The sequence below is a fragment of the Panthera uncia genome, chromosome B1 (genome assembly GCF_023721935.1).
Source record: "Panthera uncia isolate 11264 chromosome B1, Puncia_PCG_1.0, whole genome shotgun sequence".
Taxonomy (NCBI): Eukaryota; Metazoa; Chordata; class Mammalia; order Carnivora; family Felidae; genus Panthera; species Panthera uncia.
Window position 1 is genome coordinate 163,682,880 of NC_064811.1, and position 72,089 is coordinate 163,754,968.

A 72,089-nucleotide genomic window follows, 5' to 3' on the forward strand; every position below is an offset into this window, starting at 1 on the left:
GCAACTGCTTAAGCCAATCAAATAATTTTCTTGTTTTGCTTTCACAACTTCTTTTTTTTTTTTTAATTTTTTTTTTAACGTTTATTTATTTTTGAGACAGAGAGAGACAAAGCATGAACGGGGGAGGGCCAGAGAGAGGGAGACACAGAATCCAAAACAGGCTCCAGGCTCTGAGCTGTCAGCACAGAGCCTGATGCGGGGCTCAAACTCACGGACCGCGAGATCATGACCTGAGCCGAAGTCGGCTGCCCAACCGACTGAGCCACCCAGGTGCCCCTCACAACTTCTTTATAAAAGTCTTTCCTCTAGCTTCCGGGAGTGGAATGCTTCAACCATTTGTGGTTTGTTGCTGCTTGATTTGAGTTGATTTTTGCTTAAATACAGCCTTAAAATTTTTAATATGTCTCAGTTTATCTTTTAATACTGGTAAAATATATTTAAAAATAGAAACAAAAAGACATAGCTGAGCTTAAAAATCAGACAAACATTTCTATGAGTTGGAAGTGGAGCAGTTAACAGGCTAAAGAGACAGACTCTGGACCTGGAAACAGGTACTGTGTCCAGAATTGAGATTTTGCCAGGAAAAGATAATTGGAAATAAGCCCTATTTGACCAGAAAGTGTTGAGGTGAGAGGGGAAAGGTCACTACCCTGAGCCAACCTTGCAGCTAGAAGCCAAAGATTGGGGTAAGGATTTTCTCTGCCATAGAAAGGAACTTAGAAAGAAAACAGAACTTTGAATTGGGCAGTTAGACAAGTGTAGGAATGGGAAGAAGGATAATCATGAACACACACTGTTCTAGGTACTTTACACATCTCATAACCCTGTGAGGGAAAACTACAGAGGTACAGAGAGCTTAATTAGTTTGACCAAGGTGATATTTCTAAGAAGTGGTAGATATTTGTCTTGTTTTGTTTTGTTTTGCTTTGCTTTGTTTTGCTTGCTGGCTCTTAAGCATTACAGATTCTCCTTTAAGAAGAGTGGTGGAAATTCTAGCATGCCTCCCTTTTCATTCTTAATTAAAATATCTCAGATCCTATTAAATATATTATTATGGATATAAATACAAATTGATAATTGCCACTTTAAAAAACAATTTTATGATATGCATTTTTCACACTGCAATATCTCTAAAATCTGAAAGCATCCCAGAACTTCTCTTAGCAGGCATTTGTGAGGCAAGATGTCCCTGACAGATCATAAGTAGCAGAATTATAGAGTAATTATATAGAGTAATATATTATTTATTTATTTATCTATTTATTTATTTATTTATTTTTGAGATAGAGACCAAGTGGGGAAGGAGCAGAGGGGAAGGGAGACAGAAACCCAAGCAGGCTCTGAGTTGTCAGTGCATAGCCTGATGTGGGGCTTGAACTCACGAACTGTGAGATCATGACCTGAGCCAAAGTCAAGGGTTAGACACTCAATCGACTGGGCCACCCAGGCACCCCTAAAGTAATTATAATAAAAATTGACACCTAAGTCAAAAGAAAAAAATTTAAATTTGTTTAATGATTATTTGTTTTTGAGAGAGAGAGACAAAGTGTGAGTGGGGGTGGGGGTGAGATGCAGAGGAGAGGGAGACACAGAATCCAAAGCAGGCTCCAGGCTCTTGAACTGTCAACACAGAACCTGATGTGCGGCTCAAACTCAGCAACCATGAGATCATGACCTGAGCCAAAGTCGGACACCTAACCGAATGAGACAACCAGGTACCCCAGAAATATTTTCTGATAAGTGTAAAATAAAAATTATATGTGATAACAAAGCATTGTAGCAAGACTTAATTGGCAGTTTTCTTTTCTTTGAGTGTTACGTAAAATGCCATAAGATAGTATTCTCCAGTTAGTCACATCCTGAATTTCACAGAACATAATACATTGCTTTTATTTAATTCATAGTTCCCAACTAGGAATTGTCTCTGTGACACTATCTTTGATGTCCCCAACATCAATCCAGGATAGGAATGAGCTCCAAATTATTACAAAAAGATCTTCTTCATGGGGCACCTGAGTGGCTCAGTCAGTTGAGCATCTGGCTCTTGGTTTTAGTTCAGGTCATGATCTCACAGTTTGTGGATAGATTCCCACGTGGAGCTCTATCCTGACAACACAGAGACTGCTTGGGATGCTCTCTCTTCTCTCTCCCCACTCCCTCAAAATAAGTAAATATTTTTAAAAAACTTTTTTTTTTAAAGATCTTCCTACTTGGGAGTCTGGAAGGCCAGATGGAAGCAACCACAAACCTGTTAGACAGAAAGAGGTGATACCAAGTTTACCTGGAGCAATAGAGAGAAGAAAAAAAATCTACTCACAATGAACCTGTTACTCAACATCCCCAAACCCATGACATTTAATAAAATAGCCAACTGACTAAAAAATCAGAAAAAGAATTCTCTTCAGATGAAATTCTGCTTGTAGAGCAATATGAAAAATACTTAAAGATGTTATGATGTTCAAAGAGATAAATGAAGATGCAATTTGCATTAAAAATAAACAATTATATTTAAAGGCAGAAACTCAAGAAAGAATGATATGAAAACTGATGTGGAATTTAAGAAACAAAACAACCAAAGGGAAAAAAGAGAGAGAGAGAGAAGGAAACCGTGAAACAGACTCTTAACTCTTGAGAATAAATTGATAGCACAGGGGAGGTGGGAGAGGGAATTGGTAAACTAGGAAGTAGGGATTAGAGAGTGCACTTGTGATGAGCATTAGGTGTTGTATGGAAGTGCTGAATCACTAAACTGTACACCTGAAACTAATATTACACTGTGTGTTAACTATATGGAATTTAAATAAAAACTCTAAAATTTTTTTAAATACTTTTAAAATACATTTTCCCATTACCTTATTTTATCTTTTTAAAGGTTTGATTTTAATTCAAGTTAGTTAACACGCAGTATTAGTTTCAGGTATTCAACAGTTCCCTACATCACCCACTGCTCATCACCATAAGTATACTCCTTAGTCACCATCACCTATTTGACCCATCCTCCAACCCCTCCCCTCTAGTAATCATGTTTTTTTTCCTCTATAATTAAGAGTCCGTTTCTTGATTTGTCTCTTCCTCCCTCTCTTTTTTCCCCTTTGCTCATTTATTTTATTTCTTAAATTACACACACGAGTGAAATGATCTAGTATTTGGCTTTCTCTGATTGACTTATTTCACTTAGCATAAAATTCTCTAGATCCATCCATGTCATTGCTAATGACAAGATTTCATTTTTCTATGGCTGAATAATATTCCATTTCATGTGTATGCCACATCTTCTTTATCCATTCATCAATTGATGGACACTTGGGCTGCTGCCATATGTTGGCTATTGTGAGTAATGCTGCTATAAACATAAAGGTGAATATATCCCTTTGAATTAGTGTTTTTGTATTCTTTGAGCTATTACCCAGTAGACCAATTCCTGGATTGTAAGGTAGTTCTATTTTTAACATTTTAAGAAAGCTCCATATTGTTTTCCAGAATGGCTGCATCAATTTGCATTCCCACTAACAGCATAAGAGGGTTTCCTTTCTCCATATCTTTGCCAATGACTGCTGTTTCTTGTTGTTGATTTTAGCCATTCTGACAGTGTAAGGTGATATTTCATTGCAGTTTTGATTTGTATTTCCATGATGGTAAGTGATTATGAAAATCTTTTCATGTGTCTGTTGGCTGTCTAGATGTCTTCTTTGGAGAAATATCTGTTCATGTCTTCTGTTCATTTTTTAATTGGATTATTTGTTTTGGGGTGTTGAGTTTTATAATTTCATTATATGTTTTGAATACTAACACTTTATTGAATATATCATTTGTAAATCCCATTTGTAATCTCAGTTGTAATCCCATTATTGACTGGGATTTTCTCCCATTTGGTAGGTTGGCTTTTAGTTTGGTTTGATTGTATCCTCTCTTGCTTTTTATTTTAATGTAATCCCATTAGTTTATTTTTGCTTTTGTTTCCCTTGCCTCGGGAGACATATCTAGAAAAGTTGCTATGACTAATGTCAAAGAGGTTACTGTCCGTGTTCTCTTCTAGGATTTTAATGGTTTCCTGTCTCACATTTAGTTCATTTATTTTTGAGAGAGAGAGGGACCACAAGTGGGAGAGGTGGCAGAGAGAGAAGAGGACAGAGGATCCAGAATGGGCTTTGTGCTGACAGCAGAGAGCCTAATGTGGGGCTTGAATTCACAAACCATGAGATAATGACCTGAGCCAAGTAAGAAGCTTAGCTGACTGAGCCACCCAGGTACCCCTCTTTCATCTATTTTGAATATATTTCTGTGTATTATGTAAGAAATTGGTCCAATTTCATTTTTCTTTGCATGCTGCTGTCCAGTTTTCCCAATGCCATTTATTGAAGAGACTGTCCTGTCCCAATTTGATATTGCAAATATGAATTCATTTATTGGTTTTAGCAGTTTTTTGGTGGAGTCTTTCCAGTTTTCTAGATATAGTACCATGTCATCTGCAAATAGTGAAAGTTCTACTTCTTCCTTACCAATTTAGATGCCTTTTATCTCTTTTTGTTGTCCAATAAATGTGCTTAAAGTGATGAGAGTGGGCATCCTTGTTTTTGTTCCTAGCCTTTGGGGAAAATCTCTCAGTTTTTCCCATTAAGGACGATGTTTGCTGTGAGTTTTTCATTTATGGTCTTTATTATGTTGAGGTATGTTCCCTCTAAACCTACTTTGTTGAGGTTTTTTATCATGAATGGATGTTGTATCTTGTCAAATGTTTTCTCTTCATCTTTTGAAATGATCATATGGTTCCTATCCTTTCTTTTATTAATGTAATGTATCACAGGGGTTGCTGGGGGGTGCAAGGCTACATGCAGCAATGGCTGGGTCTGACTTTGTGAGGAGCAGTGGCTAGACAGTACACAGATGCTGGGAACAGTGTGGTAGCTGGGTGCAGCACACCATGCCAGCAATGTACTTGGTAGCTGGACGCAGCATGTGGAAGCAGCTGTGTACCTGGTGGCTGGGCACTGTTCATGCACAGCTTTAACAACATTTGCCCTGGGCTGAGACTAACAGGCTTGGAGGAGACAAGTCCTCAGGAGAACTTATGGGTGTGCCACAATGCTAGCAGGTTAGGAAGCAGGTGTCTGTGCAGCCCTGCTTCCTACAGATGGCCCCCATGCTTATGCTCAGGGGCAGAGGAGAAAAATGGCACCTCCCAGCTCCCTTGTTTTTGGAGAAGTCCTCAACATGCTCTGAAATCAGTATGAACAGATATGTTTCACATTTATCCCTGGCATTGTATAAACTGCCGTTTTTATGTTGCTTCTCTGTGTGGGCTGCTATCTCTTTAAGGATGGTAACCCAGTTACTATTCACCCATCCTTCAAGCCAGGGTTGAGTCAGCTGACTTTTAAAGCTTCAGGCTCCAAGTCTCACTGGTTATACAAACTCTTGGAAATCAGCCCCTCTTGTTTTCAGAGCCAAACACTATAGGAATTAGTTTTCCCCATGTTAGCTCCCTGGGGCAAAGGCCTGTTTGTGTACACAGTTACTTCTCTCCTGCAGGCAGCCTCCCTCCACCTTTCTTATGTCCCTAAACTTTCAGATGCAGCTTCTTCTCTTTATTTAATTGTAGAGTGTTTTCTGCCAGCCTTCTGATTCTTCTCTGATTTATTGACTGGGATATGAGTGATATCTAGTTGTAAAGGTGGGATGGGGTGAACTTAGGGTTCTTCTACTCTGCCATCTTCCCATACTCCCTCAATTTTTTGAAATAAATTTAAATATTAATAGAATAATATCAATAAAAGTTAGTATTTATTAAGCCTTACCATGTGTGTTAAGACTTAATCTTAAGTGTTTTACATATATTGGCTCTCACAATATTTATAATAACTACAAAGTAAGTACTATTATCCCCATTTTACAGACGAGGAAAATGAAGCTAGCTTCCAGAGAAGCTAGTTTGTTTAAGCCAGTTATCTAATGAATTGTAGAAGTGGAATTGAATCTAGACAGATTGGAAGCAGAGTCCTCACACTTAAACATCCCCTAATTCTGCCTATGACTAAATCTTCATTAGACTGTTGGAAAGAGAATTGGTAAATTGGAATGTTAGAGATCTGAAATAAATCTAAACAGAATTTAGCACAAAATTCTGTTCTGTACAAAATTCACAAAGACATAAACAAGCAAATAGCAGGTGTAAGACATACAGAATAAAGAGAGGGCTCAACATTTGTCTATTAAAAGTTCTGGAAGACAGAATAAAAAAATGGTTAAACTAAAAGACCATATTTGAAGAAATAATTGAGACAATTTTGACAAAATTAAATGAAGATGTAAATTTTGAATGAGCTGTCAAAGAGAGACTATGCAAATTGGAAAATTAGAGAAATGATATAAATTGAAACAAAATTTAACAATGTGCCAGAAAAAAAGGTCATGTTACCCATGAAGAATTGGACATAGAATATATTTCTCACCACCTACAATAGATGACAATGGCATAATGTTTTAAAGTGTTGAAGGAATATAACAGTCAACATGATTTTGTGCTCAGTAAGTGAATCATTAAAGAGTGAAGGCAAAATAAAGGTATTTTAAGATATTAAGATCAACAAGAGAATTAATTGCTCATAGATCTTTACTAAAAGATCTGCAAAATATCAGCAAGAAAAAAGTGAATCCAGGTCCAAGAAACAATAGTAACATAAATTTATAGCAAATGGCAATTTAATTAATTATTGAATAAAAAATGTATTATTATTTTAGGCTAAAATTGACAACACAGGAAACAACAGGTGTTGGTGAGGTTGTGGAAAAAAGGGAACACTCTTACACTGTTGGTGGGAATGAAAGCTGGTGCAGCCACCCTGGAATACAGTATGGAGTTTTCACAAAAAGTTAAAAATAGAACTACCCTACGATCCAGCAATTGCACTACTAGGTATTTACCCAAAGAATACAAAAAGACTAATTTAAAGGGATACATGCACCTTGATGTTTGTAGCAACATTACTGACAATAGCCAAATTAAGTGCCCAATGTCCAATGACTGATGCATGGATAAAGAAGAAGTTGTATATATATATACAGTGGAATATTAGTCATAAAAAAGGAGTGAAATATTGCCATTTGCAAAGATGTGGATGGAGCTAAAGGGTACTATGCTAAGTGAAATAAGTCAGAGAAAGACAAATACCATATAATTTCACTCATTTGTGGAATTTAAGAAACAAAGCAAATGACCATAGAGGGGGAAAAAAGAGAGAGGCAAACCAAGAAACAGACTCAACTCCAGAGAACAAATTTATGATTACTGGAGAGGAGGGAGGTGGATTAAATAGATGATGGGGATTAAGGAGTGCACTTGTGATGAGTACTAGGTGTGGTACATAAGTGTTGAATCGCTAAATTGTGCACATAAAGCCAATATTACACTACAGTGTTAACTGAAATTTAAAAAAAAAACTTAAAAAATGTTTTATTTTTTTAAAAATGAGTAGAAATAAAACATGTAATAAAAAATCAAATGGAAGGTGTTCTAAGGATAAAGTGCTCCTTACAGCAAGTGCTCCTTGCTGTAGTCAGCTTTATATTTTGTTAGAACAATAATAGCTGAATATTTGTATATTACAAATTTAAGCATAGCCCCTGTAGTGGGCTGAAAATGTTTTCTATGATGCCCATGTCCTAATTCTTGAAACTTATAAAAGTTGTCTTATATGACAAGGACTTTGCAAATGTGATTAAGTTAAAGAATTTGAGATGGAGAGATTATCCTGGATTATCTGGGTGGGCGAAAAAGACAATCCAAAAGTGTCTTTATAAGAGAGAGACAGAAGGAGATTCAACGACAGACTGAAGAGAAGAAGGCAATGAAGGGAATGGAGGCAGAGATTAGAGTGATATGGCCACGAATGATGGAATCCTGCAGCCACCAGAAGTTGAAAGAGGTAAGAAAGTGTTTCCCCTTAGAACCTCTGTAGAGAGCTCAGCCCTGTTTACAACTTGCTTTCAGACTTCTGGTTTCTAGAACTGTGAAAGAGTACATTTGTTGTTGTAAACCACTAAGCTTGCAGTAATTTGCCACAATGGCCACAGGAAGCTAATATAAATACTAAATTAAAAATAATAAACTTAACAGGAACCCATGAGGGAGGGGAAGGAAAAAAAAAAGAAGTTAGAGTGGGAGAGAGCCAAAGCCTAAGAGACTCTTAAAAACTGAGAACAAACTGAGGGCTGATGGGGGGTGGGAGGGAGGGGAGGGTGGGTGATGGGTATTGAGGAGGGCACCTGTTGGGATGAGCACTGGGTGTTGTATGGAAACCAATTTGACGATAAATTTCATATATTTAAAAATAAAAATAAAAATAATAAAACCCAAAATATACCTCCCTAGCTTTAAAACAAAGAGTTAAAAAGAAGTCTCTGCCCAATAGCAGCAATTACAATGTACTAATGAGTAATGCTAACAGATACACAGGTATGCAAGGCCTCAATGGAGAAAATTTCAAAATATTATTAATTACCTCTAGGATGAGAGGAAGAGGAAGAGGAGAAATGGAAAGAAATAAAATCAAGCCTTGAGAGTATCTACAAGGTTTAAAACTGAAAAAAAAAATATCTGAAGCAAATATGGCAGAATGTTAAGAGTCCTTTAAACTCAGTAGTGGGTATATTAGTGCCATATTATTGTCTGTTACTGTTTTTATATTTGATATATTTTACAATAAGAATTAAAAAAATAAAATACCATGGATCTCTTTCATATCAAAGTGGAAACAGTTCAAAAGATAAGGTTATGTCTTCCTGCTTGATTTTTGTTTTTATATGAAGTCTTGGAAGCTGTTGACAGAAAGGGCATTGGGATCTGGACAGTGACTCATGATGGAGTTTGGCAAAGATGGAACCAATAATCCCCAAGTATGAGGGAAGGTGGATATACTCAGCTGAGGTACCATGTGTTACCCTCTATTTAAAAGAGATTCCAAAACATGACTCAAACAATCTCAATAATTGTTTTGCTTATTTGTTTATTTGCTTGCTTTTTAAAAAAAAAATACACTTATTTTTTAGATAACTTAGAGGAGATAGAGATAGTACCTGGACTATGGTAACAGCCAGATATGTAGGGACAGAAAAACTATATCAATTAGAGGTTGCATGACATGGAGGAGAATATGAACCAGAGTCAGGAAATCTGGTTCCAATTTTTAATCTATAGTTAATTAACTGGGAGGATCTATAATTTATATCACCTATAAGTTGAGAAAATAATGTTAAAGCAACCTGTAAGTTCATTTTTGACATTATCATATTATAGCTGTCTTTCAATGTTTTTGTGCCTTTTATACATTAAATAAGCCAATGAAATAAATATGTTGTCTTTTCTCCTTGAGATTCACTAGTAATGAAAGAAAAGTGAAAAACATGGATACTGAGATGAAAGCAATTTTTTCTGCTTTTTAAATTAATTTTGTCATCACCATCAAAATTGTCTTTGAGAAAACAGAACTATGAAAAGGCCTTCTGAGATGACAATCCTCCATCCCTGGAAATTAGATCTGATAATTTTTTACTGAGTATTTTTGATATTTTAAAAATATATTAAGAAAATTCTGAATATCTCTACTAAAGAAGAAAACATCTGAATAAGTCTTATGAAAGAGAACCCAAGGAAATGGTCAGGTTAATGCACTGAATCCACCTGTTCATGTTTTGAGTCTTCAAGGAAATAATATAGTGGATGGTTATGACAGAGGCCACTAGTGACCCCTGAATGTATACTCTGTCCTTCTTCCTTTTATTAATATAGAGTTGACCCTTGAACAATATGAGTTTGAACTGTGTGGATCCACTTATATTCAGATTTTTTCCGATAAATATAGTGCAGTACTGTAAATGTCTGTTTTCGGTTTACTTCATTGCTACATTACTACATATATAACGCATATAAGATTTTTAAAATGTGGTAATCAACTGTTGATGTTATTAGTGAGGCTTCCAGTGAACACTAGGCTATTAGTAGTTAAGTTTGGTGGGGGAGTCAAAAGTTACATGCAGATTTTTGACTGTGTGTGTGGTGGGGAGGGTGTCAGTGCCCCTAATCACCATGTTGTTCAAGCACCAACTGTAACCATTAGAGTTTCAGCTAAGCAGTTGGAGTCCTAGCTACCAATTGCCTTTCTTAGCCTCCTTTGTGCCAGAAGTAAGATCTGGCCAATGAGTACAAGTGGAAGTTACAAGAGCAACTCCCAGGTCTGATCCTTTAAAAAGAGAAATTGCATGTACTTTACTTTCTATTTCTCCTACCTGCAGCCTGGAATTCAGATGTCATGCTAAGTGAGGCAGCTTTGACTTTGTGATGAACAAATACTTGAGGATGACAATCCTGGAACACCAGGATAAAAGGAACCTGGGTCCCTGGGTAACTTTATGGAGCAGAGTTACTCTACCAGGATGGCAGACTTTTCACCTTTGGAGTTTTATGTGAGAGAGAAGTTAAAATATATTTTGTTTCAACCCAAAGTTATGGGTTTCTTTGTTACAGTAGCTTAACCTTTGCTTAAATTAGTGCAATGATTGAACAGGATCTTCAGATTTTAATAGAAGTTCCACAGGAGATGGGAATTTTTATCAAAGGTCTGTGACCACTAGTAAGACCAGGAACAAATAATAGCTTGAATATAAACATGAGAAAATGATGAGAAAAAATCCATATAGGGAGGCCTGCAAAACAAATGGCTGGATTCTTAAAAATTTTCAGTATTATAAAAATTAAAGGATGCTATGGTACTAGATTAAAAAAGCCTAAAGGACCATGACAAGTAAACGTGATGTGTGATCTTTGATTAGACTCTATATCAAAATAGAACAAAATAAAATTAGGTATGTATGCAATTATGTATATAATGTATGTTATACATATATAAATTCTGAAGACCTCTACCTGGAGAAGAAAACATCTGAATAAGTTTTATAAAAGAGAACCCAAGGAAATGGTTAGGTTAACGAGCTGAATTCACTTGTTCATGTACTGAGTCTTCACTAAAGGAAATAACCTAGTGCATGGCTATGGTAGAAAGAGCTAATTGCCCCTAGGTGCCATATTTATATGATGTTCTTGATACAGCTGGGGAAATTAGAATATAAAATACATATTGGATAATAAAAAAGTGTTACATTTCTTGAGTATTGTAGTCTTATTGTGGTTATGCAGGAGAATGTAGGAAACATATTCTGACCTATTCAAGGGTAAAGTGTTTAATGTCTGCAACTTATTTCTAAATGTTTCAGTAAAATAATAAAAATAGCAGTAGCAATAGTAGTAATTCTTATGTATGCTAAGATATTAACAATTAATAAATCTAGCTGAATCTATGGACATTCTTTGTACTATTCTTACAATATTTCTGTAGATTTGAAGCTGTTAAAAATAAAATGTTGGGGGAAAACTGTAGTAGAAAATATACATGGGTAGCTTTTAAATTTTAAAGTAGAAAAACATTTTTAAATGATACATATAAAAATTGATCATATAATAAAATATACATTTAGCTGTATTAAAGATTTCTGTTTATTGAAATAAATCATAATTATATTTATTATATTTTTGTAATTTTTGTTAACTGCCTAACTCTCCTCATTAGATATGCAGATTTTGTGAAAGCAAAAATTTTGTGTGTTTGTTCACTGGTTTATTTCTAGTTTCTACAACAGTGTTAGCACATAGTGGAAACTCCATAAGTATATGGTGATTAATTACTGAAGGAATAAATGAATGAGTTATATAATTAAATTCTAATATTAATTAGTAATCCTTTTAACCAAATTATAAAGCACTGTGGCTCAGTGGTTATGGTAACATCTACTTTTGTTCAACAATTCTAGAACTCTTACTTATGTCATTTAATCCTATCACTTAATCCTGAAATTATTCTGATGACAGACTGCCTGGGTTCAAATTTTGATGCTCTCATTAATTAACTACAGAACAATGATCACAGGCAAGTCATATAAATTCACTAAACGCCACTTTCCTCATCTTTAAAATTGGGGGAAATAATTATAACTACTTCCTAGGGCTATTGTGAGTAGTAAATAAAATTAAACACATAAAGCAAAGTGTTCAATTCATACCAATACTTGGCTGATGTGAGCTACTAGGCTTATGTTGCTTACAGGGCTTCTCTCGCCCTTCCCTATCATCATTCATACTGATTCCACTTTATGTTTTATGTTCTAGTCACTGTGAATCTCTTTTCCCTGAATATTCTTGCTCTTATATATACCCATAGGCATTTGCATATACTACTCCCATGGCAAAGAAAAACCTTCCCCTAGGTTTTGTTTTGTTTAAAAAAAAATTTTTTTTAATGTTCATTTATTTCTGAGACAGAGAGAGACGGAGCATGAGCAGGGGAGGGGCAGAGAGGGAGGGAGACACAGAATCCGAAGCGGGCTCCAGGCTCAGAGCCATCAGCACAGAGCCCGATGTGGGGCTCCAACTCACAAACTGTGAGATCATGACCCGAGTCAAATTCGGACACCCAATCGACTGAGCCACCCAAGCACCCCTGTTTTGTTTTGTTTTTAATTACTGCCTTGTGAATATCATTATCTCAGAAATCTTTCCCTTGGGGAAAGATCTCTACACACCATCCCCATTTTAGTTTAGGCACTCTCCCATGTGATCCTAGAGGCCTGTCATGACCAAACACTATTGAATTAGGGCTCAATATCTGTTAAATGAATGAATTGAAACACCATTCCCAACATGACTAGACAGCTTTCTAAATGCACTGATCTGGCACAAAAGTGCTCAATGGAGGAGTTTTAAAACTAGCAGACACTAAGAGTTGCTAAGGAGTGCTTTCCTTCCTTCTCATCCCTATAATATTCTCTGTGCTACTATTGATCCATTTTTATCAATGCTCTATCTAACCCAAAGTGGAGGGAACCATTCAATCACTCCCTGATCAATCCCCAGGCCTTATTTCCTGGCTTGGAGAATATACAGTTGTTTTTTTCATGACTCAAGGCAGGCCTCTTTGAAAAAGTTTAGTAAAATTTTTCTGCCTACACTCAGAGCAGGAACTTGTTCCCAGCTCTGGGATTTGTACTATTGGGAAGTTAACTACCCAACATGTGCCACTGATTTGTTCTCTTGTGAATCACAGAGCCTGACACCTGGGCTGATAATATTCTAAGAATATAAGGTATGATTATACACAGCATAAAGAGGTAAGGCAGGATCTGCCTCCTATTACTGTGACCTTGATATGAAGTAGCTTTGAAGATGACTGCTTGCCTAGAGGTAGAAAAATGTTGGCAAGACAGAGTGTTTCCTTCTGGCCATTCCATTCCATCTGCTACCCTCTGACTTGATTCCTATTCCATGTATCATTAACACATTGTCCTCTTGTGTTTGAGGTTAGCTGGTGTCATCTCTGTCCAGTTTGCTTTCCAGGGCAGACACCCAAGCCTCCAGGACTCACCGTCTATACTCAGACCATCATATGAACATCTGAGGCGGGGCACACATACTCCATTGGAACTGAGCTCTGTTCAGTTAAGAGTCTGCACATTTGAGGGATATGAACTTGTCTTCTCACAGTGAGTTTGTGAGGGTAAACCATAATAATTGTTAGCCACATAAACTGAACACAGTGTCAAAGATGAATGTGTTGTAGAAGAGCAAAACTGCTCTAATGCAAACATTGACCAAAATGCCACATGGTATTATCTATTCTATTATTCTAATTATTTCATTAGGATTTGTGGAGTCAGAAATTCTTACATTTGGTTCATTTCAAGAAATAACTCATGAGCAACGACTGTATGCCAGTAATATGCAATGTGCTGTAAGAGATTAACAACAAAACAAAACCTGGTCCTGTGTTTGAGAAACACAGTGACCAGTTACTCTAGTAATAATCCTGCCTTTATTATTCCATTGGCAAAAACTCTCATATTTTTTCTCCTTTCACCAGAGGGTATCTATTTCATTAATAAATTTAGTTCCCTATGTCTGGAATCTTTCTTTTTCTTTTTTAATGTTTATTTTTGAAGGAGAGAGAGAGTGTGTGAATGGGGGAGGGACAGAGAGATAGGGAGACACAGAATCTGAAGCGGGGTCCAGTCTCTGAGCTGTCAGCACAAAGTCTGACATGGGGCTCAAACCCATGAGCCATGAAATCATGATGTGAGCTGAAGTTGGATGCTGAACTGACTTGAGTCACCAGGCACCCCTAGAATATTTCTATACAGTTATTTTAAGACTTTCTTGAGGTGTTTTCTAGAACTATATACACAGTCTTCCTGCTTTAGACAAAACATAAATTTCTATAAGATAGAGGCACATTTTCTGCTTATTTTTCACTGCTTATAGGTGTTATCTAAGGACAGGTTGATGCTTCTTGACTTTAGGCATACTTTGGAATCATTTCTTCGGGGCGCCTGGGTGGCTCAGTCAGTTAAGTGTCCTACTTCATCTCAGGTCATGATCTCGCTGACCGTGGGTTCGAGCCCCACGTCGGGCTCTGGGCTGATGGCTCAGAGCCTGGAGCCTGCTTCGGATTCTGTGTCTCCCTCTCTCTCTGCTCCTCCCCTGCTCATGCTCTGTCTCTCTCTGTCTCAAAAATAAATAAACGTTAAAAAAAATGGAATGATTTCTTCAAGGATGTGTATATCCATTTCTTGGATGATGAGCTATTGGATATAGTCTAACAGCTTCCAAATTTGGTTTGCCTTACTTATGCTTAAATATGATAGAGTATATTTACACATAACCATACTGAAGTTCCTATGCCATTTTTCTAACAGCTTAAATAACCCTTCACCTTGGTAGTTTATCAGATTGTCTACTTAAATTCTCAATAGCTCAATAATAATTCTGTTCTTTGGTGAATGCCCTTTTGAAAGATGTTTTGAAAAGAAGGTTCCATGATGAGAAACTACAATTAAGAAACATGGTACAGAGAGGAATAGGGGCTTAGGAAGCAGACCAAATTAAAATTGTGCCCTACCTCTGCCACTTTGTACATGAACTTGGTCAAATCACTGAACCCCTCTGAGATTTGGTTTCCTTAGTAGCAAAAATAAGGTAATAATATTTATAATATATATAATATTTTATATATTATTATCATATGTTATTTATTTATATGATTTATATAAATTATTTTATATATTTATTTATATATTATTTATATGTATTTTATATAATATATAATATTAATACAGATGTGTGAGGATCAGGAATAATACCCATAATGCATTTAGAGAGTGCCTGCACCATAGTCTAATAGAACTTCCTGCAATAATGGAAATTCCCTATTCTTCCCTGTCTTATATAGTTGCTACTAGTCCTATGTGGCTACTGAGTATTTGCAATATGGCTAGTGTGACTGAGGAATTGAAATTTTCATTTTTCATTTTATTTAATTTAAATTTAAATAGTCCCATACTGTTACTGTTTTAGAAATCAGAGGTCTAGACTATGATAGGTCCTCAGTAGATTATTAATGGGAAGTTTGGATTTTCCGAAAAATGGTCTAACACAGAAAAGAAGAGGAACAACAAAAATAGCTCCACCAAACCAGGAATTCTCATTAAATTTTTCTGATATTTTCTATGAGAATTTATGGCACACCAACCTAAGAACATCTAAATATGACCTTTTAGTTTCTTATTACCTCATAGCTCTATGTTCCTTCCCTAGCCCTGAGACCAGCAACTACATCAAGACTTCCTTCCCACCTCACTACTGATATGGTCACCTGAACTACCATTATGTCCAGTAAGGAAGAGTCCTCCTGAGATCCTAGATTGAGAAACCTGTACTGTTGATGCTTCAACCCTCAAGTTACCAAAGATATTATAAAATCCTCTAAGAAAGAGTGTTCACTCTTTTGGTATTTGAGATCAGCTTCATTTAGAAGCTTGTGAGAAAAAGATCTCTGAATGCATTAAATCCCATACTCTTATACACTTTGTTCACCTTGTCATCACAAGACAAAATAAGCTTCAAGATTATTCAGTTCAGCCAAGAATACTGCTGGAAGTAATTTATAACACTCACATTTCTCAATAGAAACTCTACACCAATTTCTAAAAATACCAACTATTCTGGTCCAGGTGACCTTGGAGACCTCAGGGTCTGAGTAACTTGGGCTTCAATAGTTCCAACCCCCAAATTTTAGTGAGTCCAGCCATGAAGGCACTGTACCAATTATGAAAATTCCTTTGTTTATGGTTTAGAGACTTTATCTTAAGTTTTGGATAAGTCATGTTGATTATGAAATATTGCAGTTGAAGCAGAGTAAACTAGAGATTAGTTGTATCCTTTATAAACCAGACCTAAAGAGACTGATATTGGAACTTATGAGAAATTCCAGGATTCAGAAAATAATAAGAAATTAGCTACAGCCTTGAGCAAGCCAGATGGACATAGTACTTTGAGTCAAAGATATTCTTTGATGCTTAGAAACTGATACCAAATAGGCATAAGATCACAGTAAAATCACAAATAATAGAACATTTAAATTAAACGGTTCTTAGAGATAAGCTAGATGATCTGTTTGTTCTATGGATAAAACTGAGACCCACAGGTGTGGTTCTCCCACAGTCATGCAGTTAGCTAATGGCAAAGTTCAGAACTTCTGGCACCATTGTCTTGGACTTCCAGGCTCCAGAACTGTGAGAAATAAATTTCTATTGTTGATAAGCCACCCACTTTATGGTGTCTTATTTTAGCAGCCTGAACTGACCAACATAGGCATATACAAGTACCTAAAGTTGTATATGCTTCCCTTCAGAGATTTTCAATCCTTTGTAGGGCCAAGGGAGGGGGGAATAGATAAATATAAATACAATCCAATGCTAAGTTACACTGAGAAATGAGTTACAAATAAGAAAATACAATAATCCAACCAAGTATTTGGTAATGAGAGAGAGCAGTGTAGCTGAAAAGACATCATGAGAAAGATGGGATCTTAGCTGGGCCTTGAATGATTAGTCAATGAATTGGAGAGGTGGTAAGGTGATTTAAGTGACAGGATAAAGTATGAGGGAAGGCACAGAAACAGGAATGAAGAAGAAATGAGTCTAATTAAAGTGAAGGGTAAGTGTTATGCACTGATAAAAATTTTTTAACACTTTTACTAATTTCTTAGGTGCAACAGAAGTCAGGTTGGACAAAATGATATCAGTCTTCTGAGATATGTTTAAAGTGTCTTACAGCAGACCATCAGAGCTTTCAGTCTATAGATGAACAAAAGGAAGCCAATGGACAGCTAGACCATATTCCCTGAGGACAAGAAAAGTGGCCTGATCTTCCTTCCTTTTCTCCCCCTCTCTCTCTTTCTCCTCTCTCTCTCCATCTCCCTCTCTTCCTGATATATCTTTGGAACTCCATCACAGTTATCCTGTCCAAACAGTGTCTATGGGTCTACAATGGATGTTCTCTGGACTTCAATGCGGAAAACCTGGGCTCTAGCCCATTTGGTTCACTAGTTGAGTTGGACAAATCACTTTACCTGGAAGTTTAATGGCTAAGAACATGGACTCAGAGATAGCTGTCTGGATTTGAATAGACTGCTCTACCACTTACTATCAGTTAGACTTTATATGGCTTTTTAAAACTTTCTGTGTCTCAGTTTATCCACATGTAAAAAAGGAGATGCAGAATAATATCTACTTCATTAGGTTGATATTAGAATCAAATGAGTTATTAATGTGAAGCACTTATAACAGTACCTAGTACATAGGCTTATGAAAGTTCCCTATTATAATCTGTAAAATAAAGGAATTATGCTATCTCCAAATTCCTACCAGAACAAATACATTGTGAGTCTTCTAGGATTCTTCCTGCAGTGAGTGAGTTTCCCACTGTCCTTTCTATGCCCCTTTTCTTATCTATTCCACTTCATTCATCTTTCAAATTACAACTTTCATCCTTGTCAAGAATTAGGAAGCTATCCAAATGTGCCACACCTGGCCCAATTAGTTAAGTGATATAGGTGCTCTTTGCTAGGCATATGGTTCTTTGAATCAGGTGGTTATCATGTCACATGATAATTTATGTTCTTGTGCGGTAAAGAGACTTTAGGAGCCTTGATATGGAATGAGATCAGCACAAGTATCTGTATCATCACTCCAGAGAATCAGTATGGACTTCATTCTACAGGACAATGGAAACGTGGAGTATAGCCATTAAAGCAAGAGTCAAGGCCAAGTGCCCCAAGACAGCATGACATGGTAAAATAAAGTCGACCTGAAGTGAAGAGACCCAGGTTTATGTTCCAGCTCTGTTAGTGCATGTGAGATTTGGAGATTTGTAAACCTTGTAGGTTTAATTTTCTCCACTACTACCAAATGAGGACAACAAAACCAACTTTGTAAGTTGTTTTAAGAATTAAGGAAGAAATAATACAGTCCAAGGATATCAAAGACTAGAGGATAATACTTTATAAATGTATAGATTCTACAAATGTTAGTCATGTAATTATTCTTATTAGAATTTCAGCATATGGAAGGCCTTCAATTTGTGTTTTCCTTAAAGGACAGGACCTTTATTTTTTCTTTGATGTTGTTTTAATTATTACTATTTTTGGCTAAGCAATATATTTAATTCAAAAAGCAAAAAAACACAAGACAGTATAACAGTGAAAGATCTTCCTTCCCCATCTCCAATTCCCACCTTCATCCTGCTACTATACATGTGTGTGGTGTGGTGTGTGTGTGTGTGTGTGTGCGTGTGTGTGTGTAAGCTCCCACAGCTTTTGGATGCATATGCTGACAAAAACATTTATACATTTCAAAATGTATTCTCCTCTGCCCACCTATTTTTTAACCACAAATGGTGACACACTATCCCCATTGTTCTGTACTTTGCTTTTTTTCTTATTAAATCTTAGAGAAACTTCCAGAACAGTACATAAAAAGCCTTCTCATTTCTTTTTTCTCTTTAACCACTGAATGAGTTCTATTGTATGAAGGTTGTCTATTTATGAAGGTTGTATGAAGGTTGTCAATTTAAGTTGTCTATTGATGCAAATTCAAGTTGTTTTTAATCTTTGCTATTACAAATTATTTCATATGTTTGTGAATATATTTTTAGGGCAATCTTCTAAAAGTGTAACTTCTGGGTGGAGAAGTATAACATTTATAATTTTCACATTAATTGACAACTGCCCTTTGTAAGGATTGTATTAGCTTATTCTCCCAGCAGAAATGTTTGAGGAGGACCCATTTTCCCACCACATCCCTGCCAAAAAATCTTGCAGGTTTTGTCAATTTGAGAGATGAAAATGCTATCTCAGTATAGTTTTAAGTTTTGTATATGTATTTAACAAGTTTGTTCCTGAAATGACTATATATAGGAATCATTTATTTTTTATTTTTCCTCAATTGTTTCTTATTTTTCTGTTAGCTTTCCTTTTCTTTTGTATTAATTATTTTAGGCTTTTTTTATTAGGGAGATTAGCCTTATGTCTCTGATATGATTTGAAAAGTATTCTCAATTTGACATTTGTGTTTTGGATTTGTCTATGTATTTGTCTATGAATTTGGATTTGTGTGTGTATTTTTTGTCATACACAACTCTCTAAACTTTTATGTTGTCAATTTATCAACCTTTTATCTCTACTGATTTTGAGTCATAGTTATATGGGCTTTTCCACTTGAAAGACCTGAAAATAAATCTTTTTCCTCTAGTCCTTTAATAAATTTGTTTCTTACATTTAAATATTGGATTTATATGGAATTTATGTGAGCATATGGTTGAAGCATAGCTCTCTTTAGTCCCCCACTTGTTATTTATCAAGTAGTACTTTTACTCTCTGATTTTGAGATGCCATATTTATCATTTCAAAATTCCCATTTGCATTGAGTGTATGTCAGGTCATTGAAGACTGTAACTTCTAACAAGTGAATCCACCAGAAAGTATAAAATCTTTGGAAGGGAAACACAGAGAGGATGATACCTTGATAGGATCACTGTCACCAGTATGACCCTGTTCTTGTGTTCCTGCTATTTACTTTAATATCTATTGTAATACTCTGAAGGAATTGTGCTACAGGAGGTGGGAGTTTCTGGACAGGAACTGGTCCTCCTTCTATAGAGAGTAAATTCATTATGGAATCATATGAAAATAAATATAAAATTTTCCAGTGACTGGATTGAGATTCTTTGTGTCTGTTGAGGGTCATAAAAGTTATAAAAAGAGGGCTGACTCACAGAGCCAGGTTCAGCCTCAGTTCCAAAGCTTCTAGTGACCCTAGGAGAGAAAGCAATAATCTGTTTAATACCATTCTTCTTTACTTTTCTCTCTAGTCACCCCTCCAAAGTTGAAATCACTGTAATCGTAATAACTAAGTGTATTAAGAGTTTCTTATAAGTCTAGACTCTGCTTAATGCCTCATTTATATTATCTCATTTGATCCTCACTGCAGCTCTGTGAAGGAGCTATTCATATCAGGTTTTTAAAATGTAGGCATCAGAAGCCAACTCTATCCAAATCAAGAATGAATAAGGAGAATTTATAATAAAGATATGGGGGAGTTCACAGAATCTAATGAATAGCTGAAGAAACAGGTTTAAAAAGGTCAGGAAAGAGTATGTAGGATTTGGAAGCAGAAACTAATTAACATGCTGTCTTGTTGGAATTTCCCCTATGAAATGAATTAACTCTAGCCTTTTCTCATCAGTTTTTAACAGCACTCTGCCCCATATTCCGAGTCCCAGGAGAGAGGAGATTGCTGTGGTAGATTACACATGACCACAATTCTTTGTAGCAATTCCTATCAAAAGTTGGAGTCTATTTCATCACCTTTTAAATTTGGCCTGTGACTTGCTTTAAGTGATAGGAGGTGGTGGGAGTGATATTGTGCAACTAAGTGCCAGAGCAAGGCTGCAAGTGGTCTTGCAGCTTCTGCCTTTACTCCTTTGGAACCTGATACCACCATGCCCTGAAGAGGCCCAGAAGAGCCTTGTTCAGTTTAAGAAATCCCATGACCCCCTCCTGCTGCCACAGGGCCCCTCCTGAAGTGGATCACCTAAGGAGAAGCGAGCTAAGCCTGCCCCTCCTGCCCCTGTGCACCTTGCCTACCCACCACAGCTAACACCCCAGATCCCCAGCACCACAAGCCTGGCAGTGTGCAAGTAGCCCAGATGGGCCACGCCACCCCACAGTGAATCCCGCCCCTAGGAGAGGGGAAGAGAAGGCACACACCAGTCTGACTGTGGCCCCAGTGGTGGGCTGGGGGCAGACATCAGGTCGGACTGCGGCCCCGCCCACCAACTCCAGTTATACACCACAGCACAGGGGAAGTGCCCTGCAGGTCCTCACCACTCCAGGGACTATCCAAAATGACCAAACGGAAGAATTCCCCTCAGAAGAATCTCCAGGAAATAACAACAGCTAATGAACTGATCAAAAAGGATTTAAATAATATAACAGAAAGTGAATTTAGAATAATAGTCATAAAATTAATCGCTGGGCTTGAAAACAGTATAGAGGACAGCAGAGAATCTCTTGCCACAGAGGTCAAGGGACTAAGGAACAGTCACGAGGAGCTGAAAAGCGCTTTAAACGAAATGCAAAACAAAATGGAAACGACAATGGCTCGGATTGAAGAGGCAGAGGAGAGAATAGGTGAACTAGAAGATAACATTATGGAAAAAAAGGAAGCTGAGAGAAAGAGAGATAAAAAAATCCAGGAGTATGAGGGGAATATTAGAGAACTAAGTGATACACTAAAAAGAAATATACGCATAATTCGTATCCCAGAGGAGGAAGAGAGAGGGAAAGGTGCTGAAGGGGTACTTGAAGAAATTATAGCTGAGAACTTCCCTGAACTGGGGAAGGAAAAAGGCATTGAGATTCAAGAAGAACAGAGAACTCCCTTCAGACGGAACTTGAATGGATCTTCTGCACGACATATCATAGTGAAACTGGCAAAATACAAGGATAAAGAGAAAATTCTGAAAGCAGCAAGGAATAAACGTGCCCTCACATATAAAGGGAGACCTATAAGACTCGTGACTGATCTCTCTTTTGAAACTTGGCAGGCCAGAAAGGATTGGCACAATATCTTCAGTGTGCTAAAGAGAAAAAAATATGCAGCCGAGAATCCTTTATCCAGCAAGTCTGTCATTTACAATAGAAGGAGAGATAAAAGTCTTCCCAAACAAAGAAAAACTGAAGGAATTTGTCACCACTAAACCAGCCCTACAAGAGATCCTAAGGGGGACTCTGTGAGACAAAGTACCAGAGACATTACTACAAGCATAAAACATACAGACATCACAATGACTCTAAACCCGTATCTTTCTATAATAACACTGAATGTAAATGGATTAAATGAGCCAACCAAAAGACATAGGGTATCAGAATGGATAAAAAAAACAAGACCCATCTATTTGCTGTCTACAAGAGACTCATTTTAGATCTGAGGACACCTTCAGATTGAGAGTGAGGGGATGGAGAACTATTTATCATGCTACTGGAAGCCAAAAGAAAGCTGGAGTAGCCATACTTCTATCAGACAAACTAGACTTTAAATTAAAGGCTGTAACAAGAGATGAAGAAGGGCATTATATAATAATTACAGGGTCTATCCATCAGGAAGAGCTAACAGTTATAAATGTCTATGCGCTGAATACGGGAGCCCCCAAATATATAAAACAATTATTCATAAACATAAGCAACCTTATTGACAAGAATGTGGTAATTGCAGGGGACTTTAACACCCCACTTACAGAAATGGATAGATCAGCTAGACACACAGTCAATAAAGAAACAAGGGCCCTGAATGATACATTGGATCAGATGGACTTGACAGATATATTTAGAACTCTGCATCCCAAAGCAACAGAATATACTTTCTTCTCGAGTGCACATGGAACATTCTCCAAGATAGATCATATACTGGGTCACAAAACAGCCTTTCATAAGTTTACAAGAATTGAAATTATACCATGCATACTTTCAGACCACAATGCTATGAAGCTTGAAATCAACCACAGGAAAAAGTCTGGAAAACCTCCAAAAGCATGGAGGTTAAAGAACACCCTACTAAAGAATGAGTGGGTCAACCAGGCAATTAGAGAAGAAATTAAAAAATATATGGAAACAAACGAAAATGAAAATACAAAAATCCAAACACTTTGGGACGCAGTGAAGGCAGTCCTGAGAGGAAAATACATTGCAATCCAGGCCTATCTCAAGAAACAAGAAAAATCCCAAATACAAAATCTAACAGCACACCTAAAGGAAATAGAAGCAGAACAGCAAAGGCAGCCTAAACCCAGCAGAAGAAGAGAAATAATAAAGATCAGAGCAGAAATAAACAATATAGAATCTCAAAAAACTGTAGAGCAGATCAAGGAAACCAAGAGTTGGTTTTTTGAAAAAATAAACAAAATTGACAAACCTCTAGCCAGGCTTCTCAAAAAGAAAAGGGAGATGACCCAAATAGATAAAATCATGAATGAAAATGGAATCATTACAACCAATCCCTCAGAGATACAAACAATTATCAGGGAATACTTTGAAAAATTATATGCCAACAAATTGGACAACTTGGAAGAAATGGACAAATTCCTAAACACCCATACACTTCCAAAACTCAATCAGGAGGAAATAGAAAGCTTGAACAGACCCATAACCAGCGAAGAAATTGAATCGGTTATCAAAAATCTCCCAACAAATAAGAGCCCAGGACCAGATGGCTTCCCAGGGGAGTTCTACCAGATGTTTAAAGCAGAGATAATACCTATCATTCTCAAGCTATTCCAAGAAATAGAAAGGGAAGGAAAACTTCCAGACTCATTCTATGAAGCCAGTATTACTTTGATTCCTAAACCAGACAGAGACCCAGTAAAAAAAGAGAACCACAGGCCAATATCCCTGATGAATATGGATGCAAAAATTCTCAATAAGATACTAGTAAATCGAATTCAACAGCATATAAAAAGAATTATTCACCATGATCAAGTGGGATTCATTCCTGGGATGCAGAGCTGGTTCAATATTCACAAATCAATCAACGTGATACATCACATTAACAAAAAAAAAAAGAGAAGAACCATATGATCCTGTCAATCGATGCAGAAAAGGCCTTCGACAAAATCCAGCACCCTTTCTTAATAAAAACCCTTGAGAAAGTCGGGATAGAAGGAACATACTTAAAGATCATAAAAGCCATTTATGAAAAGCCCACAGCTAACATCATCCTCAACGGGGAAAAAGTGAGAGCTTTATCCCTGAGATCAGGAACACGACAGGGATGCCCACTCTCACTGCTGTTGTTTAACATAGTGCTGGAAGTTCTAGCTTCAGCAATCAGACAACAAAAGGAAATCAAAGGCATCCAAATTGGCAAAGATGAAGTCAAGCTTTCGCTTTTTGCAGATGACATGATATTATACATGGAAAATCCGATAGACTCCACCAAAAGTCTGCTAGAACTGATACATGAATTCAGCCAAGTTGCAAGATACAAAATCAATGTACAGAAATCAGTTGCATTCTTATACACTAACAGTGAAGCAAGAGAAAGACAAATAAAGAAACTGATCCCATTCACTATTGCACCAAGAAGCATAAAATACCTAGGAATAAATCTAACCAAAGATGTAAAAGATCTATATGCTGAAAACTATAGAAAGCTTATGAAGGAAATTGAAGAAGATATAAAGAAATGGAAGGACATTCCCTGCTCATGGATTGGAAGAATAAATATTGTCAAAATGTCAATACTACCCAAAGCTATCTACACATTCAATGCAATCCCAATCAAAATTGCACCAGCATTCTTCTCGAAACTAGAACAAGCCATCCTAAAATTCATATGGAACCACAAAAGGCCCCGAATAGCCAAAGTAATTTTGAAGAAGAAGACCAAAGCAGGAGGCATCACAATCCCAGACTTTAGCCTCTACTACAAAGCTGTCATCATCAAGACAGCATGGTATTGGCACAAAAACAGACACGTAGACCAATGGAATAGAATAGAAACCCCAGAACTAGACCCACAAACGTATGGCCAACTCATCTTTGACAAAGCAGGAAAGAACATCCAATGGAAAAAAGACAGTCCCTTAACAAATGGTGCTGGGAGAACTGGACAGCAACATGCAGAAGGTTGAAACTAGACCACTTTCTCACACCATTCACAAAAATAAACTCAAAATGGATAAAGGACCTGAATGTGAGACAGGAAACCATCAAAACCTTAGAGGAGAAAGCAGGAAAAGACCTCTCTGACCTCAGCCGTAGCAATCTCTTACTCGACACATCCCCAAAGGCAAGGGAATTGAAAGCAAAAATGAATTACTGGGACCTTATGAAGATAAAAAGCTTCTGCACAGCAAAGGAAAGAACCAACAAAACTAAAAGGCAACCAACGGAATGGGAAAAGATATTTGCAAATGACATATCGGACAAAGGGCTAGTATCCAAAATCTATAAAGAGCTCACCAAACTCCACACCCGAAAAACAAATAACCCAGTGAAGAAATGGGCAGAAAACATGAATAGACACTTCTAAAGAAGACATCCGGATGGCCAACAGTCCCATGAAAAGATGTTCAACGTCGCTCCTTATCAGGGAAATACAAATCAAAACCACACTCAGATATCACCTCACGCCAGTCAGAGTGGCCAAAATGAACAAATCAGGAGACTATAGATGCTGGAGAGGATGTGGAGAAACGGGAACCCTCTTGCACTCTTGGTGGGAATGCAAACTGGTGCAGCCGCTCTGGAAAGCAGTGTGGAGCTTCCTCAGAAAATTAAAAATAGACCTACCCTATGACCCAGCAATAGCACTGCTAGGAATTTATCCAAGGGATACAGGAGTACTGATGCATAGGGGCACTTGTACCCCAATGTTTATAGCAGCACTCTCAACAATAGCCAAATTATGGAAAGAGCCTAAATGTCCATCAACTGATGAATGGATAAAGAAATTGTGGTTTATATACACAATGGAATACTACGTGGCAATGAGAAAGAATGAAATATGGCCTTTTGTAGCAACATGATGGAACTAGAGAGTGTGATGCTAAGTGAAATAAGCCATTCAGAGAAAGACAGATACCATATGGTTTCACTCTTATGTGGATCCTGAGAAACTTAACAGAAACCCATGGGGGAGGGGAAGGAAAAAAAAAAGAGGTTAGAGTGGGAGAGAGCCAAAGCATAAGAGACTGTTAAAAACAGAGAACAAACTGAGGGTTGATGGGGGGTGGGAGGGAGGGTAGGGTGGGTGATGGGTATTGAGGAGGGCACCTTTTGGGATGAGCACTTGGTGTTGTATGGAAACCAATTTGACAGTAAATTTCATATATTAAAAAATAAATAAATAAATAAATAAAAAGAAATCCCATGAAAGGAAAAGGTGCTCAGAAGAGGGAGGCTCAACCATATCAGCTGAGGCCCATACACTTCAACCAAGATGTCCAACATAAGCCCAATTCTTTTCTAACTCACTAGCTAAATTCAGCCACATGAGTAAACTCAGGTGAAACCAGCAGAAAAATTGCCCATCTAGAATTGTGAGAAATAACAAATATTGTTGTTTAATTGTTAAATTTAAGAGTGGTCTGTTCAACACCAATGGATATCTGATACTTTTAAATTGGTTTAATCTGATTAATATCTCCGTCCAAACTCATACTCTTGTCTAAGAGACACCAGAGACCATTAACTGAAAGTTCAGTCAGGACAAAATACAAATGAGTGATTTCTTTAAGATATGGGGAATGTATACTCAGCGATTTAAAAAGCAACAGATATATACTAGACTATGGTCTGGCATATATATACTACAACCATGGTATATATAGTTATGTTACTACAACTATTATGGTTTATAGTATTGTAACCACTTTATAGAAAATGAAGGAAACTAAGATTCAGTAAGCAAAGTCCTTTTAGGATCTAGAGCAGTGAAATATCAGATTGGATTCTTTTATACATATATTTTATTTTGAAATAGTTTCTCACCAAAATTTTCAAGAATAGTATATAGCATCCATGTGTATTATTCCATCAGCTTAACCCAATATAACATAATATATTCCCATAGTACATGATCAAATCAGATGGAATTGGAATCAGTTTTGTCTGGTTCCAAAGTCCTCATTAGTAATCAAATGCTAAGTCCCAGAGTTGTGCTCATTGCACACACTAGAAAGAAAAACCATCCATTTATCTCAAGCCTATTTCTTTCTTGCTCATTTATTATCTAACCATTTCTAGCAAGAAGAATGCTATCACAGTGGGGTGTGAGCTCTGAATTCATGACTAAAATCATCTTAGAGGGGCCCACATGTAACCCATGACATCATCTCTGCAACTAGAGGATACATTCTACATAGCACCTATGTGAGACCTTCTAGAGAAGAATTATCATATGATAAGTTCTTATTATTCTTGAAATAGCTTGTGCACAATTTGTGTAAAAATTATTTGAGTTTCATTAGATTATGAAGCTTTCAAGACTGGAAGACATTTTATTCATTCTTATAGATCCAGAAGTTAACAAATTCTTAATAAATATTTGCTGACTCAATAGAAAAGGAAAGGATATTTTACATGATTTACTAGGCAAAGGACTTTTTAATTTATTGAATATAGGGATAGTTGGTCATCCTGATTTTACATTTGCTTATTCCACATCAGTAGTACTCATTGAAATACAAATCCAGTCCTTTTAATTTCTCTCAATTATTGTACAGCAAATGTCACACTGGAAACTACCATTGACTTAGCTAAGTTAGAACCAACAACTCAAAGGACTAAACGTTCCATCATTTCCCCCACCCTCCCACCTCCATTCTATTTTTTCCAAAATCTGGCCAAAAAAAAAAATCCCCAAAAATGGCAAAAACTGCACAAGATGAAAATGGATTCTTTATTTTAGTTTTCTTAGAACAGTGCTTCTCAAACTAGAGATACATCTATTTTACTCTGGGATCTTATTAAAATGCAGATTCTGACTTGGTGGGTGTGGGGCTAGGCAGTCTGATATTCTGCATTTCCAACAACCTCCTGGAGGAAGTCAAGGCTACTGGCCCATAGATCACACTTTGAACAACTTGACTCTATGTAGACCAACTGGTAAGGGTGTAAGAAAACATAAAAGCAAAAAAGACCAGGAAACTTGGGATACACTTATCTCAAAGTTAATGGATTTGCTTTTGGGTGAGCTATTGCTGGTTTCTCTGCCTTTTTGCCTAACAGAGATCTTGCATCAGTTGTGAGTTGAGAAATGGGAGAAAATTGTCTCCTATGCCATCTCTCCCACAGGCCATTCAGAGCAGAGGCATTTGGAATGCAGCCCTAACATACTGATAACTTTCATAAAGCTACAAATGTATGAAGAGAATAATGGATGGCTGATTTTGTGTGTGTGTGTGTGTGTGTGTGTGTGTGTGTGTGTGTTTACATCAGTGTCATGTGCTAAAGCCCACATTTTTGGCAATAGAACTTAATTTCTTAACTAAATTAGGAATCCCTTGACTTGTTGACTTTATTCTATATGATTTTAACCCAAAGATTCATGAGATATTGTCACTGATTCTCTTTATGTGAGTTGATAAAAGACAAGACTACATACTTGTCTAAGCATTTAAAGAGCACCTAATATTTGTTCATGCTGTGAAAGAGAAATAGAAATCTCTACCAAAACCAAAATGATGAGAAGTTACCTCTACTGTAGAGGGATCCATGGTGACCAGTGTAAGGTAGAAATAATTCAGTGCTGAATTGTGTAGTACAACCCACACTAAAATTCTAATAGCCTAGCATTAATTTAGAGACTTAGAGTTTCATAATAACATAATTAAAGGCAACCTGTGGCACTTCTAAAATGATAAAAAAATAATAATAAATGAATCATTTTCAAAGAGCATAGCTCAATGTCCAGGGCAAGAATAGTCTGACCAAGGTAATAACTAGTCCTCACCTGCACTCTGCTTTTTTAGGTTCACATTCTTCATGATGTAGATAGCCTACATCATTAGCTCTTGATAGTGGTAGTGGTGGTGAACATGTCATGTCATAGTCATCCACTTTACCACTCACACTTTACTTAATTTACCTTGACCAAAACAAAAGTTTCTTATCACCCTGTAGGCAAGAGTGAGTAAATAAAATACACACATACACAATGCCACCTTCTAATAGTGATGAAGAAAATAACTTTAAGGGTCTGAGAGATGACTTCCCCATGTAAGGGTGGTCTCTTCATGTTACTATCAGCTATCTCAAGGGAATAAATGAGAACTATTAATAGTATAAGAAAAGTAAGGCTCTGCCTTTTAGAATTAAAAGAATACAATTATGCTATAGATGTTAAGCTATAGTGATGTGTGTGAATTATTTCTCAATAAAACTGGGAAAAAACCTCCATATTACATGTTACAGAAGATAGATTACAGTCAACATAATTTTTTAATCAACTTATCAAAAAATAAAAATAATAAAATTAAAAGGATGATCAGATGGTTACTGGGTCTTTTTAAATTGTCAGGAATATGACATATGGTGCAAGTGTATTTGTTTAAAGATTAAATCCTGGGGCACCTGGGTGGCTCAGTCGGTTAAGCGTCCGACTTCAACTCAGGTCACGATCTCGCGGTCCGTGAGTTCGAGCCCCGCGTCTGGCTCTGGGCTGATGGCTCGGAGCCTGGAGCCTTCTTCCTGCTTCCAATTCTGTGTCTCCCTCTCTCTCTACCCCTCCCCCATTCATGCTCTGTCTCTCTCTGTCTCAAAAATAAATAAACGTTAAAAAAAATTAAAAAAAAAAAAGATTAAATCCTAACTCTGAGAGTCTTTTTCCTCCAACTTGGTAGGTCCTTTCACAGAGAAGCTAGACACATGAGCTCTGAGTAAGCAAGAGGCAGTTAAATCCACCCTCACAACCATCCTCAGAAAAGTAGAAGGAAGAGGCTCTTCCCAGCTCAGGATATAGTATTCCAGGTAGGGTGCAGCATTGCTGGGGTAGGAGAAGAGGGCTTTGTGGGATAAGGGAAGAAGCAACAAGGCCACCAGTGGGCCCCAGTGTAGAGTGGACAGAAGGTTCATCTTACCACCTTGGAGAGATAGCCGTGGGGCTCTCCCATTGATAAACCTGAAAGGTAGGGTGACCAGGATTATGGCTTAGGTAATTTTAAACATAGGTTTTATTATTATTTAGGTACAACAAGGTCAACAGATCAGTGTCATTGAAAACATAATTTATTATTCTCACAGATCCTAAGAAAAGGGGGCCCATCATCATACTACATGATGTCACACAGGGAAGTACCAGGTTGGTCAAGAGGCACATGGAGTAGGAAAAAATGAGGTCAAGAGACTTTGCTGTGGTTTCTATGGGAAGGAACAAAGTAGTGTGAACAGGCTCTAGATTGGTGGTTTGAATAATTTAAGCAGGTGGTGGTGCATAGGGGCTGCCCCTAGTTGTCTGGTACCTGGCCTTGGGGTGATTAGGACAGGTGGATTGTGGCTCAGAGTGGGAGTGTCTGACAAAAAAAAAAGGTGGTTACAGGTGTGGGCTCTGGATTGGCTAGTTTGCTTTTGAAAAGCCCTTTCAGAGTGAATTGTTTACTATCTTTGATAGACCTTGGGGGGGCAGTATGTTGTTAATATGGTGTCAGATTACTTGGCAACTAAAATATCTGTGGCTGAGGTTGGAACTCCAGCATTAGTCTGTAGGCAGGCTTTCCAATTTAGCCAATAGTTGTAGGACCTTTGCCTCAGTGATTGGTTTCATCAGTGACAGTCTTTGGGTTATAGGGCTAGTCTTATGCAAACTAGAAAGCACATAGGGCTTAGTATTTGCCATGTCTGATTAAAATAATGGCTTACTTGGAAGATTTGGGCCTCCAGATTGCAAACCAATGAAAGCAAGCAGGTCAATGATAAGGAGACCAACAGTCAACAGAAGACATTCAGCTGCCCTTGACAGTTTTGTTTTGCCTTGATTTTGTAAGGTGGAAATTTATGCTCAAATGGGTCCCATATTAGATAAACAGTTACCTGGGTTGTGGGGCAATCTATGATCAGTGGGTCTCAGGATAATAATATGCATTCTTCATCTGGTCTTCAGCCCTAATTGAATGGGAGCAATAACAAACATGTATAAAGAGAGAAGACAAAGAATCTCATATATACTGAGTCTTTATAGATACAGAGGTGAGACATTTCCTCCTTTACATATAGAGAAAGATGAGATGAAAAATTTTAAAGTTGGTATTCAATGCAAGTCATCCCATGGGTCATAAATTAAGAGAGATTCAGGCCTGGGGCAAGGTGGAGATCTTTCTGGGGTATCCAATGCTAAAATGACTGAATGCCTAAAGTTTGGCCAGTTGCATTGATCCTTGGATCCTCTTCTTTATCAGGGATATTCTGGCTAAGGAATGAAAAGCAGCAATATTCCACTGAGCTCCATTATTTTTGATGATTGGCAGTACAATCTATAGTCTATGAACTCCAAATGCTGTTCAATTAGTTAATCTCAAGGGAATATCCAAGTAGCCAAGAGGTCTAGGGCAAGAATGACCTCTTCCAGCACTATGGCAATCTGGCAAAGGACTGAAGACAAAGGAAGCCACCCCCCGCCTGTAGATGGAATATATGAGAAGCCTCAGGTTTGGCTCCATTATGTATTAAAGAGAGCTTGATAGTCATGGTGAGCTTGTGAGTACTGTTTTCATGACCCAAAGCAAAATAGGCAACCAGATATGGAAAGGACAGAAGTTCAGGGTCTATGAGAGCCTCTACTTCCAGCAAAAGCCAGTAAGTAACTATTTTGTTTTTTGTTTACTTATTTGTTATTTGTTTGTTTGTTTACTTATTTATTTGGAAAGAGAGTGAGAGTGAGCATGAGCAGGGGAAGGGCAAGGAGAGAGGGAGACAAAAAGTCCCAAGCAGGAATCAAACTCACAAATTGTGAGATCATGACCTGAGCCAAAATCCAGAGTCAGATACTTAACAACTGAGCCACTCAGGAGCCCCTGTTTGTTTGTTTTTGATGGTGTATATCATGAGGCTGCGGATGGCAGTTTCTTGCATCAGAAGACCTTGGGCAACCTATGGCCCATCCTAAGCGATTCAAAGACTTAAGTGAGAAAATGTGGTCAAAGCCTTCATAGTGAAGGAGTCTCTGAGGCACATGGGAGTTCCTGATGATTTCAGTTGGGACAGATCTTAAGTCTTTTGTTGTAGGGAGGCCTCCTTAAGGTGGGCTGATTTGTGGCAGCATTAGTAAGATTAAGTAAAATTTGTAAATGAGGAAAATGTTTCCACAGAACCCAGAAAGGACTGAAATATTTGGACTTCTATGTCCTTAGTAATCTGTCAAATGAGAACAAGGACATCAATATGATGACATTCTTGTGCTTTTGGGTGAGGTGAGTACAGTTAAGATCTTGTTTGCAAAGATTGCATGCCATGACAAAGTTGTTGAGGTACCTCAGGGGTAGCCTTGAAATATACTGTGTAGCTTTGAGGTTGAAGGCAAACTGTGGCTGACAGCCTGTTGAAATGGACACTGAACAGAACAATTTTAGCCAAATCTATATTAGCAAGACGTGTACCAGTTGTGGATTAGATGGTCAGTAACTTTGATAATACTGAATATTGGGTATGGGGACCACAGCATTAGGGTTTTAGTAATCCACCATGAGGCAACACTTATTTTTTCCAGGTTAGAACCAGAAAAAATTTGGCTTTTATTAATCAGATTTTATATAATAATTTTAACTCAATGCCCCTATTTTAACTTAATTTGGCCCATTTTGAGTAGGGGTCGCTAGAGTCCCATTTTATCAAGACAATTGTAAGTGCAGAAGACTTGATTTAATTTACCTTATTACTCACGGTGTTTAGAATGTTCATGTGTACTGTTGAACATTTTAGAGCAATAGTTACTATGGTTATGGGAAATCTAGGCAAGGCTATCATTAAAGTGAGTCATATCTATTTTTTTAATGTTTATTTATTTTTTGAGAGAGAGAGAGAGAGAGAGCACAAGGTGGGGTAGACATATAGACAGAAGGAGACACAGAATCCAAAGCAGGCTCCAGGCTTTGAGCTGTCAGCACAGAGCCCAATGTAGGGCTCAAACTCATGAGCCATGAGATCATGACCTGAGCCAAAGTCAGACATTTAACTGACTAAGCCACCCAGGCACCCTGAGTCATACCTATTTTTTCTCTATTTTATACTTATTTACTTCCTTAAGATTATAGGGGGTACAATGTTCAAATTTAATTGTATCCCTAGGTATAACTATAATTTGGGCCTCAGCATTGATTAAGTCTATGAAGCTGTGTCAGTTGGATGCATTTCAGCAAATGCAGAGTTATTTAGAGCCTATGCCATAGAAACACAAAAGTCAATCAGCACCCTTTTGTATTTTTCTGTTATTCAAATTCTTTTAGTATATAAACTGTTATATGTAATTATTATATATAAATTTTATTTATACAATAGTATATAAATATTAATATAAAATTTTATACAACTGTCAATGTATTAACATTAATATAAATATTAGTGTAGAATTTTGAGTTTCCAATGGGTTATATTTTAGACTTTTGTTCTTACATTGATTGATTAATTGATTATAGAATTTATTTATTTACCTTTATTTTCTCCCTGTATTCAGGTATTTGCTTTGTCTTATTTTGTTTTCCTTTTCTCTTTGTTTCTTGCTTTTAGTTTTGTTTTAGGCTTTTAGTCATCTGAAACACGGTTTTTAGTTTCTGTCTCCTGCTAGTAAATCAGCATGGACCTTGTAGATGGTTACAGAGGAAGGGAATGGCAAGGGGGCCTGGAAGCTTTCCTTTGAGGCAGTAATCTCTCACCTCAAGGCTTTCCAGCCCAGAGACATGGATTTGTCCTTAGAGAAAAATAGCAGCCTTTTTGTGGATAGCACAGGTATCCCCCTTAATCCAAACCACCAGTTTTTCACTTTTTTTTGTCTATCTGTCCCCAACTGTTGTTTATCCTTTTTTTTTTTTTTTTTAGGAATTTATTGTCAAGTTAACTTACATACAATGTAGTGTTGGCTTCAGGAATAGATTCCTGTTATTCAACACCCAGTGCTAATCCTAGCAAGTGCCTTCCTCAATACCCGTCACCCATTTTCCCTTCCCTCCCAACCCCCCACCGCCATAAACCCTGTTTGTTCTCTGTATTTAAGAGTCTCTTATGGTTTGCCTCCCTCTCTGTTTGTAATTTATTTTTCCTTCCCTTCTCCTATGGTCTTCTGTTAAATTTCTCAAAGCCCACATATGAGTGAATTTTGATATGATATGATATGAGTCTTTCTCTGACTTACTTCACTTAGCATAATAACCTCCAGTTCTATCCATGTTGTTGAAAATGGTAAGATTTCATTATTTTTCATTGCTGAGTAGTATTCCATTGTATATTTATACCACATCTTCTTTATTCATTCATCAGTTGATGGACATTTAGGCTCTTTCCATAATATAGCTATTGTTGATAACACCACTATAAACATTGGGGTACATGTTCCATCACTCCTGTATCGTTTGGATAAATTCCTGGTGGTGCTATTGTTGGGTCATAGGGTAATTCTATTTTTAATTTTTTGAAGAAATTCCTCACTGTTTTCCAGAGTGGCTGCATCAGTTTGCATTCCCACCAACAGTGCAAGAGGGTTCCCCTTTCTCCACATTCTTGCCAACATCTGTTTTTTCCTGATTTGTTAATTTTAGCCACTCTGACTGGTATGAGGGGGCATTTCAGTGTTGTTTTGATTTGTATGTCCCTGATGATGAGTGATGTTGAGCATCTTTTCATGGGTCTGCTAGCCATCTGAGTGTCTTCTTTGGAAAAGTGTCTATTCATGTCTTCTGCCCATTTCTTCACTAGATTATTTGTTTTTCGGGTGTTGAGTTTGGTAAATTATTTATAGATTTTGTATACTAACCCTTTATCCAATATGACACTTGCAAATATCTTCTCCCATTCTGTCAGTTGCCTTTTAGTTTTGTTGATTGTTTCCTTTGTCGTGCAGGAGTTTTTATCTTGATGAGCTCCCAATAGTTCATTTTTGCTTTTATTTCCCTTGCCTTCAAAGACATGTCAAGTAAGAAGTTGCGACCAAGGTCAAAGAGATTGTTGCCTGTTTTTTTCCTACAGGATTTTGATGGTTTTCACATTTTGGTCTTTCATCCATTTTAAGTTTATTTTTGGGTATAGTGTAAGAAAGTGGTACAGTTTCATCCCTCTGTATGTTCCTGTCCAGTTCTCCCAGCACCATTTTTAGAGACTGTCTTTTTTTCCATTGGATACTCTTTCTTGCTTTGTCAAAGATTAGTTGGCCATACATTTGCGGGTCCATTTCTGGTTTCTCTATTCTATTCCATTGGTCTATATGTCTGTTTTTGTGCCAGTACCATACTGTCTTGATGATTACAGCTTTGTAGTACAGGCTAAAGTCTGGGATTGTGATGCCTCCAGCTTTGGTCTTCTTTTTCAACATTACTTTCACTATTTGGGGTCTTTAGTGGTTCCATATATCTCTTAGGATTGTTTGTTCTAGCTCTGTGAAGAACACTGGTGCTATTTTGATAGGGATTGCATGAATATATAGATTGCTTTGGGTGGTATATACATTTTAACAATATTTGTTCTTCCCAATCCATGAGCATGGAATTTTTTTCCATTTCTTTGTGTCTTCTTCAATTTCTTTCATAAGCTTTCTATAGTTTTCAGTGTGCAGATCTTCTACCTCTTTGGTTAGATTTATTGCTAGGTATTTTATGGTTCTTGGTGCAATTGTAAATGGGATTGATTACTTGATATCTTTTTCCATTGCTTCATTATTAGTGTATAGAAATGCAACTGATTTTTGTACATTAATTTTATATACTGTGACTTTGCTGAATTCATGTATCCGTTCTAGTAATTTCTTCATGGAGTCTTTCAGGGTTTCCATGCAGAGTATCACATCATGGTGATACATGGTTTGACTTCTTTGCCAATTTGGATATCTTTTATTTCATTTTGTTGTCTGATTGCTGAGGCTAGGACTTCCAACACTATGTTAAACAGCAGTGGTGAGTGTGGACATCCCTGTCATGTTCCTGCTCAGGGGAAAAGCTCTCAGTTTTTCCCAGTTGAGGATGATATTAGCTGTGGGCCTTTCATATATAGCTTTTATGGTGTTAAGCTATGTCCTTCTGTCCCAACTTTCTTGAGGCTTTTTATCAAGAAATAATGTTGTATTTTGTCAAATGCTTTTTCTGCATCTATTGACAGGATCATATGGTTCTTATTCTTTCTTCTATTAATGTGATGTATCCATTGATTGATTTGTGAATATTGAGCCAGCCCTGCAGCCTGGGAGTGAATTCCACTTGATCTCAGAGAATAATTCGTCTAATACACTGTTGAATTTTATTTGCTAGTATCTTGTTGAGAATTTTTACATCCGTGTTTATCAGGATTATTGGCCTGTAATTGTCCTTTTTAGAGGGCTCTTTGTCTAGTTTGGGAATCAAGGTAATGCTGGTTTCAGAGAATGAGTCTGGAAGCTTTCCTTCTGTTTCTGTTTTTTGGAATAGTTTGAGAATAATAGGTATTAATTCACTTTAAATGTCTAATATAATTCCACTGTGAAGCCCTCCTTGTTTATGTTTGTGATTAATCGATGTGTATATTTGGGTTCCTCCATGTTGGGAGTATAAATGTTTATAATTGTTAGCTCTTCTTGATGTATAGACCCCTTAGTTATGATATAATGTCCTTCATCTCTTGTTACAATCTTTGTTTTAAAATCTAGTTTGTCTGATAGAAGTATGGCTACTCCAATTTTCTTTTGACATCCTGTAGCATGATAGATGGTTCTCCATCCCCTCACTTCCAATCTAAAATGAGTCTTAGAGTGCCTGGGTGGCTCAGTCAGTTAAGCATCTGACTTTGGCTCAGGTCATGATCTCACTGCCTGTGAGTTTGAGCCCTGCGTCTGGCTCTGTACTGACAGCTTGGAACCTGGAGCCTGCTTCCAATTCTGTGTCTCCCTCTCTCTCTGCCCCTCCCCTGCTCATTCTCTCTCTCTCTTTCTCTTTCTCTGTCTGTCTATCTCAAATATAAAATAAAAACCAAACAAACAAAAAATTTAAATTGATTCTCTTGTAGGCAACATATAGATGGATCTTTTTTGTTTTTTGTTTTTTGTTTTTTACCAATTCTGAGACCCTATCTCTTTTGATTGGGGCATTTAGCTCATTTACATTCAGAGTGGTTTTCAAGAGATATGGATTTAGTGTCATTGTGTTATCTGTAGGTTTCATGTTTGTGGTGATGTCTCTGGTCCTTTGTAGTCTTTGTTGCTTTTTCACTCACAGAGTCCTCCTTAGGATCTCCTGCAGGGCTGTTTTAATGGTCATGAACTCCTTTAGTTTTTGTTTGTGTGGGAAAGTCTTTATCTCTCCTTCCATTCAGAATGATAACCTTGCTGGATAAAGGATTCTTGGCTGCATATTTTTCTATTCGGCACATTGAATATTTCCTGCTACTCCCTTCTGGCCTGCCATGTTTCATTGGACTGGTTTTTTGCTACCCTTATGTGTCTACTCTTGTAGGTTAAGGCTTGTTTGTCCCTACCCGCTTTCAGAATTCTCTCTTCATTTATTTTTGTATCTTTTTTTTGCCAGTTTCACTATGATATGTGATGGTGTTGACCTCTTTTTGTTGATTTTGAAGGGAGTTCTCTGTGCCTCCTGGATTTGGATTTTTGCATCCTTCCCCATATTAGAGAAGTTCTCAGCTATAATTTGTTCAAATAAACCTTCTGACCCTTTCACTCTCTCTTCATCTGGAACTCCTATGATATGGATATTATTTCATTTCATTGAATCATTTAGGTCTCTAATTCTCCCCTCATGATCTAGTAATTTCCTTTCTCTCCTTTTCTCAGCTTCATCATTTTCCATAATGTTATCTTCTATTTCACCTATTCTCTCCTCTGCTTCTCTTATACTTGCTGTTATTCCATCTAGTTTATTTTGCATCTCATTTACAACATTTCTAAATTCACCATGACGATTTCTTAGGTTCTTGGTCTCTGCAGCAATAGATTCTCTGCTGTCTTTTATGCTTTTTTCAAGCCCAGCTATCAGTCTTTTGACTATTAATCTACATTCTTTTTCAGATATATTGTTTATATCTGTTTTGAGCAATTCTCTGGCTGTCATTTCTTCCTGGAATTTCTTTTGAGAAGAATCTTTCCATTTCATCATTTTGGCTAGTTTTCTGTCTTTTATGTATTTTAATAGCTTGTTATTAGTACTCCTGCACCTGTGAGCACTACTATTTTTAAAAAAGAGGCCATATACTGTCCAGGGACTGGCACTTCAGGAAGTGTTTTTGGAGTGTGTTGTGTGCACTCTGTTGTTGCATCTTTGGTTGCTTTATTTCACTGCGCATAGTGGTGGATTAGACCTTCCACTGAGTGTGCTTTGATTTGTTCATTGAAGTAATCCTGGAAAAAAAGAAAAAGGAGGGGAGGAAGAAACCTTATCTCATACAAAGAGAAAAGAGACAGGGGTGGGAAAAAAGAACAAGCAGAGAATCAAAGAAACTATGAGGCTCAATCCAGGGAGAGGGAGAGAGGAAAATAAAGGAGATACAGAAAAGGTGTAAAAAGAATAGAGAAAAAATGCCAGATTAAACAAACAACCAGAACAGAGAAAGAAAGAAAAAATTAGTTGACCAAAAATCAAATCAGGAACTATGTGCATGATGTCAAAGGAGGAAGATAGAAGGAAAAAGAAGGGAAAAGAGAAGAGAAGTAAAGGAAAGAAAAGAGCAAAAAGTAATAATAATAATAAAACAAAAAATAATAATTAGGAAAAAAAAACAGAATAACATACAAAGCCACAGGACAGTTGTCTGTTGGTACCTGGGACCAGTGGCTGTGCTGAACGAGAGGCTGTCTGGGTTGGTCAGTGTCAATCTCACTCCAGTAGATTGCAGTTACCAGGCATGGAGTGGTGGGGTAGGTGTAAGTAGGTCCTGCCTCCACTGGGGACCACTGTCTTGTTCCCTGAAGCCCCACCATGTTGGCAATGGGGAGAAAAATGGTGATACACCAATCTCTCCTCCCCGGACCTGGTGTCTCAAAGCACACTGTTCAGACAACCCTCACAGAGTAGCATGGGCAGGTGTCTTGTCCAGCTCCACAGTCTTCTGCAACTCTAGGCACATGGCTGGGATTCAAAACCTGATGTCTTAAAGGATCCTGCTCCACATGGACCTGGTTCTGGAATAGTGTCACTCCGTCAAGCTGACAAAAGGCCTCTGGCTGGCGCCTAAAAAGTCTTTTATCCTTGGGGGTTCAATAAACCCTCTTCCCACAGTACTTGAGGGCGGGGGGGAATATCCTTTCCCAGTACACCCCTGAGATCACTACCATGCCCTGGGGCTGGCTCCCCCCCTCCAGGTGCATGCAGGCTGGCTCCTGTCTGGAGAAAGTCACCCAACCCTGAAAACTCCAAACTCCACTCCTAAGGCTGTTTGCAAAGTAGAAACTGGCTCTCTCCCTATTTTTCATTCCCCAATCTGTGGTCCATAGAGGTTTTTCTCTTGTCCAAATACAATCCCACCCTTACACAGCCTCTCTTCTCTTCCTTTTGTCTCTCCACAAAAGGGGTCCCCTCCCCTTCCTGCCTATGCTGCCCGTTTTATCTCTCTCAATTCACAAACACACACCTCTCTCCCACCAAGCTGTCTCTTTTCACCTGTGGAGATCTTCTGCCACTCTGCAGGTTGATTTCCTGGGTGTTCTAAGTGTTCTGACCTCAATACTGCTGTGTTTGAGGGACAAGGGAAATTCTGATCCCCCTACTTCTCCACCATATTGACTCCTCTCTTATGTTGTTTATTCTTTAAATGCTTACTGGATGAGCTCTTAGTAGTCCTTAACGGTCTTGTTCATGGGTGGAGGCTTCCCTCTCTCAGGTGAACCCATACTGTATAATAGATCTAAGATCCACTTCCAAGGAGAGTGACAGTGGCCTATTGGTATTTTGGGGGCTCTGTGTGTTGAGGATAAGGCCCTTGGTGTGCTGGTAAGCAGTAGCCCATGCACATTATCCCAGCATTTCCCATCCCAGAATCAATCCTCAAGGGTCTTAGGTAGAGCAAGGATAAAATGTTCCTTTTTCCATTATTTTATTAAATATTGTGCCATCTGTCTCCAAGAATGTGATCCTTTATCTCCACTCATCAGGGGACAAATTGCAACAACTGCAAGGCAAGCAACCACACAAAATTTAAATCAAAAATAATACCTTTGCAAGGTGCCATGGTTTCTGAAGTAGATGCCCTCATACTGACCCTATGTATAGCTCACAACTCACAAGTGCCTCTGAAGAGCACTCTCTTTTTTAGTTGACCAGGCAGGCTGAACTACATGGGAGAATAGCAACTCAGTTTCCCTACCACGTATCACTACTGACTACTTGACTGATCAGGTCCTTCTCATGGCACTTGGAGGGAAGTCACTCCTTGCTCCCTTTGGAGGAGGCTTTGGTAAGCGCAGCTAGTCAATATAAAAAGTGATGCTGTTGGGGCATCATCCCATAATCTAGGTAAGTAGCTCAGCTCAGCTCAGAATTCAAGGAAGACTCAACTTTTGAGTTCTGAATGTAGGCAACACCTAGCAAACACAACAAATAGAGTTTTCAGCCACAACACAAATGCACATCAGCAGGCAGGATTACTTTCTCAGGCAGCTGTTGGCATCTAGTGAAACCAGTTAGCAAGCCAAGAACAGTCTAGTGCTATGTCATTGAAGTCTGAGGCCAAACCTCCCTTCTCACTGCACCTATTGTTTTTAAATATAGGTTTTATTATAATTTAGGTATGACAAGGCCAACAGATCAAGAAATGACTGCAGTTGAGGAGATAGTTTGTTGTACCCACAGCTCCCAACAGAAGGGTCACACTATACATTGGAGGGCCACATGAGTAAGCACAAGGGTCAGTCAGAAGGTAGTGGGGATAGGGGAAATACTGGAAAGAACCTTTATTATGTGCCAAGTTTCTATACATCTCTTATAAGGACATCTGTCATCGGATTTAGGACCCACTTAGATAATCCAGGATGACCTCCTCATTTCAAAATCTTTAAATTAATTACATATGCAAAGGCTCTTTTCTTAATAAGGTAAAACAGGTCCCAGAGATTTGACATGGACTTCCCCACCCAGGGGAGGTGGCACCATTCAACTCACTACAACTAGCTTTTAATTATATCACAAATCTGACCAAATCTCACCATTTCTACTGCTACCTCCTTGGTGTCATATACCATCATATCTCCCTTGGACAAGAACAAAGCCTCTTTACTGCTCTCTCTGCTTCCACTCTTGCCTCTGAAGGAGTTCAAAACAGCCCCCTCCCTCCCCAAAATATGCCACTTTGGCAGGAAGCTTGTTTAGAGCTAAAGGATATCAAAACCCATCAGACTCAGGAAAAACTCTTTACTTCATTTTGAACTGTCTAAAAGAGATACAGATTTCCCCATATATGGGAAAATCTGCAATTATAAAGGAAATTTACATTGGAAAGTAAGAAATGTACATGTTCCAGGAAGAGAGCAATTACCAGAGATTTTTTTTTTAACCTAAGAAACTAATCTGCAGGGCAGGGCAACCTTTGTTTGTGGGACATTTCATCCTCTCACCTTCCTATGAATTGCCTTCCTCCTCTGTAGCCCCAGACCCCTGCTCCTTTCCTTAACTCAGAAGTATAGAAGTATAGAAGCCTCAATTGTTGGCTGCCTTTTAAGACTTATATCTTTATGGGGCTCCCCTATAAATTTTGTTTTTCTCCTGTTATTCTGTCTTAGGGAATTTTAATTGTTAGGCCAGCCACAGAATTTGGAGGGATATAGATAGAAAATTTTTCCTTCCTCTGCATCCCCTAGCCATGTATTATCCAAAATGCAGCAAGATTATTATTTTATTTTGTTTTAAGTTTATTTATTTATTTAGAGAAAGAGGAAGGACAGAGAGAGGGAGAGAGAAATAATCCCAAGCAGGCTCCACACTGTCAGCATGGAGCCCGATGTGGGGCTTGAACTCAAAAACCGTGAGATCATGACCTGAGCCAAAACCAAGAGTTGGACACTTAACTGACTGAGCCACCCAGGTGCCCCAAGATTATTCTTTTAAAATCTAAGTCAAATCATATCACTACTCAGCTCAGAAACTGCATAGACTTCCTTCTCATGTAAAATAAAATACAAAGCCCTTGTTCTGACCTATGTAATTTGGCTTCTGGATTCCTTTCCAACTTTTACCTTCTACAACTCTCTCCTATGACCCCACTCTCCAGTTTGCTTGCTATTCTCTCAAGCAAGCCAATAAACTCCAATGCTTTCACATTTGCCCCCTGCTCCAGCTAGATCCCTCTTCTCCAATGTATATCATTTGGCTTCTTCTCTCACCTCATCCAAGTTCCTACTCATTTGGCTCCCATATCTTCATAGAGACCTCCACTGAATGTCTTATCTAAAATACCACTCACTCTAATTCTCTATCCTGTAACTTTTTTTTAGCACTATGGTATATGATGTTCACATCTGTATTCATTGCCTGTGTTCCCTGAAGGCAAAAGCTTCTCAGTCCATAACAGTACCTAGAACAGTTCCATGCACATAGTAGACATTTAAGGAATTCTTTTTGTTGGAATGAATGAATGAATGAATGAATCTGTTGAGGGTTTTCTTAATCAGGGTCACCTTACCATTTGCCCAACTATACCGAATAGTTGCCCCATTTCTGAACTAAAGCCCACAGAAAAGAATTATCTGTGCTCAAGGGAACAATGAGCACATCAAAAATATTTTTTATTGAAGTATAATTTTATTGTTTTTATTTATGCTTTAAACAGTAGAAACTGGGCTTATGCTGAAGGAACTGTGGCATGAGAATTACGTAGTTTATTGCTTAGGAAAGTATTGAGCTGATACTGTCATTATTCCCATATAGACAAGGAAGGAAGAATTATAAGGATAATTCCTTTAACATCCTACTTTCCAGGGTTATGGTAAATGGCCATTTCTGACAATTGGTTTGAAGTCTCTCTAAAGGCCAGTCCTCTTTATATTAATTATTAAAAATTGAGCATGTACTTAGTTTGTAGGTACAGGGTTGAGAAAGAAAAAAAGGTATGTATCTTATAGAAACAGTTATGTAAACAATATACAAGCTAAATAAAATTTTAAAAACATAAGAGAATGTTAAGTGATGCAGTAAGCACAATTGAGGGAGACAGCTGGAGATGAGCTGTGCAAAGTCAGGTTAAAAGTGTTCAATATCATGTAATGAAGGGCTCAGAGGCCCACCTTAGACACACACCCATCCCTACCTCTCTCCTCTATCAGGGCACTGCATCCTAGTCCACATTTCTCCAGCCATTGGCCAAGAATAAACAAAATTCTTAGAATAACAAGGTACTTTCATATGATAACTCTTATCATCTACTGCCAGCTTCCCCACTGACTGACCTGACCTACCAGTGTGCTTTTCTGAGCAATTCCTGAGCTTGACATGCTCCTGGACAAGGCCTGGTCTCTCTGACCACATGTGGACTGGCCTCTGCAGTTACATGGGTTTCCTTGGCTGTTCTCTGTTCCTACCCTCACACAGAGGGGCTCTGCCCCTACCCAGCTCTGTGCTCTTCCTCCAGGGCCCATCCACTCTTCTCACTTATCACATTATTGGCCTTGAGCAGAGCCAAACTTTCTCTTGGTCCTATGCCCAGCAGTCTCATGTGTTCCCCAAGAAGTAGCCAAGGGCTGGAAGTTCCTTCTTTCTGTGTACCTCAGCCAGACCTACCGGCAGACCGTAGGCAGGCAAGTGCTCCAGGGCATCTTTCTGCCCTGGAAGCTTCTATTCACAACATGGATTTGTGAAGGGGGTGGACAGATGGGTGAACTGGGGCAGGAATACACATAGGATTTCCACTTTTTCACTTCCTTTTTACTTCTCAAACCTCTCCTCTGAAATGCCCTTGCTGAGGCCTCTAATGACCTCCATGTGCCCAAATCTTATCCAGCTAACTTTCAGTCCTGATTTTTTTTTCTTTCTCTGCTTAGTTTCCTATGGCTGCCGTAAACTGAATTTCTTAAAACAATATAATTTTTTCTATCACTCTTAGAAGGTCTTTATTCATATGATTGTGACCCATGAACCACAGTGTGATTAACATATTATTTGTATAAAATTACACTGAGCTTTCTTTAAAAATACAAGAAGCGTTCTTAGAAACATTATTTTATATATGTGTCATTACAGAGTATTTTTAATGCAGCACATTCTGGTAAACACATCCATTCACTGAAATAGCACTATTCTTTTTTTTCCCCAAGTTTTTATTTAAATTTAAGTTACTTAACATACAGTATAATATTAGTTTCAGGTATAGAATTTAGTGATTCATCACTTACATACAACACCCAGTGCTCATCTCTACAAGTGCCCTCCTTAATACCCATCACCCATTTAGCCCATACCCTGCCCACCTCCCTTTAAGCAACCCTCAGTTTGTTCTCTATAGTTAAGAGTTTGTTTCCTGGTTTGCCTGTATTTTTTACTCATTTGTTCATCTATTTTGTTTCTTAAATTCCATATATGAGTGAAATTACATGGTATTTGTCTTTTACTGACTGACTTATTTTGCTTAACATAATACTTTCCAGTTCCATCCACATTATTGTAAATGGCAAGATTTCATTCTTTTTGATGGCTGCGTAACAGTCCATTGTGCATGCGCACGTGCACACACACACACCACAACTTGTTTATCCATTCACCAGTTTATGGACATTTGGGCTCTTTCCATAGTTTGGCTATGTATTGTAGATAATGCTGCAATAAACATCAGCATGCATACATCCCTTTGAATTTTGTATTCTTTGGGTGAACAGCTAGTAGTGCAATTCCTGGACTGTAGGGTAGTTCTATTTTTAACATTTTGAGAAACCTACATTCTGTAAAACAACAGAAATTTATTTGCTCACAGTTTATGAGTACCAAAGTCTAAAATCAAGGTGTCATTGAGGTTGGTTCTTACTGGGGACTCTGAGGGAGAATCTATCCCATGCCTCTCTCCTAGCTTCTGGTGGTTGCCAGCAATTCTTGGCTTTCCTTGGTTTGTGGTGGCATCTCTGTATTCTATGCCTCTGTCTTCACATGGACTTTTTCTCTGAGTGTCTTTGTGTCTTCTCCTATCCTCATGGGGACACTAGCCATTGGATTTAGGGTTTACTTCAATTCAATATGACTTTATCTCAATCCTTAACTAATTATATCTGCAAAGACCCCATTTCCAAATAAGGTCACATTGTGAGATTCTGGGTGGATGCAAATTTGGGGGGCAGACAATTCAACTACTACACCTTCATAGTGGCATTTAACAAACTTTCCCTACTCTTTCCCCTTATCTTTCTGGCCAATCCTCTCAGTATACATATTAATAAGAAACATTCTTAAAAATCACACATACAGTTTCTCTTGAAAAATCTGAATCTATAATTCCCACAGCTGCTCCCTTGAGATGATGGCTACACATTAGTACTTGCCTAATCCTATGATCATTTGAGTTTGTGATTTCATCACATGTAGGAGACTGTAGTTAGTATAAGATTAACTGAAATGCTAGTGACAACATAATAAGATTTCTATCATACTGGAAAAATCTATTGATTTCATCAATCTAGCAGATAATACCTAAAAAAATTAGTGTCCACTATAGTTTAGGAACAATGCTTGATACTGGATATACAATTTTGAGCAAATATATATATATATATATATATATATACCTTCTTTTATGAAAATTGTCTAATGAGGAAAAAAAATATGAATCACACAAACAAATAAATAATATATTTATGATAAATCTTATAAATAAGAAGCCCATGGTGCTGGGAAGATAGGATGGGGGAGTTTTTAATTAATCTGAAAAGTCAGGGAAGGCCAAGATATGAAAATGAGAGATTTAACGATAAGGGAAAGAGGCAATTCATGCAAATGAAGCTATGTGCAAAGGTCCTGCAACTGGAAAGAAGATTATATGTAACAAGACTAAAAGAAGAACAATGTAGTTGAAGTGGGAAGGAAATATGGAAGAAATTGAGGGAGAGAGGCAGCAGCCAGATTGTGCAGAACCCTGTCAATTATACCAAGGTGTTTGTCTTTATCTTAAGAGCAATGAGAAGCTGTTAATGTGTTTTAAGAAATATAATATGTTTAGATTTGTCTTATTAAAGAGATTACCCTGTGTCAATTTGTAAAGTAGATTTAAGGACTATGAGGGAAGATTTGTGTAAACAAATTGGGAAGCTTCTGTTAAAATCTAAGTGAGAAATGATGGTATTTTTGAACAGGGTAGTCTGATAGATATGGACAAATATAATAGATTTGAGAGAAGGTTAGGAGGTAAAATCCACAGAAATTGGTGATGGATTGGAAATGGGGAGCTAAGCAGAGGGAGTCAAGGATAACTCCTGGGTCTAGGAAGTATATAATTGGTGCTATTCTCTGAGGTGAGGAACACTGATCTGAAATGGTGAGGGCAGGGGAAGGGGTATGAGCATGTGCTTGCTTTAGGACTTTTTGAACTTGAGATACCATTGAAACTCTCAAGGAGAGCTATTGAAGTGAAAGATGGTGATTTGAGTCTAAAGCTCAAAGAAGTTTGAGATAAATTAGATAACATATAAAATGCTTAGCTCAGCATTTGTTTATAAGTGCTGGCCAGCATTATTTTCCAATAATATCTTTAATGTGGTCAAAACTGACAGGATAAAATTTAAATAATTAAATGTGTTAACACATTTTGAGTACTTAAAACAGTGCCAAGAACATATTAAGAGCTTAATACAAATTAGAGAGGAAATAAAATTGAGATTATATCTCTGAAAACCCTTTTAACTTGTGTCAGTACAAGAAATTACTATGTATTCAAAGTTTGACCCAGCTTTGGAGACTTCACAGAAAAGGGATAAGTATCTGAATCCATTATTTAAAACATCTTACTTTGCTTTCTAGATAGAAATTTAACATTTCTAAAAGTAGTCCTTTGTACTCTTATCAGTAAAAGCACTGAATAAAGAGATATGAGACCTAGTTCTAATTCTTAGCCCAACCTTCCCTACTTATGTGACTAACTTCCTTAGATCTCCTGAATGAATTGTATAAGATGACCTCTTTCAGTTTCAAAATCCCATATCTGAAGTCTAAACACCTCAGTAAAAGGCAGCCTTTCACCACTCATATGGGGGAGCCCACAGGAAAGATACAGAAAAGCTGGATCTCAACAAAGAAACTGGACTGCATGCTGTATTACCACATTTCCAGCTGTGATGATGATATAGAGATGGCATGATCATCTGATTAATAGGCAGTTTAGACCTTTTATGTCAAAGGTCAGTGATTTCTCCACTTCCTGCCCCTGAGTCAGACACAAGAAGATGAGAAACACAAACACAGCAGGCTTCAGAACTCTGGTGCCTAGATACACATCATTTTGGGGAGCAAGGATGTATGTGTACCAATGCACCACTTTGGGTTCCCAAACCCTTGGGACATTTGAGCCCTGGTAAATGGGTGAGGTAGCACAGCAAAGAGCTGATAGCATATCTAACTGAAGATTATCTCTATCAGATGCCCCTCTCCAAGAGGAAGCAAACACTTAAGAGGATACTTGGTGACATTTATTGCTCATGGTAACTTACTGACTACTGTATTTCAGAGTAAGACTGTAGATCACAGAACTTAGGGGAAAGGAAAGGTCTGTTGGTGGAGCTGAATTGAAATACCAGCTCTGCCACCAACTCTGTGGCCTTAGTCAAGTCACTTTCTGAGCCTTAGCTCCCTCATCTATAAAATATTTATTTATTCACCTAATTTACCTGACAAGATTGTCATGAAAATACTAATATTACAGGTGAGAGAGCAAAGCACAGAACCTAGCACATGGTAAGGAGTAATTTCTCAGTGAACATCTTAGATTATCTGCAAAGCAGACCTAAAATTTATTTCTCTTATGGTATTCAACAAGAAACTTTACCATTTGAAATGTTCATCAGGATACATTCTTTTCTTGGTCCTTATTCTCATGGAGTGATCCTTTCACAGAATTCTACTGGGATAAAGGAAATGAAGGAAGTGAAATAAAGGAAAAAGTGAGAGACAGAGAGAGGCAGGCTCTGAACCAGTAAACCCCAAACTCTGGAGAGCCTGAATGGGTTCAGTGGAACTTTTTTGGAGTATTCTTCCTGTGTTTTCAACCATGTGGAGTCTCAGAAATATTTTCTGAGTCATAGGTCTTTTGTAATGTATTTGTAGAAAACTTATTGCTATAAACAGATCTATTCTGAGAGAATGCCAAATCATGTAGTCTTCCCAGGGCCCCAAGAGATTCAGGAAAATAGATCTAATGGGTAACAAAGTGGTTTTGCCAATTGCATATAATCTTTGAGGAAATAACAATTTATTACACTGATACACAGGGAAGAAAGTGTTTTCAGAGTCATAACCATTTTATTTTGCCTTTAACCTTTGTTAAGTTCTTATTATGTGCTAGGCAGTGTTTTTAAGTACTCTAAATGTGTTACTGTATTTGTCATGTAAGTTTAATCATATTAGTTTCCATTACCACATTCCCTCTCCCATTATTATTAGTGGTAAAGGGCAAGATATTCCTACTTTACTCATGTCCTCTGTTGATTTGACAGAGAGCACTCATCAAATTCCTTGTGTTTTCTTGGCAACCACACAGCCATTAGAGTAGCTTAAGGGAAGATCCATAAAGCTCTGTGTGCTTCTGTCAAGACCCCTGCTACTTCCCCAACACCCACAGCCTCACTGCTATAATCTGCCAAAAAAAAAACATCACAGCTAATCTTGTGATGACTAGTTCCAGTTAGTCTGCAATACAAATGCCACCAGATCACTTCTCACTGCCCCTTGCCCGGACAACCCTAGCACTCCCTAGTCTGGACCAATTCCCTCTGCAGCTTGTTGCCACTCATCAGGAAAATATATTATTATTTTTTTTTAATTTAAAAATCCATCTCCTCTCCTCCAGTAATTAAGTCAGAATTTGGGTGGATGGGGTGGGGTTCAGGCACTTCCTAAAAGCTCAATTTTATGGCATTCTTCATACCACTTAAAGAAAAGAAAACTGCTAATTAAGTCTTGCTACCATGCTTTGTTGTCACATATAATTTTTATTTTATACTTACCAGAAAAGATTTCTGGAGCACCTGGGTGGCTCAGTCGGTTAAGCGTCCGACTTTGGCTCATGTAGCCATTGTTCCTGATTCTCATTGTTCCTGAATTTGAGTCCCGCATAAGACTGGGCTGACAGCTTGGAGGCTGGAGCCTGCTTCAGATTCTCTGTGTCCCTCTCTCTCTGCCACTCCCCTGTTCTCTCTCTCTCTCTCTCTCAAAATAATAAAGATTAAAAAAAATTTTGTAAAGGGTTCAAACAGGTAGGGGCTTACTAAAGGATGTTAGGTAGTGTACAGGATCTCTAAGAGAGTCAGAGTACTAGGTGGGTCAGTTGGGCAGCTAAGAACAAAGCCCAACCCTCCTTCCTGGGAGCTGCCCTGGAGATGGGGATGTCTTCATTGCCACCTGTATCAGAAAATTGAGTGTGCTCACTGCTGGCTCCTCACAGGCCATACTATCAGTAAAAGGGTCTTTTTGAAATTAATATACAGTAAAATTGACATATTAAATTGGTATACAACTGTGAGTTTTAACACACATACACAGAACTGTTCCATCATCCCCAAATAACTCTGGGACCTCTCTATAGTCACACCTTCCTTCCACTGTCACCTGCTTTGTCCCCATAAGTATAATTTTGCCTTTTGGGCAATGTGATATAAATGGAATCATATAGACTGCCTTTTTTTCACTCAACATAATGCCCTTGAGATCAATCCAAGTGGGTGTGTATCAACAGCCTGCTCTTTTTTTTTTTATTACTGAATAGTGTTCTGTTGTATGGATATACCAGTTTATTTATCCATTTGTCTGTTGAAGGACACTTGGAATATTTCTGGTTTTTATCAGCAATGGAACTGCTGTAAACACTCATGTCTAGGTTTTATTGTGAAAGGTTTTTTTTTTTGTTTTTTTTTTTTTTTTTTTTTTTTTTGGTCAATACCTGGGGATAGGATTGCTGGGTTATATGGTAAGAAATCACCAAACTGTTTTCCAAAGTGGCTGTACAATCTCATCCAGTGTGTGTGGTAGTTTTAGTTGCTCTACATCCTTGCCAGAAGTTGGTATTGTCAGTATGTTTGTTTGTTTTTCTTGTGATGAAAACTTTTAATTTTTATTGAGGTATAATTGACATATATTAACTTCAGGTGTACAATGTAAAAATTCTGTGTTTGCATATATTGCAAAATGATCACTACAATAAGTCTAGTAACATCCATTACCATACATAGTTACAACTTTTTTTTCTTGTGATGACAACTTTTAAGATCTATTAGCAACTTTCAAATATACAATACGGTATTATTAACTGTGGTCACCATATGGTACATTACATCCCCATGACTTATTTATTTCATATCTGGAAATTTGTATCTTTTGACCCACTTCACCCATCCCCACCCCTCACCTCTGACAACCATCAATCTGTTCTGTTTTGTTCTTGTTTCATTGTTTTTGCGTTTGTTCTTTTGGCCAGTATACTCCATCATGGCCATTCTCATAGGTGTGTTTTATGGTTTTATGGTTTTAATTTGCATTTCTTATCAGTATTAAATTTTTTTCTTATAACTATTTTTAATGTTCCCATTCAACTCTAATATGTACCTAGAGTTGCAAACCATTGAAAAAAACTAAAACGTGGCTAATCAATAAGGCCAAGGCTCTACTACAAAATCTATTAATGTACCTGTACATATATGCTGTGTTTCCACATGTTACAATGAATGAACTGTCAATGTTCCCACCAACTGCTCCATCTATACTCCATCAACACTAGGTTTTTTCCCCCTTCTTCCCTGCCCAATACTTGTGTAGTTGTTCCTTCTATTTCTTAACATTATCATTTTTTTCCTACTACTGGATCACATTATCAACTACAATTACTTTACCTCACATTCCTCTCTAGCTACCACTCTTTTCTCTGCTCCCCCTTCAACAGAAATCTGTTGAAATAGCTGTCCATATCCACTATCTCTACAACTTTCCCCATTCCATCTTTTTCTACCATCTTCTTTTATATCTACTGCTATTAGACTTTCACCTCCCTCCTCCAGTCCATGAAAACTACCTTTGCCAAATTTCACCAACTGCCTTCATGTGCCAAATTCAAAGTTCAAGCACTCTCAGTCCTTAATGAATTCAACTTTAATCTGCAGAATTGACCACTACTTCTCTTCATCATTTTCTTTTGACCTAGCAGATAGGCTACTCTCCCATTTCTGTAGCTAGTCTGTCTCTGCTTTCTTTTCTGGTTACTTCTCATCTTCCATACTTCCATGATTTGGAGTAGCTCTCAGAAGGCTTCTCTTAACATTCACTTCCTAGATGATCTTATTCTTTCTCATAGCCTCAAATACCATCTACAGATTGGTGACACCCAACTATATATCTCTTGGTATGTGCATTTGGATATCTAATAGGCATTTAAAACAATATATGCATGATTGAATTCTTAAATAATCTCCCAATTTTTCTCTTTTGCAACTGGTCTTCCCTATTTCAAAAAAAACAGCAATTCCATTCTTCCAGCTAGTCAGACTAAAAACCTTGGATTCATGCTTGATTTCTTTTTTTCATATGTTACATCCATTCAACCAACAAATCTTGTTGCTCTATCTTTGAGTAGATCCAGAAGGCACATAATTCTATTCCCACTGCTATATACTAGTATAAGCCACCATCAACTCCCATGGAATTATTGGAATACCCTGATAAATGGTCGCTTTGTTTCCACTTTCCTCCTTCAGTTTATTCTTCACGCAGCTCAAGAGCAAACATTAAAAATATTCAAACTTTAAACACATGAGTCAGACGATATCACTCCTCTACTTAAGAAGGTCCAGTGGCTCCCCACCCCATTGTGAATAAAATGCAAAGCCCTTTATACCCACCTTCACATGACCTTGCCTTAACTGCCTTGTTAACCTAATTTCTACCCCTCCTCCACCTTCTGCTCTTCCAACTCACTCATAAGCAATCACTATGGCTGGTAACTTACAACAGATACAATTGCAGTTGTGTTCCTAGTGAGTTTGATTTGAGGGGATAGGGATGAAATTGTATTAGTGTAATCATTGGCCATTCTGAGCAAACCTCTACGTTGGAGAGCCTGCATTTGCTTTTCCCTCTGCTCATATCCCTTACCACTGATATCTGCTTGACTCTTCCCTCCCTTTATTCAGGTCTCTTTTCAAGTTCCCCCTATCAAAAAGGTTTCCCTGAGCATCCTTTCTGAAATAGCATCTCTCCTTTGTCAGTCTCACCCAGTTTAGGTTTTCAAGGCACTTAATACCACCTCACATAAAATTAACTTCCCTTCGCCTGGGTGACTCAGTCAGTTAAGCATCTGACTTCAGCTCAGGTCATGATCTTGCAGTTCATGAGTTCGAGCCCCACATCAGACTCTGTGCTGACAGCTCAGAGCCTGGGGCTGCTTCAAATTCTGTGTGTCCCTCTCTCTCTGCCCCTTCCCTGCTCATCCTCTGCCTCTCTCTCAAAAAAAAAAATTAACTCCCCTTGAAGTTCCCTCCACTTTCCGGTTGAATACAAGCCCCAGTGAGACAGGGATATTTCTAGGTAGTCTAAGTTTTATTCCTTGATGTATCCTGTGTGCACAGTATAGTGTGTAGTACATTGATTGAGTTCAATATGAGTTGAATGAGTAACTGAATGAGTCTTCCCTCACATAACCATTTAGTGATAATTTTCCTTTTTAAAGCTTCCTTAAATTTCATTTGAGCTGGGTTTCAACCGAATAATAACTCCATGAGAACCCCATATAATGTAATTTTCTTAACCACATTTCCTAATGATAACTCTGACACCCTAAGGCACTCTAGGGATGCCCTAATTCTAAATTAGTTATGTCATCACTTCAAAGGAGACTCTTATTTGGAAAATTCATGGAGTGGAAATTAACCATAAATGGAGTACCCTGGGACCAAGGTAAACGCAGAAAAATGTATGCGTAAATATTCACAGACACTTACATACACGCACGTATAATCTCATACACACACACAGTTTGGCCTTTTTGATAGTGTATTTTCTTAACAAGGGAAATGCATTGGATTTAACCTCTGGAGCATGTCTTTCAGCTTTTAAATGTTTAAAATAAAAAACAACAACAAAAAAAATTAACTCCATAGGGATTCTTACAGAAACAAGCTGGCAGTTTTAATAGTTAAAAGTAGGTCATCCACAATGTAGAAATGACTACATATAAAACAAAATAGAAAAGAGCCAAAAGTGCATGCATTCATATAATAAATTTATACTTTTAGGAAATAATTTGATAAAATTTTAATCATGTTGATTTTTTTCCAAAGTACTAAAATGACATTGTACCAACTTATAAGATTACCTGCCTACAAACATGCTGTGTATAGATAACAATTCCATAACTCAAACAATGTTATCATTTTGATGCATTTCTTTTTTTATTTTTCAAAAAATTTTAACATTTATTTATTACTGAGAGACACAGAGAGACAGAGCACAAGCAGGGGAGGGGCAGAGAGAGAGGGAGACACAGAATCTGAAGCAGCTCTGAGCTGTCAGCATAGAGATCATGACCTGAGCCGAAGTTGGATGCGTAACCAACTGAGCCACCCAGGTGGCCCTTGATGTATTTCTAAATGGAGTTATACTTTACAAACTTAGCCTATCTTGGAACTCTAAATTTACTCCATCGCTCAAGGAGATTATTCATGGACATAATCGAAGCTATGTTTATAGTATTTACGTTTTAGAGAAATGAAGGTAAAAGTAAATTAGTCTGAAAATTTGTACCTTTCTGGCTTCTGAGTATTCTTTTCTTGCTAAGTTGTTAAAGTGTTATTAAGAATTTGGTACCATTCTAATATCCTTATTTTTTCTTTCATCCATTCAACAAATATTCTTTGATGAACCGTTGTGTACCTGTTCTGAAAGTTTGGGGTATATCAGTGAAAATAAATAGGCAAGATTTCTGTCCTCATGGAACTTACTATAATAAGATGTATTATTTTTCCACTGTTGCAAAACAAATTATCACAAACTTGGCAGTTTAAAAAAACATAAGTATTATCTCACAATTTCTGTAGGTCAGTAGTCAGTGCACAGTCTACCTTTTAGGAACATTTTTCCCTTTTTTTAAATTTTATTTTAATTCTACATAGAGTGTTATATTAATTTCAGGAGTACAATGTACTGATTCAACAATTCCATACATTATTCAGTGCTTATCATGATAAGTGTACTCTTTTATATTTTTAATGTTTATTTATTTTTTAATTTTTTTACTGTACAGTTTAAAAGCTTAACTTTTTTATTAACTTGTTTTATTTTTTATTTTTTAAAATTTACATCCAAATTAGTTAGCATACAGTGCAACAATGATTTCAGCAGTAGATTCTTTAGTGCCCCTTACTCATTTAGCCCATCCCCCCTCCCACAACCCCTCCTGTAACCCTCACTTTGTTCTCCATATTTATGAGTCTCTTCTATTTTGTTCCCCTCCCTGTTTTTATATTATTTTTGTTTCCCTTCCCTTATGTTCATCTCTTTTGTCTCTTAAAGTCCTCATATGAGTGAACTCATATGATTTTTGTCTTTCTCCTCCCCTTTCTTAGGAACTTTTGATCCCACTACAGGAAAGAGTCATGTGAAAGTATTACTAACAGTTCATTAGATACTAAAATCTTTTAAAACAAAGCAAATTAAAAACTAGGTACATCAACATAAGAATTTAATTTTAGTTTAGGGATGAAAAGACCATCATTATAATTTCCAATGTACTTTTTAGGATCTGATTGTAATCATCATCTTCACAGCAATTTACTAGGGCTGGTATTTGTGGTGATGACCCTTAATGATACAAAAAAGTTAGAATCTGCTCAATGTCATCTGTACAAAAGCCTGCAAACATATATTTTACATTGATTTCTATTCAAAGCATCTAGAATGTATTCATATTTTATTGCTTAAAGGCATAGACTTTCACCCATTAATATTAAAATTGAGTCTCAGAAATGGCTAATTCCCTCATGTTGACTATTCAAAATTTGACTACACTTTGAAGGTGAAGAGAAAAGGCCTTGAAAGGTTTCTTGTAGGATGATCAGAGGGGAGTTTCCTCCAGTCTAGATAATCCTGAACAAACTTAGCTTGTAACCTCTGTCCCAGTTTCTGGTGGACATGTGTAGGTTCAAGGCACAATTTCCCCTTTTCTCCTTAAATTATTTCTCTTTTTTTTTTTTAAGTCAAGTAGCATCATGATTCATACAATTACATCCTCCTCCCACAAAGTCTTAAAAAAGGCCTTCTAAATGAGAACAAATTTAGTGGCAGGTCAAGATTAGCTCATTGAATTGCAAAATTTCCCTTTCTGATTTTTGTTCTGTGTTTTTATTCAGAAATGGAAATAGTTGGATGGTATTTATGTATGCATTTAGGTTTGTGCTCCCCCAACTCATTCTTTGTGACCTAAAGAACAGAGTTTCATCCAGTTATGAGTGGCAATTTTTTTTAATGTTTATTTTTATTTTTGAGAGAGGGAGAGAGAGAGAGAGAGAGAGACAGAGTACAAGAGGGGAAAGGGCAGAGAGCAAGGAAGACACATAATCTGAAGCAGGCTCCAGGCTCCGACCTGTCAGCAAGGAGCCTGATATGGAACTCGAACTCACAAATAGTGAGATCATGACTTGAGCCTAACCGACTGAGCCACCCAGGTTCCCCATGAGTGGCAACTTTAATTAGGATGTAGATATTCTATCATCACAAAATACTTTCCTTTCTCATTGCTGAAGGTAAATAATTTAGACTATAAAAGAGAAGTGAGCCTCAGTGAGCCTCACTTTCCTCATTTATTAAATGAAGATTAAGAGTATATATTTTGTCTACTTTACAGGCTTATTTTGAGGATGAAATGAGCAGTATTTTGTAAACTTGCTCAGTCATAAGAACTACTTACTACTTGAGTTGCTTGTTTTTAAAAAATACCAATTTACCTAGATTCTTATGTTTTCCAGAGAACTGAGTAATTCTTATTATTAGATAGGTTTGGAAAACAATGAAATAACAGGAAATGTAATTTGCCAGCTGGAGAAGATTCAGAAATATAAGATGCTTGATTTTCTGATAGTCTTAGAACTGTACAAAAAATTCTTTAAAAATTATTGTCATTTGTTGTCTTTCTTTTCAGAGTAGAGATTGTTTTACTATCATTATTGTTGTTAGTATTGTTGCTTAAGACCTGGGTTCTAGTCTCAACTCTGCTACTATTTGGGTAATTTGGGTGACTTGTTTTGTTTCACTGGGCCTCACTTTCTTATCTGCAAAGTGACTAGGTGGTATCCATGCCTGATGTTTTATTTTCCCTTGATAATCTTCTTTCCAATTCCTAGTCTCTAAGTGCCAAGTATTGTGAAATATTTGATTATTCAGAGTTTAACATACCATCATTTTTAAGAAATGATCATAATACTTCAAACATATCATTTGAGGATTTACTGTTTTTAAGATTCTATACTAGTATCACGGGGAATCCAAAGGAGTTCAAAACATTAAACAGTGTAATTGGGGAGAATAGAGATAAATGAACAATTACATGTGAACTCACAAGAGGACACTGATAATTGAAAATGAGAGATATAAGTGAATGTGCCATGAACACAGATGAAGGTGATAATACTGTGGGCAAGGGCAATCACAAAATATTTTAGGAAGGTTTTATTCTTATTCTTCTTTTTATTATTTTTAATGACAAAATTTTATTATTTCTTAATAAAACAAAGCAAATCATGTATATTTTTAAAAAAATCAATAGAACCCAAGAATAAGTGATTACATACTATTGTGAGGATTACAATCCTCCTCCCTGATTAATTCCCAAACATTTCTTCCTCAGAAGTAAACAATGAATTCTGCATGTCATTTTCCAGAAGTTTTCTATATACACACATACACACTCATATATATATACACACATACACACTCATACTGATGAGTGTTTTCAGGTCTTTTGGCTATTAACTAATCACTAAACAGTTCTTCATTGAATATCCTTGCACAATATGCCTATGCATGTATCATATGGTTTATCTGTAGGATAATTCTTCTAAATGGAATGGCTGGATATGTGCATTTAGGATTTTGAAAGATATTGCCAAATTGTTCTCACTTTAAGTTGTAGCAATGTAAGAGTGTACTATTTCCCTACACTCATATAAAAATTTTGCTTGTGATAAACTTTGACATTTTAATAGATAAAAATGGAAAGTCATTATTTTATGTTTCGTATAATAAGGCTGATTTTGAGAATAATCTAAGATTTTTATCTCCTTTTTTTCTGCAGCTCTTGTCCATGCCTATTTCTCATTTTTATATTTGATTTGATTCTTATTTATCTACAAACTCTTTATATTTTAAAAAATGAACCCTTTGTTTAACCTCATGTCTAACAAATATCATTCATTGCTAATTATTTTTGTCTTTTTGTTATGGTGTTTTTGTAAAGCACAAATTTTTATTAAATAAATTATCAATATTTTCCTCTCATAGTCCTGAGTTTTGCTTCTTACTTAGACATTCCTAACAAAATTATCCCATTATTTTTCCTTAGGTACCTGTGGTTTATTTTATAATGTTTATATTTATGAACCACCAGGGAAATAATTTAATGTATGAAGTAAGGTAGGGATTTATTTTTTCCAAATGGCTAGCTTGCTGTTTTCAAACTATTTATTGAATGAACCATGATTCCTCCAATGATTTGGAATGCCTTTTTTATTATATATTAAATTCACACATACATTAGGTCATATTTCTAAAACATCTATTTAATTGTATTGATTGATCTGTAAATATATGTCATACTATAATTGTTTCAATTACTATAACTTCATAATATATTTTAATAACTTGTAGGATTTGTATCTTGATACTCTTCAAATTTTTTCTAGTTATTCTCATATGTTTATTTTCTATATTAAAATTTAAGAGAAGCTAGTCTAGCTTCTAAAAACATTTTCTTGGGTTGCCTGGGTGGCCCAGTTGGTTAAGCGTTCAACTTTGGCTCAGGTCATGATCTCACTGTTCATGGGTTTGAGTCCTGTGACAGGCTTTGTGCTGACAGCTCAGAGCCTAGATCCTGCTTCGGATTCTGTGTCTCCCTCTCTCTCTGCCCCTCCCCTGCTCGTGCTCTGTCCCTCTCTCTCAGTCAAAAATAAATAAAACATTTAAAAAGTTTAAAAAATAATAAAAACATTTTCTTGGTGTTTTTACTGGGATCATATTAATTATAAATGATTTTGAGGAGACCTGACCTCTTTACAATATTGAGGTTTTTTTTAAAATCCAAAACAAGTTATCTTGTTCCACTTATTCATATCTTCCTTGGGTAGTCAGAGCAGAGAGAAATGGAAATGTAAAGAAAGAACAGTAAGATCCAAGAGCTGTAAAAGAAACATTCTGGGAACCCTGGGCAAATTTACTGTTTGGAGTCAAAGGGAAAGTAGATAAGACTGGGTAATATAGGAGTCAGGTTGCTGAAGAGCCTTGAGTGCTAAGTTAAAGAATGTGGACTTAATTCAGGCTGTTATAAGTCTTGCTTCAGGAAGATTTTTAACAGCTATCAGTGGTTTTCAACCAGGAGTGATTTTGTATGCAACGTACATTTGACAACTTCTGGAGACTTTTATGTTTCAGAGTGGCATGGGCAGTGCTACTGGCATCTAGAAGTATTGGCTAGGGATACTGCTAAGCACCCTGTAATGCACTGACCAGCCTACTACAACAAGAAAAAATCCAACACAAAATTTCAAAAGTGCCAAAATTGGAAATCCCTTCACTAGAAGGATTAAAGGGCAAAAAGAGACTACAATCAGGGAATTTATTTATAAGACTAATGCAGACACAGTGGGCTTTGCCCATGCTTTAATGTAGTTCCAATTGGCATCTCCTTCCAGCATCTGCCATTCAAAAGCAGAATGGTATGAGTGAAGCCTTGAAAGTCCTGGTGGACCCCATGCCTGCAAAGGAATTGTTTAGTGGTTTGCACACTTCATATTTACCTACATTAATTAAAACATAGAAAAACCTCAATCCAGAAAATATTTTGAAAAATTCTTGTAAAACTTTCTTTCAAAATAAAAGCTTGTTTAGAGTTTAAATGCTTGGAATTACAGAAACCACACTGGGCTAATTTTAGAAATTCAAGTAATTATGGATGGTTTTTCTGGTCTTGAGAAAAATGAACAGCATTTCCTGCTAAGGAAGCACATCTCTGAAAATGTTATACCTCTCTCTCTGCAAAATGGTCTCTGTTCCTGGGCTTCTAAAGCAACACTTAGCATAATACATACTAATAGTAGGCACTGATGAATAAAAATGAGTGAATACATAGTAAGGGAAAAGTAAACATATAACTATATTATTTCAAATAATTGCATAATATAAGCGAATAACAACAATTTAGTTCATTTTGCGTTAATATTGTTCAAACATTCTTGAGTGGGTTATCTCTTTGACTTCTCACAACAATGTAATAATGAGGTGGGGGTCATAATTATGCATAAGGAAATAAGGCCCAGAAGGGAAGTGGATTGCCCATGGTCACCTAGCTAGTGAGTAGAGAATGGCGATATAAGAAATTGTCACTAGAATCCATCATTTAAAGCACTGGGTTATAGTGACTCTGCTACTTTTCTTACTAGTGATATACAATTCCCCTATCTGATTTGACTCTCACCATGGCCTGAGGGATAAAAATATAGGATTCTATTTTGTAGTCATGGAATTTGAGGCTCAGAGTTGAACCTGCCTGAGGTCCTACATCCAGTAAGACATAGTACTGGATCTAGAGGAGCCTAATGTTTCTTGTAATATATCACAGTCTATATCAGCTATCAATGTATTGTCTCTCAGCTCAAAATTCACCCTTTATCACTATGGCAGATGGAGTTGGATCCTGCAAATATTTCCCTTTTTCCAGTTGGCACAATGTTAATTTTTGTTAGTGGAATGCTGGAGAGACACTGCCAGAGGAGGGTTTTTTTCTCTTACTGGTTCCAGAGTGCTCCTTTCTCAAAGCTCTAGCAGTGCATGATCTGTCCAACATTAACTTCTTCAGGTGAATTGCTTCTTCAGCACCCAGCTCCTTCAAGGCCCAATGCCCAGTAGCATTCCTTGGCAACTTTCTGGGAAGCTTTGCAATGAGCTCCGAGGCATGGCACCTCCTTGTAAGCAGCTCTCCCTGGCATGTTAGAGGACAGATTTCCAGCAAGTTCAACCAGCATGTTACCTGAACAACTTCATGGCCCTCCAGGGAGTCATGACTGTGCCCTCCAGGAGGTCTGGATCTCAGCCATAGGGAAAGTGACTTCTCTTGATATCTGCAATCCTATATTCTTCAGGGTTCTCTTTCCTCCTTACTAACCAATACCCCATAACTTCAATGTCCTGTCATAGTTAATAACTCTTTATTTTAGGGACACCTGAGTGGGTCAGTTGGTTAGACATCTGAGACTTGATTTTGGCTCAGGTCATGATCTCACAGTTGGTGAGATCAAGCCCCATATTGGGATTCTCTCTCTCCATCTCTGCCCCTTTCCAACTCATGTGCGTGTGTGCACCTACACATGCTTTCTATCTCTCTCTCAAAATAAATAAATAAACTTAAAAAAATAAATACTCTTTATTTTAAACTTTCTCTATCCAAATGACTGTGTGGTCTGTCTCCTGGTTGGTTCCTGACTAATGTAAGTTGCTTCCCTTTAGAACATCTTATTAAGATTAAGAACTGAAAATTACCTGGCACTCCATAAACATGAGCAAGAGAATCATGAAGCCAGGAGCCAAGGGAAATTGCTTTTATCTTCTTTTCTTGGTCTGTTATCTAAGCTTCATGGAATGCAGGAAAAGGAATAAACCATATTGTACTTTTTATAACTGGTATCTATGGAATATACAAATGTTGATTGTTTAATGCTTTAAAAACAACTCAAATCCTGTTTACTTCTAAACATTTTTCAAATGTATCTCTAAGTATAACATTCAGCATCCAATTCTCCAACCATGGGCTTGACTGCTTTCCATCATTTGTAATCTCAATATGTCCTTTCTTCCAGGAATGAGTACATTTTATCACCAGCTTTCACAAGAACAATGCCGCCTCAAATGCACCCAGCAGCTTCAACCATTAAACCATCAAAGAAGCTCCTGGGATATCCACAGCAAGTTTCACAGTCCCCTCTTTAGACAAGCAAAACCTGTCATTGGGAGAGTTAAAGGACTCTCAAAAGGGCAAGTGATAAACATCAAAGCTGCAAGCTAGGACTGAAATCCATGTCTTCCAAGTTTATTGTTCTTTTTTCTATACTCCTTCTTCTCCCCATCTCCCTATTTTCTGGACAGAAGCTTTATCCTCTGTTAAGGAATTTCAAAGAAAAGCAAACAGGAGAGTGTGGAGGACTATTTGGGGGGCTGCAGGATTCTTTTAGCACTTGTCATATCACTGTTGAGCAGAAAGTATCTCAGGTACTGGACCAGCTACACTCCCATCCCATAACAGAGGTGGGAGTTGGGTATAGGTGCGGCCATGAAAATGGTATTGCATAATCTGAATGGGACTTTAAGGTCTTTCCCCAGCAGAGTGATAAGACTGCATAGAAAGGGAAGTGAGTATGTGTGTGTTTTGGGGGATGGGGGTGTCAACAGTCATTTTGTCTGTCCTGCTTGAATACTAGCAATGCTTTGTGAAAGCTGTCTGCCATCTGAAGAGGCATGCAGGCTGCTCTCACGGGGTGACTTAGTACTTGCACACGAGCAGAGGACTAGCATCACTTTACAGATAAGATGCTGGTATATCATGTTTGTACGAGACTGTCTTGGTTTACACTACTCTAGAGAAATTAATTCCTGTTAATTATTTTTAGCACCCATTTCACTCTCAAAATTAAATTACAGTCACCCTGTTAAGTCTACCACAGACAGCAGACACTGGGATGCTGGATGAAAGGTTGTATAATGATGTCACCACTTTGAATGTGAATGTTCATTCCTTCTAGGGAAACACTTTGGGTAGAATTGATGTTTTTTAAGTTTCCCTCATTTTGTGGAAAAATTCTCTCCTCCTCTTTTTGCTACTGATTCAGCTGTTTCTCTGCTTACCAGCACCTCCATTGAAGGTTTAGTAGAGTAAATCAAATTCATTCTCTAATTCTGTCATTCTTACAAAATATCTAAAGACACATTTATAAATCAATCAATCTATTTTATTTTTAATTTCCTAACAAATTATAGTACAGTTGAGTAAGAGTCAAATTGAGAGAAATCTAACTGGGGGGGAAAAAAAAAAACTATAGTAGATGTGAAAATTTCCAATTGAAATGTGTGTGTAACCAGAACACCTCTAGGCATTACCAACTGGTAACAATGATGGCAGCAATTAAGATGACATTAGCAGTGACTAGTATTTATTAAGCACTTACCCTGGGCCATTGACTGTTCTAAGCATTTTATATGCACTCTTCTACTTACCCCCAAAATTGCCATATAAGCTTTGAAGTGCTACATTTAATATAATATCCAAAAGGTAGTAGATACTTCCACTGTAGTACTCTCCTACACCTTACCAAAGATCTCCTAACCATACCCTCACCCAACTCCAGTTATTTCTGAAACCCTGGAGAGCCTCACAAGTACTTGTGTTTTCCTTTTCTTTTTTAATTTTTCAAACTTCTCATTTTGAAATAATTTCAGACTTACATAGAAGTTACAAGAATAATTCAAAGAATTCTAGTATACTTTCATCCATATTCCCCAAATGTTAACATTTTATATAACCATCATCCAATGATCACAGTGAATAAATTAATATTGCATAAATGACACTATTATCTAGTCTATTAATAATGGACTAATGTAACTTTTTATGCTCCAATATCCAGTCCAGAATCATATATTGCATTTTTGTTTGTCACTTCTCCTTAGTAACCTTGAATCTGACATAGTTTCCCAGTCTTTCTTTGACTTTCCTGACCCTGATACTTTTGCAGAGCACTGACAGTGTAGTGTTCTTCAATGCAATGTTGTTTAATGTTTCTTCATGATTTAAGTTCAAGTTATGCATTTTGGGCAAGATTATCATAGAAGTGATGTTGACCTTCTCAGTACATATAAGGACACACATGATGTCATTTGCCCCTTTACAGGTGACTTTAATTTTGACTGCTTGCTACAGTGCTATCTGGTAAGTTTCTCCATAGTAAAGTTACTATTTTTTTTTTCCTTTTGGAAAAGTATGTTGTGGAGAGATATTTTGAGAACACATAAACACCATGTTTTCATCACACCTTTGCCAATTAAGTTTAGCCTATATTGATGTTTCTTGCCTGTAACAGTAATCACTGTTGTGTTTGCCAAATGGTATTGTCTTATTTCCATCAGTCCTTTTACATTTGTTAGTTGGAATTCTATGCTAAGAATGAGCTTTCTTTTATCCTCCACTTATTTAATGATTCATTATTTATATTAGTATGGACATAAGAATCCTTATTTTATTCCATGGTTTTATAATCATCTCAGATTTGGTCCCTGGATACTCTTGCAAGTTGGTGCCAATAGGACTCATGTTCTCTCTATCCTTTTTTAAAGTTTGTTTATTTTGAGAAAGAGAGAGTGCAAATTGGGAAGGGGCAGAGAGAGGGGGACAGAGAGAATCCCAAACAGGCTCCATGTTGTCAACACAGAGCCCAACACTGAGCTTGATCTCATGAACCAGGAGATCATGACCTGAGCCAAAATCAAGAGTCAGACACTCAACCAACTGACCCAGGTTCCCTGGACTCATCGTCTTCTCTTGAGGCTCTTTCGTTATGGAGGTCTGTGTCTGAGAAGCCACTTTTTGTAGGAGGTTCTATATCATCATCATTGCCTGAAAATACTGCTTCTCTAACCCTGTATCCTACTAGGCACTCCTGCTGCTGCTACTCTTTCTGTTTTTCTCTTCTGAGGGCCCTGGATGCTCTGGGTTTCAGGGCAGAAAGGAGACATTTCTCAGCTCTATGTGCACCTATGTCACTGGGCCTCAAGTGGCACTGCCCATATCCCAGAGTCACACATCAAGTGTGTGTGTTTTCAGGAAGTGACTTTCTTCAGCTTCTAACTTTTCTATCTTGTGCAGAGAATTTTAGGAGTCCAAACAGGAAAAAAGGTGGTGAGTCCAGAGGCTTTGGAACAACTGACTTCCACAGAAAAGAATTGAAAGAGTCATGGAAAGTTGAGCAATAAACTGTGAGGTGGAGGCATAGTCTCTGAAACCAAATGTATTAGAAACCCTCCCATTGGAGAAATAATCACTTTATCAACCTGTTTCTGAGTAATGGTGAGCATCCCTCATACCATATGCAAATATTTTTTCCCCTCTCAAATGGCTTTTATAATCATCACCTGTCTTGATCTTGATGCATTTTTATGGAAAGAAGCAAAACAAGGTTGTTATTGTTTAAATCCATTTAAGGGTGAGAAAACTGAGGTAGTTATAGGATCATACAGGCTAAAGGGAGGATATATACCTGATTTGACTGTCTGATTCTCCAGTTCAGATCTCTCTTAGGTCACAATGCTGATCAAGTCACTATCCTTCTCTTGGAATCTTGGCTGGGTCCCTCTATTATACAAAGGTATTGCTGGGTTCAGATTATTTTTATTCTGAGAGACATATCAAAAATTGGTGAGGAGATGATATGAGATTAAAAACAAAGCAGATTGTTGGTGGGAAAACAATATGGAGATGCCTCAAAAAGTTAAAAGTAGAACTGCCCTGCAGTCCAGCAATTGCACTACTAGCTTTTTACCCAAAGAATACAAATATGCTAATGCAAAGGGATACATGCACCCTGATGTTTATAGCAGCATTATCTACAATAGCAAAATTGTGGAAACAGCCCAAGTGTCTATTGACTGATGAAAATAAAGAAGTTGTGGCATACATACACAATGGAATATTACTCGGCCATCAAAAAGGATAAAATTTTGCCATTTGCAGTGACGTGGATGGAGCTAGAGAGTATTATACTAAGCAAATTAAGCCAGTAAAAGAAAGACAAATACCATATGATCCCACTCATATGTGGAATTTAAGAAACAAAACAAACAAGCTAAGTGCAAAAAAGACAAAGAGACAAAGAAACAAACTCTTGACTCTAGAGAACAAACTGATGGTTACCAGAGGGAAAATGGGGAGGGGGGTGAGTGGAATAAATGATGGGGATTAAGGAATACACTTGCTGTGAGGAACTCTGGGTATTGTATGAATGTGTTGAATCACTATATTATACACATGAAACTACTATTAAACTGTATGTTACCTAACTGGAATTTAAGGAAAACTTAAAAAGAAATAAAAAGAAATACAAAGCAGAGTTTTGATGTTTTGCTTTTATTGATTTATTATTCTTTTCTTAATTTACTTTTTATGGCAACACTTAAATTTTGACTAACCTAGAAACAGGCTATGAGATCTTTATGTTTGTCAAAAGGGATCCATACAGAAAACATTGCACAACACTGAACTGAATGGTAGGCAAGCTCTTATCCAGCACTTTCAATCACTGATTCTAATACCATTTTCCTTAGCACCACCTAGAATTTCATTTGCATATTTTGATACATATTTCCAAAACTCTCAGATATATTTGTTAGGTTTGCTTTTTAAAAATGTTATTCATATATGTATGTACATATGTATGTATTTATGCTAACTTAACTCAAAAAGGAGGGTTACATGATTTAAGATAGAATCTAGCCCAGGAGTAATGGAATAATTTGAAGATTTTACAAGGATCTTCCAGTTGAAGGTTCTAAAAAGGAAGTAGATACCACCCAAATTAAATATGATTGTGACAACCCAGAATATCCATGATTTGTCTTAGTAGAAGTTCATTCTAAACAAAGTGTTGTTAGAACTCTGTTTCCAGGCTGTAAATTGAGCAGAGCCTCTTTGCAGAGAACTGGTTAAAGCAAATCCTGTGAATTCAGTATAAGGAATTAAATGTATGACTACACATTCTGCATGCCAGCTCCTTCTTTCTCCAAACTCTTCGATCTTGTGGGATCATCTTTAATTTAAATAAATGATCTAGAAATGGTTCCAGGTATGTTTCTGAATGTTTGTGGTATAGAGGTATGAATTGAACAATAATTTTTTCTAGAAAGTAGAACAGTAAATTTAGCTCAGAACTTCTTTCCTTTCCTTCTCCTGCTGGATTGAAAGAAACAGAAAATCAAGTGTTTTTTTTGTGTTTTTTTTTTTTTTTTTTTTTTTTGCAATCATAAATGATGATTGTCATCTGGATAAAAATCAGGTAAAACATGTATTGTAAATGGCTTTTGTAACCACCATTTTTACTGATCATTTACTCAGAGAAGGAAATAGTTTCATTTTACAGAATCTTCCTTTTAGTGTTCAGTGTTTAGTGGGCTGAAGTAAGGAGACCTAGATTTGAGTTCTGACTCAGCCATCCACTAGTTAAATGACCTGAGCATGACACTGGACCTCATGGAATGTCTGTCTCCATTTACACATTTGTGGAGCAAATAATACCTGCCCTGTTCATACTAAATCAAGTGAGGGGATTCTTATATGTTGTAAAGTGCCACAAAATTTTTGTGCTGATATTATTATTATTGTCATTATTATTATTACTATTACTATTTGCCATCTGGGGCTTTTATCTGCATATCCTATACTAAATTTCCATATCTTCCAAGACCAAAGTAGACCCTGTCTATGGTTTTAAGGCTTGTCTCAGACCCACAAGGAAATAGGGGGTTGCCAGAGTGTGCTATTGTTCCCTTCCCCAAAACTGAATGTGCTGTGTGGCTCAAGACCCTTCAGCAGAGACTGCCAGAAACAGAATCCTCTGTCTTGATCTGAACACAACCTGACATATGATAAGACATGATACAATGTTATTGTTCCAACAGACCCAGTTTCAGGCTAGGCAGCTTTTCAGCCAACTTCCTGTCCCAGGACCCTGCAGAGCAAGGCTGATTCCACCTGGACCACACACTAGAAACCATTGACTTTAGTGTCAGGAATGACTATGTCTTCACCACATCTAGCGCACTAAGTAGCAGACTTGTGGGAAGAATCAAGGCAGATACTGCTTGTTGGTTTGGATTTTTCTTGATTTGGGCTTACAGAATTGTGTGGACAATTTGATCAGGTCCTCTTTCACCTACAAGGATGTGTCTCTAGCTTTCCTTGCCAAATATAACGAAATGCCTTTACCACAGCTCTCAGAGGAGACATAGTCATATATTTTAGGAGCATTTGGCTCAGCACTATGAGTTATGAAATGATTTTGAAAGAGCTATCCAGTGATATCCTGTTTGGATAGAAAGGGAATGTGGTATATTTTGTTGTTTTGCTTTTTAGTGGAAAAGTAAATCTTACAAAACCAGACCAATTCCCTCTGCTTTCTCTAGTTCCTTTCCCCTGTGTGTAGGGGAGAAAACATAGAAGTACTGTCAGTGTCTTCATGCTTCCTACTATACAGAGAAAGATTTCCACCAGTGAGCACTTTAATCCCACAGTGATCTCTCTAGTGCAGTATATTTCCTCAAGATTGTATGTATCTAGCACCTTGGGATATCTGATTATGGTCTATCTGGGCTGTTGTATGATTCTTGGCTCTCCTCATGCTGTTCTTTCATTTTCTTGGTCCAAACAAGATAAAAATTTTGAAAGAGTTCCTTGGATTTCTGCACCCTACACCAAATTGTGCAATCTCCTCAATTCTGACAGAAAATGAAGTCAGGGATTAACAGCTACAATATGGCAACTACAATGCAAGATCTGAGACCCTGTTTCAGGCTCTCCTCCTATGGTAGGGGGCACTCCTGCAGCCTCCTCCCCAGTCTGCCCTCTGTCGCTCATAGCCCTGCCAACATCATCTTCCTAGACGATAATTGTCAAGGAGCTCCCTTTCCTACCACCAGCAAGATAAATGCCAGCTTTCTCCAACCTGGCTTTTGAGGTTTCTTACAACCCAGGACCAGTATGCAGCTCCTTTGGTTCTCATTTTGATTAATATGGGACTTATTTCCTGTCCCATTGCCTGCCTCTGCCACTGTCACTGGTGTTTTGTTCAAAATATGTTTCATTTTCTTAAGATATATTTCTGGGATTTTTAGCCCAACTGAAATCAACTTCTTCTTTTTTTTTTTTAAATTTTTTTTTAACGTTTATTTATTTTTGAGACAGGGAGAGACAGAGCATGAACGGGGGAGGGTCAGAGAGAGAGGGAGACACAGAATCTGAAACAGGCTCCAGGCTCTGAGCTGTCAGCACAGAGCCCGACGCGGGGCTCGAACTCACAGAGTGCGAGATCGTGACCTGAGCCGAAGTCGGCCGCTTAACTGACTGAGCCACCCAGGCGCCCCTGAAATCAACTTCTTCTTGAGAGTGATGCTCAAACCCTATAGCTTCCATAGTACCTTCCTTCACATGAAGTGATGTCTCTATCCTTTGAATTGACTCAGAAATTTTCTGTATTTTTCACTTCAATCAGTCAATCTTCTGCAATTGTAATCTTCAATAATGTTATGGACTGAATGTTTGCATTCCCCTAAAATTAATATGTTGGAATCCTACACCTCAATGTGATGGTATTTGGAGAGGGACCTTGGGGAAATAATTAGTGTTAGAAGAAGTGATGAGGGCAGGTGCCCTGGCCTCATGAGATTAGTGCTTTTATAAGATAAGACATGAGTTCTCTCTCTCTATTCTCTCCCTCTCCCCATCTCCCCACCCACTTCCTACCCTCCCTATTGGCAGGCACTAAGGAAAGGGCATGTGAGAACAAGGCAAGATGATGGCCATCAGTAAGCCAGAGAGAGGCTCATTACCAGAACCCAACCATGCTGGCCCCTGATCTTCAGGAGGACTTTCAGCCTCCAAAACTGGGAGAAAATAAAACTTCAGTTGTGTAAGCTAGCTAGTTTACAGTATTTTGTCATGGCATCCTGCACTAACTCAGACAAATATTTTAAGTCTTTTTCTGGGTAACTTCTTCTCTTGTTTTACTTCCTACTTTCCCAACAGGATACCTTACACTCCTGGAGATCAAGGCCTTAAACACCTTAGCATCCCCCACAGGGCTTGATATTCAAAATATTAATTGGTCTCCTTTGAACTTAATCTTTCAGACCAATTGAAGAAAGATCTGTCTATATTTATGGAAGTATTTTTTTTTGAAAATAATTCAAGAGGTCCAGTTTTTATCCTCAAAACCATATTCTAAGTAGAATAATGTTTCCTAAAAATTTTTTTCAAGAAAATTCTTTTTGAGACTTTAATGTATAAATAGAAATTATTTGCCCATTCCCCTAGTAATTGGATATTCATGTGTATTCCTTACTCTTGATAAAATTTAAGTTAGTTTTTCATCCTTCCGACATAGTTTGAAACTCCAACCTGCTATCTTGTTTACACCATTTCTTCACAGGAGCCCTTTCTTCATAATTGCAAAGGTTAATGTCAGTTTATCCTTCATCCTGAACCACTGTGATTTTTTAGGAAGCTTAGTCAGAATTGGTGAGTTTTAACAATATAAGCATTTTACAAAATAAGTTTTCTTTTCCTAATCAGTCCACATTTTGCAAAAGCTTTATTTTTCCCTTAGCGCTTCCACTACTATATGGGAAAGAAAATAAAAAGCCTCCCAAAATGGCTGAGAGCTTGTTTCCCACTTCTTCCCTGCATGTGTGGTAGGGTTCTGACTCTCTGAAATGCGTCCTGAAACAATTCCAAGAATAGCAAGACGGAAGGGACTGACTTCTGGGAACTCATTGCACTTCCACGTAGAAATTGAGGAAGACCAGGTGGCCAGGAGATGTCAGCAGCTGATGAAAATAAGTGTGTAAGTATTAGACAAGTGACCTAATTTAGTGGGGCTGCTGTTCCTCAATGGGGAAAAAGACCACAATGCATTTTCTGTCCTCAAGCGGATGTTAGTTTGGCAGATGTTATCCATAGAAAGCATATTATTAAGAGCTCAGTTTTAACCTGAGGACTTAAGCCTGATTTGGAGTGCCTTCCCATTTCTCCTTCTCCACTGGCTGCTCTCTGAGCATTCTGTTTCCTGCCAATCTGATCACTGCTCTCTACTGCCCCTGCACTTATTGGTCCCAAGTGACTGTTCTTAGCATCCTTATTCAGAAACATTGGATGGTCCTTTAAAAGAGTCTACAACATTAATTACAAACGTCTTCAGAAAAATTTTGAAAACCCTCTACAATTTCTCTTCTTTAACCTATTCAGCCTTCTCTCTTATTATAACATCTCATACATGTTATCCATAACCCCATGGAGTTTGAACACAGTCTAGTGCTTCCTAACTTTGCTCAAGCTATCCTTCTTCCACATGTCCCTTCCCTCTTTACCAACCTGGCCAGTGCTGTGTCAAGCTATCCAAATTGGAGTCAAGGCAAAAGGAAAAATACACACCCTCATATATACTTACCAAAATATGTTCTCATATTTGGAATCAAATGCAAAAGTTAATAAAATCTCTATAATCAAAAAAACATGACTATCTATAAATCTCTGTGTTTCCCAATCTGTTTTCAGGTCATTGTCAATCCTCATAAATTTATATGGTAGGGGATTGGGTACCAGGAGCTGATTGAAAATTACTATTCCCATTATATAAGAATGCAGCATTACAAAACAAACATTCTTTCTTTACTGAAATGTTGATATTCTATTCATCATGGGCTCTTTTGTGTTTAATTTTTAAATATATATATATATATATGTATATATATTTCATTAAAATACTATTTATCTTGATAACTGAGGGTTTTTTCCCTTTTTTATTTCTTTTTCTTGGAATACAGTTGACACATAATGTTATATTAGTTTTAGGTGTGTAACTTAGTGATTTGACAAATTTATGCACTATGCTATGTTCACAAGTGTAGCTACCATCTGTCACCATATACTGCTATTAGATTATCATTGACTGTATTCCTTTTGCTGTGCCTTTTATTCCCATGACTTATTCCATAACTGGAGCCCTGTATCCCCCTCTTGCTTTCACCCATTTTGCCCATCCCCCATCTCCCTCCCCTCTGGCAACCATGAGTGTTTCTCTGTATTGATAGGTCCGATTCTACTTTTTGTTTGTTTATTCATTTGTTTTTGTTTGTTTTGTTTGTTTTGTTTTATTTTTTTAGATGCCACTTATGAGTGGAATCATAAAGCATTTGTCTTTTTCAGTCTGACTTATTTCTCTTAGCATAATACCCCTTTGGTCCATCTATGTTATCTCATCCTTTTTTATGGCTGCAGAATATTCCATTGTACACATTATATATGTGTATATATTTCCTTATTCACTTGTCTGATAACTGAGTTTTTTTAGTGGCACTCTTTTGCGTTTTGTACCCTACTCAAAATGGCTTATTCCCCTTACCTTAATCCCCGTCCTGAATCTGGCAAAACAGGGCATTCACAGCCTTGTTTAGGCTTTAATAAGCCTTAGCAGATCACACTCATTGAAATTGATCTCTCCATCATCATACTTCCACATCATGCTGCTTAGGCCTGGGTCTTGTTCTTAACTACTCTGTTCTTTTTCTGGTTATTGGCATGTGGATCTTGCTCATTTACCAGCTAAGGACTTATGGAGAAGTAGGTTCATACCTTTTTCAACTCTATATTCCTTGCTATGTTTAAAACAGCACTCTACATATGTAACTATTTGATGAGTTTGGCCTTGATTAGATAACAAATACTAATCCCCTCACCTGAAATCCCATTCAG